The sequence below is a fragment of the Apium graveolens genome, chromosome 4 (assembly GCF_009905375.1).
Source record: "Apium graveolens cultivar Ventura chromosome 4, ASM990537v1, whole genome shotgun sequence".
NCBI classification, from domain to species: Eukaryota; Viridiplantae; Streptophyta; class Magnoliopsida; order Apiales; family Apiaceae; genus Apium; species Apium graveolens.
This window is the reverse complement of record NC_133650.1, coordinates 219,725,421-219,797,509: the sequence shown is the minus strand read 5'-3', so window position 1 is coordinate 219,797,509 and position 72,089 is coordinate 219,725,421. Positions and strand designations below refer to the sequence as shown.

Sequence of the window (72,089 nt, the reverse complement as noted above, 5' to 3'; positions counted from 1 at the left end):
AAGAAGCTCTTCAAGATGCTGATTGGGTGCAAGCAATGCAGGAAGAGTTGAATGAATTTGAAAGAAACAAAGTCTGGACCCTAGTGCCAAGACCAAAGAATAGATCTGTTGTTGGTACAAAGTGGGTATTCAGAAACAAAACTGACAGTGATGGCATAATTACAAGGAATAAGGCAAGGCTGGTTGCAAAAGGATATTCTCAACAGGAGGGAATTGATTATGATGAAACATTTGCACCAGTTGCTAGGTTAGAAGCCATAGGATATTTTTGGCTTATGCTGCTCACAAAAGTTTATGGTCTTTCAAATGGATGTGAAAGTGCTTTTCTCAATGGAGAATTGGAGGAGGAGGTATATGTTGAACAACCTCCAGGCTTTGTAGATACCAAACATCCATATTATGTCTACAGGCTTGATAAAGCACTTTATGGACTTAAGCAAGCTCCCTAGAGCATGGTATGAGTCTTTAGCTCAGTTTTTTCTGGAAAGTGGATTCAACAGAGGAACAATAGACAAAACACTGTTCTACCTCAACCATGGAAAGGACTTACTTCTGGTCCAGATTTATGTTGATGATATCATTTTTGGGTCTACAAATGACAAACTTTGCCAGAGTTTGCCCAAACTAATGCAGTCAAGATATCAGATGAGTATGATGGGGGGAACTTAGCTATTTTCTGGGCCTTCAAGTCAAGCAGAATGAAGAAGGCACTTTTATTTGTCAAACCAAGTACACCAGAAACTTGCTTGAAGAAATTTGGAATGCAAGATTGTTCAAGTGCATCCACTCCCATGGCCACTGCGACAAAACTGGATAAGGATACCAGTAAATCAGTAGATATTACTGACCTACAGAGGTATGATTGGCTCTCTACTCTATCTAACTGCTAGTAGACCTGGTATCATGTATGCTTACCTGTCTTTGTGCAAGATTTCAAGCAGATCCAAGAGAACCTCACTTAACAGCTTGTTAAAAAGAATCTTTAAAGTATCTTAAAGGAATAGCTGCTCTGGGATTATGGTTATCCTAGAGAATCAGATTTTAAACTAATAGGTTACTCAGATGCAGATTTTGCAGGTTGCAAAATTGACAGGAAAAAGCACAAGTGGAAGCTGCCAATTTCTTGTGAGGCAGATTGGTTTCTTGGTACAGCAAGAAATAAAAGTCAATTTCCACATCAACTGCAGAAGCAGAGTATATTGCTGCAGGAAGCTGTTGTGCACAGATTCTTTGGATGAAGAATCAGTTATTGGATATAGGTTAACATACTTCAAAATCCCTATTTTACTGTGATAATCAAAGTGCTATTGCTATGAAGGTAATCAGTTCAACACTCAATGACAAAGCACATCAGCATCAGGTACCACTTCATCAGGGAACATGTGGATGAAGGTACAGTGAATTGCATTTTGTTCCCACAGATCAACAACTAGCAGATATCTTCACAAAAACCATTGTGTGAAGCTACTTTTTACAAGATTGGTAAATGAACTGGAATGGTTTCAGGTTCTTTCTCTAAATCTGCTTAGTCTTGTTCTGTGTTATCAGACTTTATGCTCAGTATTTACAGAATTAATCTCATTGTGTAATTCTGTGCTAATTGATAAAATGTCTTCTTAATGTACTGACTGTTGTCTGATATATGTTCTAAACTCTGATAAGTGCTATGTCTGTTCAAAGTAGTACCTATTCAATCTTACTGAGGATAACTGTGCTAGATACTGACCTAGCTAGTCTTCAATAAACAAATGATTCCATTGTAAGAAGTAATTATTTCAGTGGAACACCTTATGACAATAGCAAATTCTGATAATTGAGCTTTAGTTAAGTTTACTTTGTCTATCTTACTTACTAAGTTCACAAATTAGAATAATGCTACTTAATCTGTTAAGTTCTGATACTAGTAAAACTGCTGAATGTACTAAGTGCTGATAAACCTCACTTATCAAAAGAAAAAGCAAAAAGATCAAAGAATAAAATCAGGTACTCCTTTGAGATCTAGAGTAAAAATGTGGAAGGGACGACCCAGGTGCATTGCTGGTCTTAAGTAGTATGCATTAGAAAAGCAAAATATTTTCTTGGTGACTTTTCACACTCTATGATTTACTGGAGAGAATACTCTGATAATAGCATAAATTCTGATAAACAGTCGTGACTCACTACACTGAGAAGCCACTGTAAATAGAATTTCACAAGATGCATAAAATTAGCACAAAACAGTTGAGGTGGACTCAAGCATGAACTCATTCATCAGTAGGTTTCAGGACAATGACAGCTCTTTAGCAAAAATTTTAGTTATGCCTTATTTCTAAGATGTACTGAAGTGAATCAGACTTTACTCTTTGTCTTGTTATTTAGCTTAATGCACACACTAATCACTCCCATCTGAATGATGAAAATTTCTGTGGTGGTCTATGTTATTTTAGATAAACAGTCATTGTGGTCATTATTGCATAAATTCTGAGGACAAGTTCTAGTTACACGTTCTGATGATTAAGTTCTGAAGTCTATAACTCAGAACTTGTATGAGGATTTACTAAGATGGGCATTCCTTTTTTCGAGTTAAGAAATTATGTTCTGATGACTGTAAGTTCTGGTATAGGTCTAATATTATCAGTCTAATCCTTTACTTGGCTTGTCTGTGAATAAAATTTGCTAACAGTCTCAGTTCGAACTAGGATATTTTGAAGTGGAAGATTAATAGTCACTATGATTAGGATTAATGGTATTCGTCCTTGAACAGTCCACTGTTTCTTGTTTCTTGTGCGTTTTAAACCATGATTCCTCTTTCTAATGAATGTTATTCTTTTCAAAGTCTAGGGAGACGAGGTAGAATTAATTCTACCTGTCAGCATTCAATTTCTTTGCGTCTCCTGGCATTTCTCTTGCCTATATAAGCAACCACTTCACATCAGCCTTCCCATCACACTTTTATCACAAACCACTCTCGTTTTTCACTTATCATCACAAATGGCTGAATTTGGCTGGTTCTACAATTATGGTGATGAGACTGTTCATGTCTTTTTGAATGGAATTCCAACTCCATACCCAATCACCAACATTCCTCACAATCTCTGGATTCAATTTCCAGAGGTTATCAAACGTGATCTGGTGGCCGTTCGAAGAGAACTTCATCTTCATCATCTCCGCCAGCAAGAGCGAATCATCCGACTTGCCATTCTGTTTGTCGAGAGGGAAGAAGAAGATGACTTAATCTCGTCTTCTTCCTGTTTTTCTTCATCATCAGCTTTATCAGGCTTCTTAGCTAGGACTAAGGCTGTTGATGTTAGGATTAGAAGCTTCGGGAAAATTCTTGTATAAGTATTGATGTACTTTCCATTTCATAAATGTATTGTCTTGATATATTAATGAAAGTTGTTTTTACTCAAGATTTTGTCTCTGAGTTATTTTATCTTGTGTTGATAAATCCTGATTGATATTCTGATGACGTATAATTTTGTTTTATATTAAGTTCTGATTCATTTTCAGCACTTACTTATCTAATTTATCTTGGTCATTTTCATGTGATGTATTTTCAGAATATCAATGATGCAGTGAAAATAATTCAATTAGTGCTAACAGTTTAATTTTGAATTAAAACTGTTTCTCTTGATAAATGGAACGGTTTTTCCTTGAAACTAGGCAACTGGGTAAGTAATGATTCCTGTTTTCTCGAGCCCAGTAACTGTCGTATTACTGCATGTCTGACAGGTGTCCAACGGTAACATTTTTGTTCAGAGTATAAGTACAACAGAGGAGAAGATTTCTTTAATCTTTTGTTTTCTTTATATTTTATCTCTCTACTTACTTTTACTCTCTTTCTCTTTCTTTCTCACGTTGGTTTTTCATACAGACATTATCTCAAACACCTAACAGGCATACTTGAATCTCAATTTTTTTTACATGGCACCAAAGGATTTAATCATTGATGGAGCTAAGTTTGTCCCCAACAACTATGCTGCAGTTCTTGATCACACTGAATGCTCCATCTGAATTGCACTTGTGCAAGATCTTCTTGCACATAGTGAGGTTGGGTATTACATTAACACAGCCTGAATTCTTTTCAAGCCAACAAGTCTGAGGTTTTGGAGGAATGGACTTTATGATAATGGTGGTCAACGTGGAACTCCCAGTATTATCTTCCAAGTGGGTGATTCATCCTTTGTAGTCACTCCTGGTACAGTACGCAGGGCTTTACATCTTCCAGAAGATTGTACTTTCTCAATTTCAGGAGGACTCAGCCCTTCGGGAGTTTAATGGCTGAATTGGGATATGAAAAGAGTCTGACGAAACTTGGACAGTTGAAACGGGCTAATATCAGAAGAGAATGGAGTTTCTTCTTTGATTGCATCACCAAAGCTTTTGGGAACAAATGTTCAAATTTTGATGCTATCCCAATTCTGAGTCAGCACATAGGGTATGCTATTATTCATCAAACTCATTTTGATTTTGCAACTGGAATAATTGGTTTTATTGGGGATAGGATGATAGAGGATCGAGATGTTGTTTATTTTGCTAGATTCTGTCAACTTATTTACACTTACTGTACTGATGAACCTCATTTGGTTAACACTCAAACCCCACCTTTTAAGGTTGCAAAATGATACTTTAATGACCTGGTAAATGCTGATACTAAGAAAAAAGTGGTTAGACCATTACAGATTCCTAAGTCTGTAAAACAGATCCTGGTAAATGCTGATCCTGATACTTATAGATCTGTTTACTCTGATGTCCAATCAACTCCAAACACCCAAAATCTATCAACCTCAGTACCTACCTCTCATTCTACTCAACCTACCCTCAGAACATATCTCAAATCCTATCTCTCCACTTCACAGACTGCTCAACCTTCATCTTCAGCACCTACTGTGAAGCCTTCATCTTCCAAGCCAAAGAGGACAAAGAATGTTCCTCAAACATCTCAAAAGAGAAGGAGGATTGTATTGAGAGATGAATCTGATTCTGAGGAACAGGTTTCTTCTAGAGAACCTGTTGTTTCTGAAGCTGAGAAAGAGGTTTCTCAGAAGGATTCTGAAATTGGGGGTTCTAGGCTTCTCAAGAGGCTTAGACGAATGATAGTTCCTGAAACTCCCAAGGAATCCAAATCAACAAGGAAGTACAAGAAACAGAGGGCACAAAGACCAGTTTCAGATGATGAAGAGGAAGCAGCTAAGGAAGGGGATCAGGAATCTCTGATCTCACAAGACAAGGAATTTGCTCCAGTCACTTCTTCTCCATCAACTCCATCTAAGGAAGCTGTATCTGACAAGGCTAACTCACCATCTGTGTCTCTTGTTGATCCAGGCACAAGTGCTGATATTGATGTTCAACACTTGGTTGTGTCTGAAGTATTTCTCTTAGAAGCTCCAACAGCAAATAATCCTTCCACACCTGTTACTGATGCTGTTCAAACTCCAGAGTTATCAACAACACCTTCTCTGCATCAAGATGCTGATGATCAGACTTTAGGTGAGCATCAAGATATGGCTGTTGATCAGAACTTAGTATCAAATCAGCAATTAGAGGATGCTGAAGCCTCCATTGCTACTCACACTGTTGTCTTATCAGAAGATACTGATTCTTTAAGTTCCGATGCTGCAAATGCTGGAGATACTGGTGATGCTGCTCCAACTGTAGATGCTGATGAAGCAGGTCCTTCAGGACATACTCCTCCACAGACTCTTCCTAAGTCTGACCTGGTAAAGAAGTTTGTTACCGGGGCTGCACCAGTACCTTGGAGTGAAACTCCTGCAGGTTAGGAGTGGACTAAGGAATGGAACTCAGTTTCAAGTGTTCCAACTGCAATACATCTTGCTGAGCACTTGACTAAAGCTGATGAAATGTTAAATTCTGATGATTTAAAAACCCAGCTTAGAGTCACTGCATTGAGTATTAAACATCTACAAGGTCTTCATTCAACTACTCATGCAGAGCTACACAAGATTCAGGAGAACTTTATCAAACAAGAACAAGTTTCGAAAATTGATAAGAAAAAGTTCTTTCAACCTACCATTGACATGATTGCTTATATTGAGAAAACTCAAGAGAAACAACAAGCTCAGATTGATGACATTCTGACCAATCAAGCTTCTCAGCAATCGCAACTTACTGAAATCCAATCCTCAGTGGAATTGCTTATCTCTCTTTTACTACCTGCTGATGCCAAAAAGGGGGAGAAGGTAATTAAGTCCAAATGCAACACTAACAAGACACTGCAAGGAAAGGATGATGGAAATGATGATCAAGGATACTCTGGAATGGGTAGCGGTCATAGTCAAGGTAGAAGGTTTACATCAAGACAAGCTAGTCACAGGACAAGTTCTGATACTGGGAAAAGAATAAGTTCTGCTGCTGGTAAAAGGATAAGTTCTGATGAACTTCTAGATCTTGATGAGGAAATGTCAAGACAGTTATTTCTTCAAGAAAATCCAGGAATGGACTTGGAAAGTTTAAAGGAAGAAGAAGCCAGACTTAAATCAGAGAAAGTCACATCTAAATCTGAAGCTTCTGGTAAAAAGTCACTTCCAAAACTCAAAGGCATTGTGATCAAAGAAAGGACACATACTGAAGCAACGTTAGCTAGATCACAACCACAGATAGATCCAAGATCCAAGGGTAAAGAAAAGGTTGGTGAACCTATCAAGGTTTATGTACCTCCTGAGGAAGAAGAAATTACTGATGAAAAAGATGATCTTGCACTGACTTCAAGAAAAGTTCTTAAAACAACCTCTGACATGGCTCAAGTTGTTCAGAGTCAAGAAATTTTAAGTTCTGATATTCAAAAGAAGCAAGTAACCTCTGACAGAGCTCAAGTTAACTTGATATCAGAAAATAGATCAAAGACACTCCTACCAGGATTCACTAAAGCAAAACAGACTCAATCTTTGAAGACTACTGCAAGTGGTTTTGAAGCAAGAGTAGTTACTGGAAAGGAAGCTAGAGATAAAACTGGATTGGGAAGTGCTGATGAAAGAAGAGTACATAACACTACCAATGATCCAACTTCCTTGAGTGAACCAGGTATTGGAGCAACTCCTGAGAGATTGAATCAACTGGAATCTGTACAGATGGTTTACCATACCTACTTGAAAGAATACATCATGTTGTATTTCATGACAGATGGTAGGGTTTATCATATAAGACAAAATGCCATTCCATTAAAGTATTTTGAAGAATTGGAGCATGTACTTTTCTTACTTCAAGTGGATGACAGAATAACAGAGACAGCTGCAAACTACTTAAAAGAACAGATTCAGAGACAGAAAAGGCTTTATTCTGTTAAGTCTAACAGCATATATGTTCCAAAGTACAGAGATCACAATGGTGATATTGTTGATATGAAGCCTAATACTGCACAGATCAGAACATATCTTGGTATTAAGGGACTTGAATTTAATCTAGAGTCTGACAAAGCTTATGTCATAAGACTAGATCAGGAGTTGAGAAAAGTAAAGATCAATGATCTCAGAGCTGCAATCTTTCAAACTGGTGAAGATACTGCAAAGCTTAAAGATGTCAAAAGGAGAATGATTGATGAACTCAGATATGCTGAGAAATGTTTGTTGAAGAACTATCTCAGAACAACTCCTGACATCAGAGAGATCAGAAAATGATGAAGTCAAGTCGAAGATCTACAACTGCTTAAATTCTGATATTTATACAGACTGAAGTTGTTATCAGAAGTTGAAATTGGTAAAAGCTTTAAGGACTGTAAGTTGTAGTTATCTAGTATAATTCTCATGCATTTGTACTTAATGTTTTTGACATCATCAAATATCTGTTAAACTTGTATATTCTGATAATTTACAAGTTGGGGGAGATTGTTAGATATATTTGATAATGTCATGGCTAATATGTTTTATGTTTAGCTTTCAGATCTTACGTGAACAGGATAAATCAGTACTTAACTGTTGATCAGTACTTATACTGGAAGTCAGGACTTAAGGATATCAGTACATATGTTATCAGGAGATAATCGTCAGAAGATAGATATCAGAACTTAAGTGCTGAAGGACAATCAGATAAGGACAGTAGCTGATTAAAGGAAAGAAGATCAAGATAAACATAAGAAGAGATATGCATGAAGAAGGAATTTTGTAAAAAATGGAATACTTGGAAGAAAAGATATCTGATTGATATATTTTAGGAAGCAAAATTATATTCCATATCAATTAGCGATTATCTTGTAACTGTGTAGTATATAAACACATATATAGGGTTTACACTATAAGTGTTATCATTATTAGAGAAGATTATTCATTGTAACCCTAGCAGCTCTCGTGATATTTGTTCATCACTGAGAGGTAACAGTTCCATACTGTAACAGAGTTTATTGTTTCAATAAAGTTTGTTTTCTGTTACTTAAGTTCTTAAAGTTCGATTTGAGTGTACTATACACTGTATTCACCCCCTCTACAGTGTGTGTGTGACCTAACATAAGATTAAGGGTTTGAGAAGTTATACCTTCCTTGGAGAGTGGATAATCACTTAGGAAGCCTTAAGTAACCCCTAACTATCTCTACTAAGCTTGGATCTTGAAGAAAACATAAGAAAACACAAAGTTAGTTTCTTGAAAACACTATTCACCAAGAACTTTGATGAATTTATTAGCTTAGTAAACCTTGGAATCTTGGCTTCAAACTCATAACATAACTAAGTCATGAATTATGGAAGCTAAGGAAACAAACCTCTTAATTTTTGAAGGTGTGTAGCTTGAGTTTTGAAAATTTCTCCCTTGCTTTTCATGGAAAAGCCGAGAGCAAAGAATGAGGGTGGAGAAGATGATGTTTGCTTGGTTGCTTTCCCTTTTTTGTTTTGTTAATTGACCTTTTACCATGGTAAAAAAAATGAATGGCTTAAAATCAACCAACAATTCCTTCCCTTTTTGGTCATGCTTATATCATCCTTCTATGTCATCTTGTTACACTTGTCCTTCTCTTGTTGGTGTGATGACATCATCATCCACTAACCCCTTTGATTAACTCCTAATCACTTGGCTAATGATCGCTTATCTGTTATACGGTTCGCTTAACTTTCGTTCTCGTTTATCGTTTGAGGGATCATACCCGGGATCTTATTACTTGGGTTCCCTTAACCTTTCTCAATACATTATATTCCTTTTTATGATCCCATCTTATAATCCTTGAATTTAAATCCTTTTTATCCTGTTACCTTATACTCAATTCTTTCGGTATCTGGTGGATTTTTGGGAAAAATAAAAGTGTTCGAATTTGGATTCTGACGATCTTTACATACACTTATATACCATATAGAGTACTAATAAGATCTCAGAATAACAATAAAAGAACCTCTACAAAGTGAGGCATGAAAAGTTTTCTTATTCAGCATAATCAGCAAAATCACTATTCATAAGGTTTACAAAAAGTCCAAAATTTTTGGGGTTATTACATAAATCATCATACATGATTGGACTTAGGACACATCTCTTTTAATCTCCCAATTGTACTAAAGCCAATCACTCTGGTATCTAATACCCATCTTGTCTTTACGACGATCAAAGTGACTTTGAGAAATTGGCTTTGTTAAAGGGTCTGCTATGTTATTATGCGTGTCAACTCTCTTGACGTTGACATCTCCTCTTTCAACAATCTCCCTAATCTGATGAAAGCGTCACAAAACATTTCATATAAGAAGTATGTCATCCACATACAATACAAGAAATGTTACCGCGCTCCCACTAACCTTCTTGTAGACACATGGTTCATCTATGTTTTTGATAAAACCAAATTCTTTGATTGTCTCATCAAAATGGATGTTCCATCTATGAAAAGCTTGCCTTAAACCATATATGGTTCGCAGCAGCTTACACACTAGGTGTTCATTTCCCTTGGAAAGAAAACCCTCTGGTTGTGTCATATACACTTCCTCTTCAAGTTCCCCATTGAGGAAGGTCGTTTTCACATCCATTTGCCAGATCTCATAGTCATAGTAAGCAGCAATCGCAAGCAAAATCCGAATTGATTTTAACAGGGCTACAGGCGAAAAAGTTTCATCAAAGTCAATCCCTTGCCTTTGTTTGAATCCTTTTTCCACGAGCCTGGCCTTATAGGTCTCCACCTGTCCATCTGCTCCAATCTTTCTTTTGTATACCCACTTGCACCCAATAGGCTTAACACCTTCAGGCGCCTCAACCAGAGTCCATACTCGGTTGGTATACATAGATTCCATTTCGAATTTCATGTCACTATGCCATTTCTCTGAGTCAACACTACTCATAGCCTCAATATAGGTCACAGGGTCGTCATCATCAATGATTGACAACTCATTGTCATTCTCAATGACAAGGCCATAATACCTCTCAGGTTGGCGAGACACTCTCCCTGACCTACGAGTGGGCTGTTCCACAGAACCTTGTTCAGTCTGAACAGGTATTTCCACTTGATCCGTAGTAGTTTGTGCTTCTTGAACTTCATCAAGTTCAATTTTGCTCCCATTGTTTCCTTCAAGGATAAACTGCTTTTCCAAGAAGGTAGCATGTCTGTAGATAAACACCCGATGATCGGTGTAAAAGTAATACCCTAAAGTCTCTTTAGGATATCACACAAAATTACATTTTACAGATCGAGATTCCAGCTTATCTGGGTCAACTTTCTTGACATAAGCTGGACATCCCCAAATCTTAATGTGTTTAAGACTCGGTTTCCTTTCTTTCCATATCTCATATGGAGTTTGAGGAACAGATTCGGAAGACACCTTATTCAGTAAATATGCCGAGGTTTCCAATGCATAACCCCACAGGAATACTGGAAGATTCACATAGCTCATCATGGACCGAACCATGTCTAACAATGTTCGATTTCTTCTTTCAGATACCCCATTCAACTGTGGAGTATATGGAGGAGTCCACTGGGAGACTATACCATTTTCTTTGAGATAAGCTAGAAACTCTCCATTCAAGTATTCACCACCTCGATCTGATCGAAGAGTTATAATACTATGTTTGGTTTGTTTCTCCACTTCATACTTATATTCTCTGAACTTTTCAAAGGCTTCAGACTTGTGTTTCATCAAATACACATATCTGAATCTAGATCGATCATCTATGAAAGTAATGAAGTATGAAAATCCACCCATGGCTTGCGTAGACATTGGTCCACATACATCTGTGTGTACCAATCCTAGCAAATCTGCAGCCCTCTCTCCATGTCCACTAAATGGAAATTTGGTCATTTTACCCAATAGACAAGACTCACATGTAGGATATGATTCAAAATCAAAGGGGTCAAGTAACCCTTCCTTATGCAATGTCCGCGGTCTATTTTCACTAATATGACCAAGTCCGTAGTGCCACAAGAAAGTGAGATTTTCATCATCCCTTTTTCTTTTATTAGTATGTTTAATTTGTAGTAAATTATGCTCTACGTTACATAAATACAGACCATTGTTTAAAATACCACTTCCATAAAGAACGTTATCTCTAAGAATTGAACATTTATTATTCTGAATAACAAACGAAAATCCAGCCAAGTCTAACATGGAATAGAAATAATATTCCTTATAATCGAGGGAACAAAATAACAATTATTTAGAACAATAGTCTTGCCCATAGTCATATGTAAATGAAATGATCCTACAGCTTCAGCAACAACTCTTGCTCCATTTCCCATCCGTAGAATCACCCCCTCTTCTTTAAGAGTCCTACTTCTCCTTAGTCCCTGCAACGAATTGCAAATATGAGAACCACAGGCGAATTCTAATACCCAAGTAGAAATTTGACTTAGTGACATACTAAATTCGATCATGAACATACCTGAATCAGAAGCGGTAGTCTCACTACCCTTCTTCTTCTTCAATTCTGCAAGGTAAACCTTGCAGTTCCTCTTCCAGTTCCCCACCTTGTTACAGTGAAAGCAAATAGATTTACTCTTGGGGTCTTCAGCTTTTGGTGGAACCGGCTTTTTCTCACCTACTTTCTTCTTCTTGGAAGGGTTCTTCTTCCTTTTCTTAGGATTGGAACCTTCACCAATTAGAAGAACAGAACTCTTCTTAGGGGGGAAATTCGATTCCGCAGTCTTCAATAAGTTGTGGAGTTCAGGCAGGCTGACATCCAGGTTATTCATGTGAAAGTTCACAACAAACTGCGAGAACGAACTCGTAAGTGATTGCAAGACCAAGTCTTGGCTCAGCTCCCCATCCATGGCAAAACCAAGTTGTCCAAGACGTTTAATCAAATTGATCATCTTAAGTGCATGGTCATTCACAGATGATCCCTCAGACGTCCTACAACCGAACAGCTCCTTCGATATCTCATATCGAGCTGTCCTCCCTGCCACATCATACAACTCTTGTAGATGCATAAGGATAGTGTGAGCATCCATATGCTCATGTTGCTTCTGTAGCTCAATGTTCATGGAAGCTAGCATGATGCATTGAGCAAAATTTGCATCATCTATCCACTTACGATACACAACATGTTCATCATTATGTGCATCGCTAGCAGGTTCAGTAGGCTTAGGTGAGTCAAGCTCATATTCCAGCTTCTCAACCCTGAGAATAATTCTCAAGTTTCGAAGCCAGTCAGCAAAATTAGGACCAGTCAACTTGTGATCATCTAGTATACTCCGGAGTGATAGTGCAGAAGACATAACGAATATAGTAAATCTATAAACGATGAACACATAACAACATTTAGCAAATATTCAATTTCATTTCAAAACACTATATGAATCGGGTCTTTATTCATAAGTGGCTCCCACTAGTTTATCTAATTTATACAACCCCTAAGTGAAAATTAAGCATTCATAATGCTAGTGGGAATAGGGATCCTACATTCCATCACACAACCTCGGTTGTAGCACGAAACGTCATGTGATGTTCAATAGGCAGACAACTCTTCTCAATTACATCTTATGTTATTTCCTAATAAAACTTTAGCCTCTTGAATAATTGAGTCACGGCTGTAGCACGACAAACTCAATATTCTAAGTCAAGTCTAACCCAACATTTCGTACAATTGAATCAGTCTCCAACGGCCCACGGCTGTAGCACGTAACAACCTTTAGATTCTAATTCAATGTACACATCTTTATGTAATAGACAAGTATTTCTTATTTCGAAATCAAAGCCCTCGGCTGTAGCACGAAACGACAATGATTTAAAAATAAGAACCACTTTCTACCATGTTGGAAGGCTATGACTGACACAAGCCCGTTGTGTCATTGGCCAATTACTACTTGATATTATTTAATTTTAGAGGGATTATATTATGTTACAATCATAATCATATTATAAAGAGATTCTTCCATTTAAATTAAATATTTCAAATCAATAATCGATAATCAGATGATTCTCAGATCGGGGGGAGCATTGTCAAGAGGCGTCACTTAATACCCCTTTCTTACATATAGAAATCTGCTTTTGACAGAATCATCCTTTCTCTCAATATTGAAAATTCATATTTAATTACGTGTTTCATAAACACAAGAATCTCATGATTGTATTCATAATATTATTGTTAAGGCAAGAAACGATCCCTATTCTAAATTTTCTAGAGCACGCCTTATATTGATTTAAGTTCACCTAAATCTATCATCGCATGGTAAACATGGGCATATATCTCATATATAAAATTAAATAAACAAGTAAATGTAAAGTGCAATAAAGTAAATGTGTTTGGTTATGGCCCCATCCTATGTGATCTTTATCAAACTCATGATAAAGATCAAGGTCAATCTAATATGGTGATGGAAATAAATACAACTACTTATTACATAAGTCTTCTTCTTTGTTTAGACTTCTTGTATGCCTCGTCTTCTTCTTTGTATCACCTCCATTGGATAGCCTTCTTGAGTCTTCAATTATATTACATGATTGAAAGTAAAACTAATCTAATGAACTTACAAGAATAACTCGAGTTACATTCGAGATTTATGATTACAAAGATTGACGACATGCAAGTCGTATTTAAAACCAAAATCAAAACCATTACACTAAGGTCGAAAGACCATAACCATTTACCATGCTCATAAAATACATAAAAGTATGTTAAAACACATAATTTTTTTTAACATATCATATTATCCATGATCTAATCATAAAAAAAATGACAAAAATCAAAAAAATCAGAAAAATCAAAATCAAATCAGAAAAACAAGAATCGCTGTTTACGGGCAGTAAATGATGTCAAACGCCTTACAGATGAGTCGTTGATAGCTTCAGTTATCAGTTTTGTTCAGACGCTCGTTTACCTATGGAATAGGGTATTCGTTTACGTATATCGAACACCAGACCCAGATTTCAGCAAATCTGCAGCAGCTAATTCAGAATCCGTATCTAATATGATTCTCATAATTAGAATAAACATAAATCATGTATATATCAGTATATATACAGATTACATAATCATCTTATGATTATACAACTCACATGAATATCATATATTCAAAACCATACATATATAAGCATATTATATCAACATCAAATCATGGCAAATCACGTATATGCTCATATATCGAAAACAGTTAAACACATAAACGAATTAAAAGTTTTCACAAGTAGCTCTGATGCCATTGAAGGGTTTATAGTATATAAACGCAACGAAAACGTAAATTTAAATCTTAAAAAAAAACCGAAACCCTCCGCAGGATCCATGCGAAAAATAATATTTAATTCGTAGTTCAGTATGTTTACCTTAAGAAACTTTACGTTAATGGAAAGAATGAGGTCTTTAATAGCGATCCAAGAATGATGAACAGAAATCCCTAACAGCTGCTCCTCAAGTGTGAAGCACTCCACCGATATCCACCAAGAGTACAATGTGATGGAGGAGGAAGAGGTTGAGAGAATTAGTTGCCTCGCTCTTGTTCTACTTTAGAATTAGGGTTAATTATTTGGGTTGAGGCAAATAGGGTTTATAATAGTATATTTATAGGCAAAATTTTCAGCTGAAAATTTTCCATAAAATATTATTATTATTAACCCTTTTATTGATTATTCTTATTAACCAATTAACTAATAATTAAAACACCTTTTAATCATTAATCCCTTTTCTAAACACTTTAGAAAAATAATTTTCTCACTTGATTTAATTTCCAAAATTAAATTCTTAATTAATAATATTAAGAATTAATTAAATCTCATTTAATCAATTATTAAATCTGCTAATTAATTATTTATTTCACAAATAAATAATTACCAGCCATTATTAATTAAATAATAATAAATAAATAATAATAAAACTATTATTATCATTATTTATATAAATTCTCTAATTCATTATTTATAAATAAATAATAATAAAACTATTTTATCATTATTTATATAAATTCTCTAATTCATTAAATATGATTGATTAATAAATTAATTATATTTATTCTACATCGTGAGGGATACTTCTCAGCATATCGCGACTATCCGGATAATACGAATTCACTGCTTAGAATACCAAGAACCTATTCAGTGAGTAGTTACCGTACAATCAATTCCTTCTACCCTGCAATGTCACGATTAGATACAAGGAATGGAACTTGTGTCAAGCCTATCTTATTTAATCATTTGCTTTCCCATTCACTATGCTTAGTTCTATTTAATGTAAATTAGAAACTTCTTTCTAATTTCATTCACTCTGGTCAGAGATTCCTGAACTAGCATAAGTGGATCAGCATTGAACATTCTCTTCCTTCACTGGAAGGGGTAGATCCTTTATTGATCATACACTATCTTCGTGTACAAATTTCTATACCCAGTAGAGCCCTTATAATTGTCCTTGGAGACAAAGAACTAAACCAAAGCATAGTTCAGAGTACAGAAGATGACTATGATGACCTCAAGTCTAAGGATACTTGTACAAATATCACTATGTGAACAACTGCTAACACGTGAGTGAACTCCATCAGTTGTTCAGCTGTGTGAGTCATGCTCAGTGAACTTATTCTATAATAAGCACCTACATACTAGCTATAGTGTCACCAAACAAATGTCTATGAGAACATACATCCTTCATAATAAAGTAAGCATAGTATGTACTGATATTTGCGGATTACTAATTACCAGTTAGTAATCCTACGACTAGGAAATATTTAAGTTTAGAGTTATCATCTTTTAGGTCTCATTATTATGATCTCATCATAATCCATAAAAAGCTTTACTCTAAACTATGGTATATCTTATTTAAACACTTAAATAGATAAAGCCCGTAATAAAACCAAAACAAGTCTTTTATTAATATCAATGAAATCAAAAGAGATTACATAAAAGTTATTTCTAAATCATCATAGATGATTGGACTTAGTACACATCTCTTTCAATTGTCCTTTGTAACATAAAATTTCCTTTCTATATGTTGGGGGCGCCTTCCAGTTAAAGCGTACCTTAATCCAACTTTCTTAATGTTTCCTTGCAGAAATGACTACTCTTCCCAAGGGCTTTGCCATTGCTGCCATCAAAAAGCAGAAGGTTGGAAGAAATCAGCACCCATTAAGAGGGATGCTAAAATTAAGGAGGCTATAGTTGCGAACACTCCAATTCCTCCTCCTAAAGTCATCATAGACACAACTATGATGGACATTTCTGATGATGAGGGCACACACTTAAAGCGCCAAAAGACTATTCTTGATGAGCATTCTCTCATTCACAGGTACTTGGGCGCGTCCTGTTCGGTTTCTTCACTAAGGAAGAAGTAAATGAGTGGAAATTCAGGACTGATGATCAAACAGAGAAAGCTATGATGAGGGATGCAGCTGAGCTCCACTTTCTTGAAACATGGCTATTAGGTTGAGGTCGCGTCTTGCCAATATTGAGAATGAGAAAAGCAAATTTCAGGACAAAGTCAAGTCCATGAAAAAACACATCTCCCTTCATACCAATGAGAAAGATATTGAGATCATCAACTTTTAGATGTAGAAGACGCGTCTAGAGAGCCAAGTAACTGTTATGAAGAAAGTTGTGGATCAAGTAGCTACCCTCAATTCTTCTTAACAGTTGGAGTTGGATGTCCCGAATGATGACATGTAGCATGGGTGGAAGGCTGAGAGAAAGTTGGAGAAGCAAGCTGGATTTACAGCTGGGTTTTAGGAATGGTGCCCTGGTTTCATTGCAAATGATCCAGAGTACACATCTCAAAGTTTGACGAAGAGACCCATAAATGGGTGAGTGATTTTATGATGAGAGCTGCAGATTCCATCAAAGACAAGAGGATTGCTCTAGGCTTGTAGGAAGATGAAGAAGAAGATGACGCGTCTCCACCTTCTTCACCGCTCCAAACTCAACCTCATCAATCTCCCCCAAAGAATGGCAGCCAGGATGGTAATCCAGACGCGCCTTCATCCTAGGACGCGTCCTCATTTTTTTTAGATTTTGAACAATTATGGGTGCAGGTCCCTTTAAGCCTTGCAAATTTGTAAGATGTTGTTTTGGATGATAACATTTAATGCCTTGTGCCTTGGATTATTAATGCATAAATTTTTATCTTCCATGTCTTTTGTTACCATATTTTTGCATAAGTACACGGTACAAAGTAATTGTGATTTCATAAGAGCGCGCCCTTGTATAAGGGCGCGTTTACCTTCATCTGTTAGATATATTTGATAATGTCATGGCTAATATGTTTTATGTTTAGATTTCAGATCTTATTTGAACAGAACAAATCAGTACTTAACTGATCAGTACTTATACTGGACGACAGAACTTAAGGGATATCAGTACTTATGTCATCAGGAGATAGATATCGGAACTTAAGTGCTGAAGGACGATCAGATAAGGACAGTAGCTGATTAAAGTTAAGAAGATCAAGATAAACATAAGAAGAGATATGCATGAAGAAGGAATTCCGTGAAGAATGGAATACTTGGAATAGAAGATATCTGATTGATATATTTTAGGAAGCAGAATTATATTCCATATCAATTAGCGATTATCTTGTAACTGTGTAGTATATAAACACAAATATAGGGTTTACACTATAAGTGTTATCATTATCGAGAATATTATTTACTATAACCCTAGCAGCTCTCGTGATATTTTGTTTATCACTGAGAGATAACAGTTCCAGATTGTAACAGAGTTTATTGTTTAAATAAAGTTTGTTTTCTGTTACATAAGTTCTTGAAGTTTGATTTGATTGTAATAAACACTGTATTCACCCCCTCTACAGTGAAAGTGTGACCTAACAAGTGGTATCAGAGCCTTCTGTTAACACACATACAGTTAAAGATCCAAACACAATCATGTCTGACACAGAAACTCCAACTAAGCCTACCAAAACTGAGGAATCATCAAAGACATCAACTCAGAGTCGATATGAGACTATCAGAGTTCCCATATTGAGACCATCTGAATATCCCATATGGAAGGTAAGGATGACCATGTTTCTGGAAGCAACAGATCCAGAATATCTTGATAGAATCAAGGAAGGGCCTCACAAACCTACCAAGCTCGCTGTTGTAGTTGCAGGTGAAGCAGCAATGACCGTACCAAAGGAAAAGAGTGATTACACTGCTGAAGATATAGCATCTATTGCTAAGGATGCCAAGGTACGACACTTATTGCATAGTGCCATTGATAATGTAATGTCAAACAGGGTAATCAACTGCAAGACTGCTAAGGAGATATGGGATGCACTGGAGACAAGGTGTCAAGGAACTGAAACAGTTAAGAAGAACAGGAAGACAATACTCACTCAAGAGTATGAACACTTTGACTCTAGGACTAATGAGTCATTGACTGATGTATATGATAGATTTGTCAAACTCTTGAATGACTTGTCATTAGTAAATAAGGAGTATGATCTTGAAGATACAAACCTTAAATTCCTGTTAGCTCTTCCTGAATGTTGGGATTTGAAGGCAACAACAATAAGAGACAACTATAATCTTGATGAAACAACTCTTGATGAAATCTATGGAATGCTCAAGACTCATGAACTTGAGATGGAACAAAGAAGCAAGAGGAAAGGAGGAAAGTCAAGGACAGTTGCTCTCAAGGCTGAAGAGGAATCCCCCAAACCACCTTCCTCAAAGAAAGACAAGGGTAAAGCTCTTATCATAAAGTCTGATACTGAGTCATCAAGTTCTGAGAGTGATGATGACTCAGATTCTGAAAGCTTGCCTGAAACTGATGCTGATGAGGAGATGATGAAGCTGTGTGCTCTTATGGTGAAAGGAATCACAAAGATTGCATACAGGAAGTTCAGGAAGGGAAAGAAGTTTTCCAGAAAAGGCATAAGTTCTGATAAGAAGAATTTCAGAAGATCTGAAGGAAGAGGAGGAAAGTCTGACAGAGGAGATTACGCTAATGTTAAATGTTATAATTGTGGTGAGAAAGGCCACATATCTCCTGATTGCAAGAAGACCAAGAGTGACAAAGGCAAAGCTCTTGTCACAAAGCAGAAAAGCTGGACAGACACCTCAGACTCTGAAAGTGAGGAGAACTATGTATTGATGGCAAATGCTGATAAATCAAGTTCTGAGAGCAGTTCTGAAGCTGCTGAAACAAAGGTACCTCAGACTACTTATGCTTTTCATACTGATGATATTAATGAGTTGAGAAGATATCTTAAAACCATGTTTGTTAGTTATAGAGATCAAACTTTAACATGTGAAAGATTAACTTCTAAAAATCTTGCTTTTAGGAAAAGAAATGATTTCTTAGAAAAAGAGTTAGTCATGTTCCATCAAACTCAGCAGGATAGAGATGATGCTTTTTATGTTAGGGATGAAGTGCTAAAAATGAATGAATCTCTAAAAACTGAGTTAGAAAAGGAGAGAGAGATTATCAGAACTTGGACTAACTCTGGCAAAACAACTCAAAATTTGCTAAGCAGTGGAAACTGGAAAGAGGGCTTAGGCTATGGAGAAAATAAAAATGAAAAAGGAACTGTAGAAATTAAGCCTGTTGATAAGCAAAAGCCGAAGTTAAAACCTGTTAAGTTTGTAACTGAAAAATCTGAAAATGAGAAATCAGAAGTTAAAAAGGAATTAGCTTCTGACAAACTAAAACAGGAAAAGACAGCTGAAGTTAACATAGGCTTAATGACAAAGAAGCAGCTTAAGCATAAGCTGAAAGATGTTAAGAATGCAAACAAGGTAAAATCACCTAGGAAAAACAGGAATGGAAAGGAAGGTGTGAATAAAAGCAATAACTATAAATCTGTTCCTGATGCTCCTAGGAAAGCATGTCATAACTGTGGAAGTTCTAACCATCTGGCTTCTTTTTGCAGGAAGAATAAGAATATTAACTCCTTATCTACAAAGTCAGGAGTTAAGAGTCAGTCTGTTAGATACAAACCACAAAATCCTTGTTTTCATTGTGGTAGTTTATGGCATTCCATTTATTCTTGTAAGGAATATCATAGTTTGTACTATGATTATTATCAAATAAAACCTTCTTTAAAGAAAGTTTCTGTTGTTCCTTCTAGTGTAAGTTCTGATTCAAAGTCTGGTAGTATAAGTTCTGATAAGAAAACTGTTAACATAAAATCTGATGCTAAATCCGCTACAAATGTTAACAAACCTAAAAAGGCCAAAGGATCCAAGCAAGTCTGGGTCCTTAAAACTAATAATTAGTGGTCTTTTTGATTGCAGGGCAACAGGAAAAATATTTTAGTTCTGGACAGTGGATGTTCAGAACATTGTGAAATAGTTAGTAAATCTAAAGAAAGAATTGTTCTGAAGGGATTCAGGCGTGGTAACATTTATGAAGCTAAGCTTTCAACAAGTTCTGATGGTTCTGCAATCTGTTTAGTGAGTAGAGCCTCAACTGAAGAAAGCTGGAATTGGCACAAGAAACTCTCTCATTTAAACTTCAACAAGATAAATGAACTGATCAAGAAAGATCTTGTGAGAGGACTGCCAAAATCAGTGTTTGTTCCTGATGGTCTTTGTGACTCATGTCAGAAGGCTAAACAAAGAAAATCTTCATTCAAGAGCAAGACTGAATCATCAATTCTTGAGCCTTATTATCTGCTTCATGTTGATCTATTTGGTCCAGTGAATGTCATGTCTATTGCAAAGAAGAAATATGCGTTGGTCATAGTAGATGAGTTCACCAGATACACATGGGTGTATTTCTTGCACACAAAAAGTGAAACTGCATCTATCCTGATTGATCATGTCAAACATCTGGATAAATTGATCAAAGATTCTGTGAAAATTTTGAGGAGTGATAATGGCACTAAATTCAAGAATCTGATAATGGAAGAGTTCTGCAAAAATCATGGAATAAAGCAGGAATTTTCTGCTCCTGGAACTCCACAGCAAAATGGAGTTGTTGAAAGGAAGAATAGAACTCTCATTGAAGCTGCACGAACAATGCTTGAAGAAGCAAAGCTTCCAACCTATTTCTGGGCTGAAGCTGTGCAGACTGCTTGTTTTACTCGAAATGCAACACTCATTAACAAGCATGGAAAAACACCATATGAGATGGTGAAGAACAAGAAGCCAAATCTCAAATACTTTCATGTATTTGGATGTAAGTGTTTTGTTCTCAAGACTCATCCTGAACAGCTATCCAAGTTTGATCTAAAAGCTGATGAGGGAATCTTTGTGGGATATCCACTTTCTACAAAAGCCTTCAGAGTCTATAATTTGAGAACAAAAGTGGTCATGGAATCTATCAATGTTCTCTTTTGATGACAAGAAGATCACTGGACTTGAAGATTGCATTGATCATGATCAGCTGAGATTTGAAAATGAAGATTCATATTCTGATACCTTAAGTCCTGACAATCTAAGTCCTGATACTGTAAATTCTGATGGATTAAACTCTGATGTTATTGAAACTGTGGTGACTACGTCAAAGGAAGATGCACCAATACAGGGGGAGCATACTCAAGATATTATCACATCTCAAGAAGCATCAGAACATACATCTGGCTCTTCAAATTCTGATTCGTCAAGTTCTGATAAGCCAAGTACCGACAGTACTGAAAATCTAAATACTGAAGGATCCAACTCAGAAAGCATAGTTTCAGGGGGAGCATCAGAAAATGAAACCGAAGACAGCATGAATCATGGGGGAGCATCCAGTTCTAGAGAAAATCTTCCATCTGCAAGGAAGTGGACAAAATCACATACACCTGACTTGATAATTGGAAATCCTGAGGCAGGTGTCAGAACTAGAACAGGTACTTCGAATGAATGTCTTTACAATTCTTTTCTCTCTCAGTCTGAGCCAAAGAAAGTGGAAGAAGCTCTTCAAGATGCTGATTGGGTGCAAGCAATGCAGGAAGAGTTGAATGAATTTGAAAGAAACAAAGTCTGGACCTTAGTGCCAAGACCTAAGAATAGATCGGTTGTTGGTACAAAGTGGGTATTCAGAAACAAAACTGACAGTGATGGAATAATTGTAAGGAACAAGGCAAGGCTGGTTGCAAAAGGATATTCTCAACAGGAGGGAATTGACTATGATGAAACATTTGCTCCAGTTGCTAGGTTAGAAGCCATAAGGATATTCATGGCTTATGCTGCTCACAAAAAGTTTACTGTCTTTCAAATGGATGTGAAAAGTGCTTTTCTCAATGGAGAATTGGAAGAGGAAGTATATGTTGAACAACCTCCAGGCTTTGTAGATTCCAAACATCCAGATTATGTCTACAGGCTTGATAAAGCACTTTATGGACTTAAGCAAGCTCCTAGAGCATGGTATGAGACTTTAGCTCAGTTTCTTCTGGAAAGTGGATTCAACAGAGGAACTATTGACAAAACTCTGTTCTATCTCAACCATGGCAAGGACTTACTTTTGATCCAAATTTATGTTGATGATATTATTTTTGGGTCTCCAAATGACAAACTTTGCAAAAAGTTTGCCAAACTAATGCAGTCAAGATATCAGATGAGTATGATGGGAGAACTCAGTTATTTTCTGGGCCTTCAAGTCAAGCAGAGTAAAGAAGGAACTTTTATTTGTCAATCTAAGTACACCAGAAACTTGCTGAAGAAATTTGGAATGCAAGACTGTTCAAGTGCATCCACTCCCATGGCCACTGCAACAAAACTGGATAAGGATACTGGTAATTCAGTAGATATTACTGATCACAGAGGTATGATTGGCTCACTTCTCTATCTAACTGCTAGTAGACCAGATATCATGTTTGCTACCTGTCTTTGTGCAAGATTTCAAGCAGATCCAAGAGAACCTCACTTAACAGCTGTAAAAAGAATCTTTAAGTATCTTAAAGGAACAGCTGATCTAGGATTATGGTATCCTAGAGAATCAGATTTTAAATTAATAGGTTACTCAGATGCAGATTTTGCAGGTTGCAAGATTGACAGGAAAAGCACAAGTGGAAGCTGCCAATTTCTTGGAGGCAGGTTGGTTTCTTGGTATAGCAAGAAACAAAAGTCAATTTCCACATCAACTGCAGAAGCAGAGTATATTGCTGCAGGAAGCTGCTGTGCACAGATTCTTTGGATGAAGAATCAGTTACTGGATTATGGGTTAACTTATTTCAAAATCCCTATTTACTGTGATAATCAAAGTGCTATTGCTATGACAGGTAATCCAGTTCAACACTCTATGACAAAGCACATCAGCATCAGGTACCATTTCATCAGGGAACATGTGGATGAAGGTACAGTGGAATTGCATTTTGTTCCCACAGATCAACAAGTAGCAGATATCTTCACAAAACCACTGTGTGAAGCTACCTTTTCAAAATTGGTAAATGAACTTGGAATGATTTCAGGTTCTTTCTCTAAATCTGCTTAAACTTGTTCTATGTTATCAGACTTTATGATCAGTATTTACAGAATTAATCTCTTTGTATATTCTGTGCATTAATTGATAAATGTCTTTAAGTACTGATAGTTGTCTGATATATGTTTCTAAACTCTGATAAGTGATATGTCTGTTTCAGTAACTATTCAATCCTATGAGGATAATTGTGCTAGATACTGACCTACTAATCTTCAATAAACAAATGATCCCATGAAAGAAGTAATTATTTCTGTGGAAATCTAATGACACAAGCAAATTCTGATACTTGAGCTTAGTTTAGTTTACTTTATTCATCTTATTACTAAGTCCCAAATTAGAATAATGCTACTCATCTGTTTAAGTTCTGATTCTAGTAAAACTGCTGAATGTACTAAGTGCTGATAAACCTCACTTATCAAAAGAAGAAGAACAAGAATCAAAGAATAATATCAGGTACTCCTTTGAGATCTAGAGTAAAAATGTGAATGGGACGACCCAAGTGCATAGCTGGTATTAAGTAAATATGCATTAGAAAAGCAAAATATTTTTTCTTGGTGACTGTTCACACTCTATGATTACTGGAGAAATACTCTGATAATAGCATAAATTCTGATAAACAGTCGTGACTCACTTACACTGAGAAGCCACTGTAAAATAGAATTTCAAAAGATGCATAAAATTAGCACAAAAACAGTTGAGGTGGACTCATGCATGAACTCATTTATCAGTAGGTTTCAGGATAATGACAGCTCTTTAGCAAAATTTTAATTATGACTTATTTCTAAGATGTACTGAAGTAGATCAGACTTTACTCTTTGTCTGTTATTTAGCTTAATGCACACACACATCACTCCATATGAATGATGAAATTTCTGTGGTGGTCTATGTTATTTTAGATAAACAGTCATTGTGTCATTTTTGCACAAATTCTGAGGACAAGTTCTAGTTACACGTTCTGATGATTAAGTTCTGACGTTCATAACTAAGAACTTGTATGAGTATTTACTAAGATAGACATTCCTTGTTCGAGTTAAGACATTATGTTCTGATGACTGTTAAGTTCTGGTATAGGTCTAAGTTCTGATTTTTCAGTCTAACCCTTTACTTGACTTATCTGTGAGTAAAATTTGGTAACAGTCTCAGATTAATTTCGAAATGTTGAAGTGGAAGATTAATAGTCTATGGTTAAAACATAATGGCACTCGTCCTTGAACAGTTCACTCTTGTTACATGTGCACATTCTCTTTCCAATGACTGTTATTCTTTTTCAAAGTCTAGGGAGACGAGGTAGAATTAATTCTACCTGTCAGCATTAAATATCTTTGCGTCTCTTGGCATTCTCTTGCCTATATACACAGCCACTTCACATTAGTCTTCTCATCACACTTGTATCACAAATTCAGTCTTGTTTTTCATTTACTATCACAAATGGCTGAATTTGGCTGGTTCTACAATTACGGTGATGAGACTGTGCATGTCTTTTTGAATGGAATTCCAACTCCCTACCCTATCACCAACATCCCTCACAATCTCTGGATTCAATTTCCAGAGGTTATCAAACGTGATCTGGTGGCCGTTCGAAGAGACCTTCACCTTCGTCGTATCCGTCAGCAAGAGCGGATCATACGACTCGCCATCTTGTTTGTCGAAGATAGGAAGAGGAAGATGACTTAATCTCGTCTTCTTCCTGTTCTTCTTCATCCTCAGCTTTGTCAGGCTTCTTAGCTAGGACTAAAGCTGTTGACGTTAGGATTAGAAGCTTAGGGAAAATCTTGTATTGATGTAATTTCTATTTCATATATGTATTGACTTGATATATTAATGAAAACTGTTTTTACTTCAAGATTTTGTCTCTGAGTTATTTTATCTTGTGTTGTTAAATCCTGCTTGATATTCTGATGACCATTTAAATTTTGTCTTTATTTAAGTTCTGATTCTTTGTCAGCACTTATTCATCGAAATTATCTCGGTCATTTTTAACATGATTCATTTTCAGAATATTACTGTTGCAGTGAAAAATAATTCAATCAGTGCTAACGGTTTCAATTTTGAATTAAAACTGTGTCTCTTGATAACTGAAACGGTTTTTCCTTGAAACAAGGCAACTGGGTAAGTAATCATTCCTGTTTTCTCGAGCCCAGTAACTATCCGTTATTACTGCATGTCTGACAGGTGTCCAACGGTAACATTTTTTTTCAGAGTATAAGAACAACAGAGAGAAGATTTCTTTAATCTTTTATTTTCTTTATACTTTATCTCTCTTCTTACTTTTACTCTCTTTCTCATTCTTTCTCACGTTGGTTTTTCATACAGACATTATCTCAAACACCTAACAGGCATACTTGAATTTCAATATTTTTTCACATGGCACCAAAGGATTTAATCATTGATGGAGCAAAGTTTGTTCCAAACAACTATGCTGCAATTCTTGATCATGCTGAAGCTCCATCTGAATTGCATTTTGTGCAAGATCTTCTTGCACATAGTGAGGTTGGGTACGCCTTAACTCAGCCTGAATTATTTTCAAGTCAACAAGTTCTGCGGTTCTGGAGGACTGGAGTTTATGATGATGGTGGTAAACGAGGAACTCCCAGTATTATCTTCCAAGTGGGTGATTCTTCCTATGTAGTCACTCCTGGTACAGTACGAAGAGCATTACATCTTCCAGAAGATTGTACCTTCTCTATACCAGAGGAATCAGAACTTCGGGGGTTAATGACTGATTTGGGATATGAAAAGAGTCTGACGAAACTTGGACAGTTGAAACGGGCTAATATCAGAAGAGAATGGAGTTTCTTCTTCGATTGCATCACCAAGGCTTTTGGCAACAAGTGTTCAAATTTTGATGCCATCCCAATTCTGAGTCAGCACATCGGGTATGCTATTATCCATCAAACTCATTTTGATTTTGCAACTGGAATAATTGGTTTTATTGGGGATAGGATGACAGAGGATCGAGATGTTGTTTATTTTGCTAGATTCTGTCAACTTATTTATACGTATTGTACTGCTGAACCCCAGTTAGTCAGCACTCAAACCCCACCTTTTAAGGTTGCAAAAAGGTACTTTAACGACCTGATAAATGCTGACACAAAGAAATCAATGGTGAGACAATTACAGATTCCTCAGTCTGTGAAACAGATTCTGGTAAATGCTGATCCTGCTACTTACAAATCTGTTTACTCAAATGATCAACCAACTCACCATAACCAAAATCCATCAACCTCAGTCCCTACCTCTCATTCTACTCAACCTACCCTCAGAACTTATCTCAAATCCTATCTCTCCACTTCACAGACTGCTCAACCTTTGTCTTCAGCACCTACTGTGAAGCCTACATCCTCTAAGCCAAAGAGAACAAAAATTGTTCCTCAAACATCTCAGAAGAAGAGGAGGATTACTTTGAGAGATGAATCAGATTCTGAGGATCAGATTCCCTCTTCAGAACCTGTGGTAGATGAAGCTGAGAAGGCAACTTCTCAGAAGGATTCTGCAATTGGGGGTTTTAGGCTTCTCAAGAGGCTTAGACGTATGACGGTTCCTGAAACTCCCAAGGAATCCCAATCAACAAGGAAGTACAAGAAACAGAGGGCACAGAGGCCAGTTTCAGATGATGAGGAGGAAGCAGCTAAGGAAGGGGATCAGGAATCTCTGATCTCACAAGACAAGGAATTTGCTCCAGTCACTTCTTCTCCATCAACTCCATCTCAGGAACCTGTATCTGACAAGGCTAATTCACCTTCTATGTCTCTTGTTGATCCAGGCACAAGTGCTGAAATTGATATTCAGAACCTGGTTGTGCCTGAAATACTTTTCTTAGAAGCTCCAACAGCAAATAATCCTTCCACAACACCTGTTACTGATGTTGTTCAAACTCCTGAGTTATCTAACACCTTCTCTGCATCAAGATGCTGATGATCAGATTTTAGGTGAGCATCAGGATATGGCTGTTGATCAGAACTTAGTATCAGATCAGCAATTAGAGGATGTTGAAGCCTCCATTGCTACTCACACAGTTGTCTTATCAGAAGATACTGATTCTCTAAGTTCTGATGCTGCAAATGTTGGAGATACTGGTGAGGCTGCTACAACTGTAGATGCTGATGAAGCAGGTCCTTCAGGACATACTCCTCCACTGACTCTTCCTAAGTCTGAACTGGTAAAGGAGTTTGTTATCAGGGATGCACCAGTACCTTGGAGTGAAACTCCTGCAGGTCAGGAGTGGACTAAGGAATGGAACTCAGTTTCCTGTGTTCCAAATGCTTTACATCTTGCTGAGCACTTGACTAAAGCTGATGAAATGTTACATTCTGATGATTTTAAAACCCAGCTTAGAGTCACTGCATTGAGTACTAAACATCTACAAGGTCTTCATTCCAACACTCATGCAGAGCTACACAAGATTCAGGAGAACTTTATCAAACAGGAACAAGTTTGGAAAATTGATAAGAAAAAGTTCTTCCAACCTACCATTGACAGGGTTGCTTATATTGAGAAAACTCAAGAGAAGCAACAAGCTCAGATTGATCAAATTCTGATAAATCAAGCTTCTCAGCAATCGCAACTTACTGAAATCCAGACCTCAGTGGAACTACTTATCTCTCTTTTATTACCTGCTGATGCCAAAAAGGGGGAGAAGGTAATTAAGTCCAAATGCAAAACCAACAAGTCACTGCAAGGAAAGGATGATGGAAAAGATGACCAAGGAAACTCTGGAATGGGTAGTGGTCATAGTCAAGGTAGAAGGTTTACATCAAGACAAGCTAGTCACAGAACAAGTTCTGATACTGGGAAAAGAATAAGTTCTGCTGCTGGTAAAAGGATAAGTTCTGATGAACTTCTAGATCTTGATGAGGAAATGTCAAGACAGTTATTTCTTCAAGAAAATCCAGGGATGGACTTAGAAAGTTTAATGGAAGAAGAAGCCAGACTTAAATCAGAGAAAGTCACATCTAAATCTGAAGCTTCTGGTAAAAAGTTACTTCCAAAACCTAAAGGCATTGTGATCAAAGAAAGGATACATACTGAAGAAACTTTGGCTAGATCACAACCACAGATAGATCCAAGATCCAAGGGTAAAGAAAAGGTTGGTGAACCTATCAAGCCTTATGTACCTCCTGAGGAAGAAGAAATTACTGATGGAAAAGATAATCTTGCTCTGACTTCAAGAAAAGTTCTTAAAACAACCTCTGACATGGCTCAAGTTGTTCAGAGTCAAGAAATTGTAAGTTCTGATATTCAGAAGAAGCAAGTAACCTCTGACAGTGCTCAAGTTAACTTGATATCAGAAAATAAATCTAAAACACTCCTACCAGGATTCACTAAAGCAAAACAGACTCAATCTTTGAAGACTACTTCAAGTGGTTTTGAAGCAAGAGTAGTTACTGGAAAGGAAGCTAGAGATAAAACTGGATTGGGAAGTGCTGATGAAAGAAGAGTACAAAACACTACTGATGATCCAACTTCCTTGAGTGAACCAGGTATTGGAGCAACTCCTGAGAGATTGAATCAACTAGAATCTGTACAGATGGTTTACCATACCTACTTGAAAGAATACATCATGTTGTATTTCATGACAGATGGTAGGGTTTATCATATAAGACAAAATGCCATTCCATTGAAGTATTTTGAAGAATTGGAGCATGTATTATTCTTACTTCAAGTGGATGACAGAATAACAGAGACTGCTGCAAACTACTTAAAAGAACAGATTCAGAGACAGAATAGGCTTTATTCTGTTAAGTCTGACAGTAGATATGTTCCAAAGTACAGAAATCATAATGGTGATATTGTTGATATGAAGCCTAATACTGCACAGATCAGAACATATCTTGGTATTAAGGGGCTTGAATTCAATCTAGAGTCTAACAAAGCTTATGTCATAAGACTAGATCGGGAGTTGAGAAAAGCAAAGATTAATGATCTCAGAGCTGCAATATTTCAAACTGGTGAAGATACTGCAGAGCTTAAAGATGTCAAACGGAGAATGATTGATGAACTCAGATATGCTGAGAAATGTTTGTTGAAGAATTATCTCAGAACAACTCCTGACATCAGAGAGATCAGAAAATGATGAAGCCAAGTCGAAGATCTACAACTGCTTAAATTCTAATATTTTTACAGATTGAAGTTGTTATCAGAAGTTGAATTGGTAAAAACTTTAAGGACTGTAAGTTGTAGTTATCTTGTCTATTTCTCATGCATTTGTACTTAATATTTTTGACATCATCAAATATCTGTTAAACTTGTATATTTTGCTAATTTACAAGTTGGGGGAGATTGTTAGATATATTTGATAATGTCATGGCTAATATGTTTTATGTTTAGATTTCAGATCTTATTTGAACAGAACAAATCAGTACTTAACTGATCAGTACTTATACTGGACGACAGAACTTAAGGGATATCAGTACTTATGTCATCAGGAGATAGATATCGGAACTTAAGTGCTGAAGGACGATCAGATAAGGACAGTAGCTGATTAAAGTTAAGAAGATCAAGATAAACATAAGAAGAGATATGCATGAAGAAGGAATTCCGTGAAGAATGGAATACTTGGAATAGAAGATATCTGATTGATATATTTTAGGAAGCAGAATTATATTCCATATCAATTAGCGATTATCTTGTAACTGTGTAGTATATAAACACAGACATAGGGTTTACACTATAAGTGTTATCATTATCGAGAATATTATTTACTATAACCCTAGCAGCTCTCGTGATATTTTGTTCATCACTGAGAGATAACAGTTCCAGATTGTAACAGAGTTTATTGTTTAAATAAAGTTTGTTTTCTGTTACATAAGTTCTTGAAGTTTGATTTGATTGTAATAAACACTATATTCACCCCCTCTACAGTGAAAGTGTGACCTAACATCATCCATAAAAACAAATTGTAAGAGATAAATCATATTATCCCCTCTTCTGTATTGTCATTCTGATACCAAAGGAGGACGCGTCTTATAATTGAGTCGCAATTTCCTCTCTGTAATAGATTAACTACTAGAGAATTCTTTTAAGTAAATGTAAAAATTCCATTTCACATTCTTTCACTACAAGGATTGCACGTCCTCCATGTAGCGTGCGCCATGATGTTAATTCTATTTTGATATGTCACTTAGACATTTATCCAATATTTTGCACTTAACTATGTATTTCACTTATGAAATGCATCTCTTCCCGTGCTGATAAAAATTCTTAACTATATATGTACGTACAGGAGTAAGCAAGTAAACTCAACACTAAGTAAGAAATTTTTCATAGTTTTCATAAATAATGCGCTCTAGTGTTGAAATTACACCGATACCATGGCTACTACGCTCTGTGGGGAACTTATTCGGAAATACGATCCTTTAACTAGCTTTAAGGAAGAGTAGTACATGCACTACCCCCTAGGCTAAAAAGAATTTATTGCTTATGGTTTAGGCATAGCCTTACTCAAATCAACTGGAAATAGAAATAATAATAAGTAGGGTGACGCGACTACACCCTACTAATAGTCCTTTCGAAGGTGTTCCGCATTCCAAGCTCGCGGAACTAACTTCTCTTTAAAATCTTGAAGATGATAAGTTTCTTTTCATTATATTTCCTTGAACTTGTATGGTCCTTCCCAATCAGCTCCAAAAACTCTATGGCGAGGATTCTTCGTATTAGGCATCACCTTTCTAAGAACCAAGTCACCAACTTCTAGATGTTTCCCTTCCACTTTCTTGTTATAATACCTTGCCACGCGTTGCTGATATGCTGCATGCTTAAGCTGAGAGTTTTCTCTTGCTTTATCTAAGAGATCCAAGTGAAACCTCTTATTAACCTCCGCGTCTCCTTCTGCATAATGATCCCTGTGAAGCGATCCCGGACCAACTTCCACGAAAACCATAGCCTCATATCTATAAGTAAGCATAAATGGAGATTCTCCAGTGGTAGATCTTGGAGCCGTATTGTAAGACCATAGGACCTTCGAAAGTTCTTCAGGCTAGTTCCCTTTGCGTTCCTCCATCTTGGTATTGAGAGTATTCTTTATGATCTTGTCGACAACTTCAGGTTATCCATTACTTTGCGGGTGATATACCACCACGAACTCTTTCTTGATTTTCAGATCCTTGCACAACTTATACAGCTCCTGGCTATCAAGTCGTTTCTCATTATCAGAGATAAGCTTGTATGGAATCCCGAATCTACATTCAATGGAATTAAAGACAAAGTCTTTGATCTTCTTAGCAGTAATGGTTGCTAATGGCATGACTTCGGCCCATTTAGTGAAGTGGTCAAATGCAACTACTGGATATTTGACATCCCCTTTAGCTTTTGGGAGTTTTCCAATGAGATTAATCCCCTACATGGTGAACGACCACGAGCTCATCATAGATATCAAGAGCGTAAAAGGATTATATGAGTAATTTACAAAGCATTGACATCAATCGCATGCTCTAGTAAAGTTTACAACATCCTCTTTCATTGTAGGCCAGTAGTAGCCTTGGCATAATATCTTCATTGCCAATGAGCTACCCCCGAGTGATTTCCATAAATTACTTCATATACCTCCCTCAAGATGTAATTTCCTTTTTTCTCGTCAACACATCTAAGCAACGGCTGGTTAAAATCCCATTTATATAACACTCCATCATACACCACATACATTGTAGTTTGGTATCGAAGTCGCCCAACTTTAAACTTCTCTTCAGGGTGTGTTCCCTAACTAATATAGGCTAGAATAGGTGTCATCCAAGTTTCTTCAGGAGTATCATCTACTCGCATCACTTCCACCTCTGGAATGCTTGGAACTTCTTGAATTTCCAAAGGTATGGAGCCTAGCAACACAACTTCTTGTTGGGATCCCAATTTTGGCTAAAGCAACTACGTTGTTTTTTTTCCAGTGGTACACATTCCAACCTTACCTCCTTGAACTTTCCAAGTAAACACTGCACACACCTCAAGTACAATTCTGTTCGGGGTCCTCGAGTTTGGAAATAAAATTTATAGCACCCATCTTTAAAGAAATTTTTAGACCATTGATCAGAGCTTCATACTCTACATCGTTGTTTGTAGCACGAAACTTGAAGTGAATAACGCTCATTAGATGATGTCCCTCTGGAGATACAAGTACTATGCCCGCGCCTGCCCCTTCATTATTAAGTGCACCATCCACATACAAAATCTATGAAGGCTGTGGAAGCTCTTATTCTGGTGACGGGTCAAAATTTCCTTCGGGACACGATGGATGTAAAGCTACCATGGCTCTATCATCAATTTCAGAGTCAAATTCTAATAGGAAATCTGTTAGGGCTTGTCCTTTGATCGCCGTACGTGGCATGTATTCCAATGTAAATTGCCCGAATTCCAAAACCTATTTCAACATCCTTCTCGATGATCCAGGTTTGTGAAGGACTTGTCACAGAGGATAGGTTAGGCGAAATTCAACTTTGTGGGCATGGAAGTACGGACGCAACTTCCGCGATGCAAGGACTAATTCATAAACCAACTTCTCCATACTAGTGTAATGAGTCTCAGTATCATGCAACCTCTTACTTACGTAGTACACTGGTGATTGTTGTCCATATTCTTCCCTTACCTACAGAGATGTGATTGAATACTCATAGACTTCCAAGTACAAAATCAAAGTTTCTCATGTCCACCGGCTTTGATAACATGGGATGATTTCCCAGTTGTTCCTTATCCTCTTGAAAGCTTCCTCACATTCTGGTGTTAAGCAAAGTCTTTGTCAGCTCCTTTGATTGCTTTGAATAATTATTTGCATCTATCAGATGATTTGGACATAAAGTGGTTCAATGCAACAATTCTTTCAGTCAAGCTCTGCACTTATTTTACATTCACAGGGGATTTCAAGTTGAGCAGTGCCTTGAGCTTTGCGAAGTTTACCTTAATTCCCCTCTGATTGACAATGAATCCGAATAACTTTCCTGATTAAACACCAAAAACACACTTCTGCGGGTTCAATTTCATATGATATCTCCTCAAGAAGTGGAACATTTTCCTCAGTTGTTTGACATGATCACATGCCTCCTTAGATTTGAATAGCATATCATCCATATAAACTTTCATGTTTTTTACAATCTGATTCTTGAACATCATGTTCACCAACCATTGCTAGGTCGCACTTGCATTGATCAGGCCAAACAACATTCTTATGTAGCAATACAACCCTCTGTCAGTGATGAAGGACGTATGCTCTTGATCAGGCTTGTACATGGGAATTTGATTGTAGTCAGACTACGCGTTCATTAAAATTAACAAAGCATGTCCTGCCATTGCATCGACCAACTGATCAATCCGTGGAAGTGAAAAGCTATCTTTTGGGCAAGCTTTATTCAGATCCGTGAAATCCACGCAGGTTCTCCAGTTTCTATTTGGTTTTTCACAGGTACTGGATTTGCAAGACATTCTGGATAAAAAGATTCTATGATCAACCCAATATCCAACAATCGATCCACTTCCTCCCTCAAAGCAATTGCCCTCTCTCCACTCACCGAACAACGCTTTTGTCATACGCCTGTCCGATTAGGGGATATGTTTAAACAGTGGCACATCACCATTGGTTCAATCCCAACCATGTCTGAATGACTCCATGTAAATATATCAAGATTTTTTTATCAAAAATTGGGTGAGCTTTTTTTCATCTCATGGGTTAGTTGAGATCCAATCCTCCTGAACTTGCTCGGATCATTCCTATCTACGGGAATAGATATTGTATCCTCGGTTGGCCACGGTTTCTCAGTAGGAATAGGGATTCTTAGATCTAGATCAAAATCAAAGTCCCGAGGATCTTCAACACCCATTTTCTCATCTGAGGGCGCGTCCTTAATAGCGGGGGCATCAATCTCAGGACAAGGCAATGTTTCAAACATCGTATGTATTGAGGGCGTGTCCTCCCTTGGAGGATCATCAATTTCCATGAATCAATTCTTCTCAACATTCCACTCCTTGAGGGAACGCCCTTCTTTGGGGGAGCATCAACCTTAGGAAGATTAATTAGAATTTGAAAAGATTATCTCATTCCTTCCAAATTTTCTCCATCTACTTCTCGTTGCACAACATCTCCTTGACGCTCTACCATAACTTCTTCAACAATACAGATTCTTGGACCATTTTCCGACATAAAAATTGAAGGATTCACCACATTAGTGCTCCTTTCCTCTGAATCTTCAATAAAGTAATTGGCGTAAATTTCTCTACTTGGATTAGCCTGCATACGTGCCGCATCTACGTCAGGGAGACTCCTTTCTTCATAACTTCTTCTGCGAAATTTCTTAGATAACAATCACGTGAGTCATACGGTGATCCCCGCACACTACCCTCTCCATCAGGTGTAGGAAACTTTATCATCAAGTAATGTATTGAAGTTATCACCCTGAAAGCTCGTAACCAAGGTCTTCCCACTAGCATATTATGCCGGTACTCCTGATCCAACACCTTGAATTCTATTATCTGAGTAGTATAAAGAGCTCATTCCCCCAGTATAATAGGCGGTCTAATCAGACCCATGACTCTTACCGCTTCTCCAATATAACTATAGACATGGACATCTTTGTAGTTCATATCACTGTCCAAAAATACCAACTTCTTGTACATGTTGTAATATATAATGTTTGTGGAACTTCCGTTGTCAAGGAAAACTCGATAGACATTCATCGACCTGATGAGCATGTTTATCACCCGTGCATCATTATGAGGATGATGCACCCATCTTAATTCCATCTCTCTGAAAGTAATATTAGCGGATTCTCCCTTGAACATTTTTGGTGGCCTATCCTCCAAGCTATGAATATTGGTGAGTGGTTGATACCCTGCTTCCCTAGCATGCCTCTCCAATGCTCGATTACTATCGGCAACTAGTAGATGTCCTTCAAAGATTACTCTAATATTTCCAGCTCTCTGTAATTTTTACATCTGCTGGTTTCTCATCAAGGTCTACTCACGGGGGACGGCCGTCATTTTTCCTTTATCGTCGTTTCCCCTATGTTGCTTTACCCTGTCAATCTATTCTCCTAGATAGCCTTGATTAATTCTTCAATCTCATCATTCAGGTGATGATATTCATGAGTATCGTGCCCAGTAGACTCATGGTATTCACAATACTTCTTCTTTTCCCTAGTTTTCCATGAAGTCAAATGTTCTGGCTTCTTGAAGAGTCCCTTATCCTTGTTAACCTCAAAGATGTGATCATAGATGCAACCAATGGAGTATAGTTGTTCACCCTTATTTCATAATTCTACGACGGACTTCATTCTTTTCGCGTACTAGTAGCATTCACTCGATTGAGACTTTAAGCATTCAGCTAATACTCCGGACTTGCAAATTTATCCTTTCTCTTAGCTCCCCCTTCAGATTGCTCAAAACATCATTCTTTTTAGTCTCAACAAACGATTGTTCAATTGCGAAGGACTTTTCCTGAGCAAGTACATCACCAAACGACATCGGATCCTTCCCTTATAAGTGTTTCAAGAAATATGTTCACATGCGCAACCAATCTATGAGAAAACCTTTCAGCGTTTCATTCGTTACACCTCTCACCACGGTAGACATTACATTAAATATCTTGAAGTAAGAGATTAAACTTTCACCCTCCTTCTGCTTGACATCGCCAATGTAGTGACTGGTGAGGTATACTTCACAACAACTTAAAATTGATTTAGAAATAAAGTTTCATCTGTCCCACGACGTGATAACTCCGGGCCCAAGTTTCTAAAACCACTTTTGGGCACCTTCTCTGAAGGTAGCTGCCAAGAGACGACATCTGGATAAATCATGTAACTGATACACATCCATCTCAATATTAAACCTCCCTAAGAACTTCACGAGATCATAATTTTAATAGAAACACAAGTCATTGGTTGTATTCCAGTAGCCAGCAGTAACTGTGCTTCTCTCATAACTACAAAGAAGGAATATGGAGTTTACGCGGTTGCCATAACTCTTCCTCCTTCCAGGTGGTTGAGAAACCTATTTAAATCATCTACATTGAATGTTCCAACTACCGGGATGGTCTGAACATTGGGTTATAGGGATTGCTGCTGTTGTTGTCCTATTTGATTTCCCTCAGGTGTACCGGTAGATCTTGTCGCCCCTCCCAAGAAGCTGCAGTTGTGGGACATCAACATCTTGATTTTGAGCTTCCCTTTGCACATGAGATCCTCCTTGGCCGCGTCCTCGAGCCTCTCCATTTTTTTGTGGCCTTTCTCGAGTTTGAGCGCCATCCCTACCATTAGGATGCGCCCTTGATCCATTCCTGGTAGCACTATGAGAAACAACATGAAAAATGATAGGGGCCTCTCCATCCCCTGAGGGCGCGTCCTCGTTTCTTTCATGAGGGGGCGTTCTTCCTTGATGATATACCAATCTTTCTCGACCATTCCTCTAATAACTTCGCCCATAGTTTCCAATCTAACCACGTCGAGGGGGATGCTCGTATTCGTGGTGCCTCATCCTATCATCCCTTGAAATGCAGGGGGCACACGCGTTGTATAACGGGGTTTTGCTTCTCTATCATTTTCTTCCCTTTTCCATTTCAACAACAACATCCTCAAGTCATCATCTCCCAACCTTATGCCAAGCCTTTTTTTTAGGGTTGAGAAATTTCTCCTTTCTTCACCATGATTCTGAATATTTTCTGCACGATGACGCTCGTCCATCGTAGAGAATTTTCCACGTTTCTGGGAACATAGGGTTCATGTTGAACGTAGCTACGCCGAGCATCTCCTTCAGATTCGCTATCACTTTTATCATAAGAACTTCCATCACGATTATGAAACATCTTTTACTCCTTAAGATTATGATCTTGAGCAGCACCCCTCCTTCTAGCGCCAATTTGTTGACGGAGGAATCTGGAAACAACAAAGTTTGAGGCTTCACGCCGGAAAAATATCTACGATGGTGGTTCCTTGCCGAAAAATCAAGTGGTGTGTGGTGTTTGTATGTTAATTGGTGGCTGAGATTGATTAGGGTTAGTGGTGGCCTTTTTTAGCTCTCAACTTCCAACCACATTTAATGTGCCTATGTACCATTTGAAGGGTTTTTAGCACATAAACGCAACGAAAACGTAAATTTAAATCTTAAAAAAAAACCGAAATCCTCCGCAAGATCCATGCGAAAAATAATATTTAATTCGTAGTTCAGTATGTTTACCTTAAGAAGCTTTACGTTAATGGTAAGATGAAGGTCTTTAATAGCGATCCAAGAATGATGAACGGAAATCCCTAGCAGCTGCTCCTCAAGTGTGAAGCACTTCACCGATATCCACCAAGAGTACAATGTGATGGAGGAGGAAGAGGTTGAGAGAATTAGTTGCCTCCCTCTTGTTCTACTTTAGAATTAGGGTTAATTATTTGGGTTTAGGCAAATAGGGTTTATAATAGTATATTTATAGGCAAAATTTTCAGCTGAAAATTTTACATAAAATATTATTATTACTAACCCTTTAATTGATAATTCTTATTAACCAATTAACTAATAATTAAAATACCTTTTAATCATTAATCCCTTTTCTAAACACTTTAGAAAAATAATTCTCTCACTTGATTTAATTTCCAAAATTAAATTCTTAATTAATAATATTAAGAATTAATTAAATCTTATTTAATCAATTATTAAATCTGCTAATTAATTATTTATTTCACAAATAAATAATTACCAGCCATTATTAATTAATTCCTCCACCATTAAATCATTCTCTTTTATGGCGTGACCTTGTAGGTTCAATATTAAGCCGATAGTAGAAATAAATAATAATAAAACTATTTTATCATTATTTATATAAATTCCCTAATTCATTAAATATGATTAATTAATAAATCAATCATATTTATTCTACATCGTGAGGGATACTTCTCAGCATATCGCGACTATCCGGATAATACGAATTCACTGCTTAGAATACCAAGAACCTATTCAGCGAGTAATTACCGTACAATCAATTCCTTCTACCCTGCAATGTCACGATTTAATACAAGCCATGGAACTTGTGTCAAGCCTATCTTATTTAATTATTTGCTTTCTCATTCACTATGCTTAGTTCTATTTAATGTAAATTAGAAACTCCTTTCTAATTTCATTCACTCTTGCCAGAGATTCCTGAATTAGCATAAGTGGATCAGCATTGAACATTCTCTTCCTTCACTGGAAGGGGTAGATCCTTATTGATCATACACTATCTTCGTGTACAAATTCATATACCCAGTAGAGCCCTTATAATTGTCCCTGGAGACTATATGATGACCTCAAGTCTAAGGATACTTGTACAACTATCACTATGTGAACAACGGCTGACACATGAGTAAACTCCATCAGTTGTTCAGCTGTGTGAGTTATGTTCAGTGAACTTATTCTATAATAAGCACCTACATACTAGCTATAGTGTCACCACACAAATGTCTATGAGAACATACATCCTTCATAATGAAGCAAACATAGTATGTACCGATCTTTGCGGATTACTAATTACCAGTTAGTAATCCTACGACCAGGAAATATTTAAGTTTAGAGTTATCATCTTTTAGGTCTCATTATTATGATCTCATCATAATCCATAAAAAGCTTTACTCTAAATTATGGTATATCTTATTTAAACACTTAAATAGATAAAGCCCGTAATAAAACCAAAACAAGTCTTTTATTAATATCAATGAAATCAAAACAGATTCCATAAAAGTTATTCCTAAATCATCATACATGATTGGACTTAGGACACATCTCTTTCAATCTCCTACTTGTACTAAAGACAATCACTCTGGTATCTAATTCCCATCTTGTCTTTATGACGATCAAAGTGACTTTGAGAAAGTGGCTTTGTGAGTGGGTCTGCTACGTTGTTATGTGTGTCAACTTTCTTGACGTCTCTTCTTTCAATACAATACAAGAAATGTTAACGCGCTCCCACTAACCTTTTTGTAGACACATGGTTCATCTATGTTTTTAATAAAACCAAACTCTTTGATTGTCTCATCAAAATGGATCTTCCATCTACGAGAAGCTTGCTTTAAACCATATATGGTTCGCAACAGCTTACACACTAGGTGTTCATTTCCCTTGGAAAGAAAACCCTCTGGCTGTGTCATATACACTTCCTCTTCAAGTTTCCCATTGAGGAAGGCCGTTTTCACGTCCATTTGCCAGATCTCATAGTCGTAGTAAGCAGCAATCGCAAGCAAAATCCGAATTGATTTTAACAGGGCTACAAGCAAAAAAGTTTCATCAAAGTCAATCCCTTGCCTTTATCTGAATCCTTTTGCCACGAGCCTGGCTTTATAGGTCTCCACCTGCCCATCTTCTCCAATCTTTCTTTTGTATACCCACTTGCACCCAATAGGCTTAACACTTCAGGTGCCTCAACCAGAGTCCATACTTGGTTGGTATACATATATTCCTTTTCGGATTTCATGGCACTATGCCATTTCTCTAAGTCAACACTACTCATAGCCTCATTATAGGTCACAGGGTCGCCATCATCAATGATTGACAACTCATTGTCATTCTCAATGACAAGGCCATAATACCTCTCAGGTTGGTGAGACACTCTCCCTGACCTACGAGTGGGCTGTTCCACAGAACGTTGTTCAGTCTGAACAGGTGTTTCCACTTGATCTGTAGTAGTTTATGCTTCTTGAACTTCATCAAGTTCAATTTTGCTCCCACTGTTTTCTTCAAGGATAAACTGCTTTTCCAATAAGGTAGCTTGTCTGGAGACAAACACCCGATGATCGGTGTAAAAGTAATACCCTAAAGTCTCTCTAGGATATCCCATAAAATTACTTTTTACAGATCGAGATTCCAGCTTATCTGGGTCAACTTTCTTGACATAAGCTGGACATCCCCAAATCTTAACGTGTTTAAGACTCAGTTTCCTTTCTTTCCATATCTCATATAGAGTTTGAGGAACAGATTTGGAAGGCACCTTATTCAGTAAATATGTTGAGGTTTCCAATGCATAACCCCACAAGAATACTGGAAGATTCGCATAACTCATCATGGACCGAACCATGTCTAACAAAATTCGATTTCTCCTTTCAGATACCCCATTCAACTATGGAGTATATGGAGGAGTCGACTGGGAGACTATACCATTTTCTTTGAGATAAGCTAAAAACTCTCCATTCAAGTATTCACCACCTCGATCTGATCGAAGAGTTATAATACTATGTTTAGTTTGTTTCTCCATTTTATACTTATATTCTTTGAACTTTTCAAAGGCTTCAGACTTGTGTTTCATCAAATACACATATCTAAATCTGGATAGATCATCAATGAAAGTAATGAAGTATGAAAATCCACCCATGGCTTGCGTAGACATTGGTCCACATACATCTGTGTGTACCAATCCTAGCAAATCTGCAGCCCTCTCTCCATGTCCACTAAATGGAGATTTGGTCATTTTACCCAATAGACAAGACTCGCATGTAGGATATGATTCAAAATCAAAGGGGTCCAGTAACCCTTCCTTATACAATGTTCGCAGTCTATTTTCACTAATATGACCAAGTCCGCAGTGCCACAAGAAAGTGAGATTTTCATCATCCCTTTTTCTTTTATTAGTATGTTCAATTTGTAGTAAATTATGCTCTACGTCACATACATACAGTCCATTGTTTAAAATACCACTTCCATAAAGAACGTTATCTCTAAGAATTGAACATTTATTATTCTGAATAACAAACGAAAATCCAGCCAAGTCTAACATGGAATAGAAATAATATTCCTCACAATCGAGGGAACAAAATAACAATTATTTAGAACAATAGTCTTGCCCGTAGGCATATGTAAATGAAATGATCCTACAGCTTCAGCAGCAACTCTTGCTCCATTTCCCATCCATATAATCACCTCCTCTTCTTCAAGAGTCCTACTTCTCCTTAGTCCCTGCAACGAATTGCAAATATGAGAACCACAGGCGGTATATAATACCCAAGTAGAAATTTGACTTAGTGACATATTAACTTCGATCATGAACATACCTGAATCAGAAGCGATAGTCTCACTACCCTTCTTCTTCTTCAATTCTGCAAGGTAAACCTTGCAGTTCCTCTTCCAGTGCCCCACCTTGTTACAGTGAAAGCAAACAGATTTGCTCTTGGGGTCTTCAGCTTTTGGTGGAACCGGCTTTTTCTCACATACTTTCTTCTTCTTGGAAGGGTTCTTCTTCCTTTTCTTAGGATTGGAACCTTCACCAATTAGAAGAACAGAACTCTTCTTAGGGGGAAAATTCGATTCCGCAGTCTTCAACATGTTGTGGAGTTCAGGCAGGCTGACATCCAGCTTATTCATGTGAAAGTTCACAACAAACTGCGAAAACGAACTCGGAAGTGATTGCAAGACCAAGTCTTGGCTCAGCTCCCCATCCATGGCAAAACCAAGTTGTCCAAGACGTTCAATCAAATTGATCATCTTAAGTACATGGTCATTCACAGATGATCCCTCAGACATCCTACAACCGAACAGTTCCTTCGATATCTCATATCGAGTTGTCCTCCCTGCCACATCATACAACTCTTGTAGATGCATAAGGATAGTGTGAACATCCATATGCTCATGTTGCTTCTGTACCTCAATGTTCATGGAAGCTAGCATGATGCATTGAGCAACATTTGCATCATCTATCCACTTACGATACATAACATGTTCGTCATTATGTGCATCGCTAGCAGGTTCAGTAGGCTTAGGTGAGTCAAGCACATATTCCAGCTTCTCAACCCCGAGAACAATTTTCAAGTTTCGAAGCCAGTCAGCAAAATTAGGATCAGTCAACTTGTGAGCATCTAGTATACTCCGGAGTGATAGTGCAGAAGACATAACGAATATAGTAAATCTGTAAATGATGAACACATAACAACACTTAGCAAATATTCAATTTCATTTCAAGACACTATATGAATCGGGTCTTTATCCATAAGTGGCTGTCACTAGTTTATCTAATTTATACAACCCCTAAGTGAAAATTAAGCATTCATAACGTTAGTGGGAATATGGATCCTACATTCCATCACACAACCTCGGCTGTAGCACGAAACGTCATGTGATGTTCAATAGGCAGACAACTCTTGTCAATTACATCTTATGTTATTCCCTAATAAAACTCTAGCCTCTTGAATAATTGAGTCACGGCTGTAGCACGACAAACTCAATATTCTAAGTCAAGTCTAACCCAACATTTCGTACAATTGAATCAGTCTCCAACGACCCACGGCTGTAGCACGTAACGACCTTTAGATTCTAATTCAATGTACACATCTCTATGTAATAGATAAGTATTTCTTATTTCGAAATCAAAGCCCTCGACTGTAGCACGAAACGACAATGATTTAAAAATAAGAACCACTTTCTACCATGTTGGAAGGCTTTGACCGACACAAGCCCGTTGTGTCATTGGCCAATTACTACTTGATATTATTTAATTTTAGAGGGATTATATTATGTTACAATCATAATCATATTATAAAGAGATTCTTCCTTTTAAATTAAATATTTCAAATCAATAATCCAGGGTCGGCCCTATGTATTTGGGTGCCCTAGGCGGGATTCAAAAATGGTGCCCCATATTCATAACCAAAAAATCACAATAAGATATATTCATTGTATAAAAGAAAACTTACTTGAATCTAAAGTAGCAAGTGAATATAATGAATTTCTTGTACGCTAAATATCCAAGTTTTCAACCTCCTGCAATAATCTCCTGCAAGCCACTGATGTAGTATCATGAATATAGAACAATCATCATTACTAGTACACAACAATGTCAAAATAAAGTTATAAAAATGAGTTTACCTTTATTGATTTTGAAAATTTTTTCTAGGCTTTTGAGATGTGAATCTCTCTATGATTTTGCTATAATCTAGAGAACTTGTCAGCTCACTTTCAATAGATAATAAAGCCAATCCATTAAGTCTATCTTGAGACATCGAAGAGCGGAGATAAGATTTGATCAGTTTCAATCTAGAAAATGTCCTTTCCGCCTCTACCACTGTAACAGGAATGGTCACAACAATTTTATAAGCTATCCAAGCATTTGGATAATTTATTTGTCTTGAACTAGAACTTAAATAATTAAGCACATCTATTGCCTTTGTTATCTCATCGGATATTACCATTCGAAGCACTAGTAACTCGTTAAACAACTCTGCGCCAACAATATCATATCGCATATCATGCCTAAGAAATCCCTCAAGATTCATGCAACAAGATTTTAACCCCTCATCATCACCAGATAAATGCTTCTTTAGGTTAAATAAAAACCCAAATTTTTCCTTATAATCTTGAAACTGTTTAAACCGTTCTTTGAGTTGAAAAGCACTTTGATCAACAATATACAAGAAATAATACCTTCTGAATTTTCGTTCAGCACTCAAGTTCTGATCATCATCAGTTGCAGTAACCCCAAGATCATCAAAATGAACAAGCCTATGAATTTTTCGCTTTTCAGGAAACACAGGCTACACATCCAACTCCAAAGCTAACTCCTTTGCCTCCTTCTTACAAGAGTCATAACCAGTTTCTCTAAACTCATTAAAGAAATTTATAAGTTCTTCCAATCTTGACAATGCAATATCAATATCAATATCTTCAAGTTGTAAGAACTTACTAACTGCATTAATGATATTTAACAAGTTAGACCAGATGCACATAGAAAATAGAAACTCGAAACTCTCAATTTCATTTTCAACTAAACTTCTAGCTTCACACCTTATCATAGAGTCTTGAGTTACATTACTAAGATGAACCAATGCATCTCTTAGTTTAGAAGTCTGGAATCTTACCGCTCTCACGCTTTCGATGTGACTTTCCCATCTTGTTGCACACAGTGGCTTTAATGTTAGGCCGTTAACAAATTTCTTGAGAATTTCCCATCGCTGTGTTGAAGATGAAAACAAAGTGCTCATATCAATTGTTTCAATCTTATCAATTGTTTCATTTTTCTCCATCCGAAATTTCTTTCTCAGTCTCTTCTACATTATTCTCGACAAGCCCATCTTTTAAATTTTGAGTTTCTGACTCCTCAGTTTCAGTCTCCTGCTCAAATTCAGTATATGTAGCTTCATTCTCAGATTCTTTTCTAATATCTGTATTCTCAATAGGAACCCCAATATCACCACTATTAGTTGTTTTTTTCCCAAAAAACTGGTCAAGAGAGCCCATTTGCAATTTCTCTGCTTCCGCCGCTTTCAATTTCTTTTGCCTTTTTTGATGCCCCGATAACTAGTTACGCTTCATTTTCAAATTATCTAGCCATTAAATAAAATAATGCAATTAATTTTAGTCACCAATCCCAAATCAGTAAATCACAAAAGATATACTACTTTTTACAAAAACAAATCTCAATTATTCTCTAATTATTCACATCAAATCCTTAAATTGAAAAATAATAATAAACAAATAGTAAATTACAATATTATTAAAAAATTAATTAGAATAGAAATCTTTAAACCATACCTGTGTTATAATTGCTGAATTGCAAATCACAGATGATCCGATCTTCACGATGAGTCGATGACTTCCAGTGTTTTGATAATTGATATTCAGAATGAACAGAGAACAATCTGTGTTCTGTATTTTATTCGGTAGCTAAGCAGAGGGAAGGAGAGGATTTTGTACTTTTGTTATATGACTTCATCTGGCCATCTGGGGTAATGGGTATCGACGCGCATAGTCCAAAAACTCAATTTCTCCAAACCTTTCACATTTTTACTTTGTTTTGTTTATTAAATTAATTTATTAATTATATTTTTAAAGTAAATTAAAGTAAATTATATTTTAATTTTTAAATAAAGTTATCACAAAGATAATAATATATTTTAAATTTTAATTTGTCCCCCAATCACATATATGTTAATGTATTCTAATTAAAATTTGTATTTTAAAATAAAAAAAAAATAAAAAAAAATAAATAATATAAAAAATAAATACACTTATATACATATGTTATTGAAATATTTTGGTGCCCCTGTGCGCGGTGGTGCCCTAGGCGGCCGCCTTGGTCGCCTTACCCAAGGGCCGACCCTGCAATAATCGATAATCAGATGATTTCCAGATCGGGGGGAGCATTGTCAAGAGGCGTCACTTAATACCCCTTTCTTACAGATAGAAATATGCTTTTGACAGAATCATCCTTTCTCTCAATATTGAAAATTCATATTTAATTACATGTTTCATAAACACAAGAATCTCATGATTGTATTCATAATATTATTGTTAAGGCAAGAAACGATTCCTATTCTATATTTTCTAGAACACGCCTTATATTGATTTAAGTTCACCTAAATCTATCATCGCATGGTAAATATAAGCATATATCTCATATATAAAATTAAATAAACAAGTAAATGTAAAGTTCAATAAAGTAAATATGTTTGGTTATGGCCCCATCCTATGTGATCTTTATCAAGCTCAAGATAAAGATCAAGGTCAATCTAATACGGTGATGGATATAAATACAACTACTTATTACATAAGTCTTATTCTTTGTTTAGACTTCTTGTATGTCTCGTCTTCTTCTTTGTATCACCTCCATTGGATAGCCTTCTTGAGTCTTCAATTACATTACATAGATTGAAAGTAAAACTAATCTAATGAACTTACAAGAATAACTCGAGTTACATTCGAGATTTATGATGACAAAGATTGACGACATGCAAGTCGTATTTAAAACCAAAATCAAAACCATTACACTAAGGTCGAAAGGCCATAACCATCCACCATGCTCATACAACACATAAAAGCATGTTAAAACACATAATCTGATCTTAACATATCATATTATCCATGGTCTAATCATAAAAAAAAATATGACAAAAATCAGAAAAATCAGAATCAAATCAGAAAAATCAGAATCAAATCAGAAAAATATATCATGGGCAGTAAACGACGTCAAACGCCTTACAAACGAGTCGTTGATAGCTTTGGCTATCAGTTTTGTTCAGACGCTCGTTTACCTATGGAATAGGGTATTCGTTTGCGTAAATCGGATACCAGACCCAGATTTCAACAAATCTGCAGCAGCCAATTCAGAATCCGTATCTAATATGATTCTCATAATTAGAACAAACATATATCATGTATATATCAGTATATATACAGATTACATAATCATCTTATGATTATACAACTCACATGAATATCATATATTCAAAATCATACATATATAAGCATATTATATCAACATCAAATCATGGCCAATCACGTACATGCTCATATATCGAAAATAGTTAAACACATAAACGAATTAAAAACTTTTCGCAAGTAGCTCTGATGCCATTGAAGGGTTTTTAGCACATAAACGCAACGTAAATTTAAATCTTAAAAAAAACCGAAACCTTCGCAGGATCCATGCGAAAAATAATATTTAATTCGTAGTTCAGTATGTTTACCTTAAGAAACTTTACGTTAATGGAAAGATGGAGGTCTTTAATAGCGATCCAAGAATGATGAACGAAAATCCCTAGAAGCTGCTCCTCAAGTGTGAAGCATTCCACCGGTATCCACCAAGAGTACAATGTGATGGAGAAGGAAGAGGTTGAGAGAATTACTTACCTCCCTCTTGTTCTACTTTAGAATTATGGTTAATTATTTGGGTTGAGGCAAATAGGGTTTATAATAGTATATTTATAGGCAAAATTTTCAGCTTAAAATTTTCCATAAAATATTATTATTATTAACCCTTTAATTGATTATTCTTATTAACCAATTAACTAATAATTAAAACACTTTTTAATCATTAATCCCTTTTCTAAACACTTTAGAAAAATAATTCTCTCACTTGATTTAATTTCCAAAATTAAATTCTTAATTAATAATATTAAGAATTAATTAAATCTCATTTAATCAATTATTAAATCTGCTAATTAATAAATTATTTCACAAATAAATAATTACCAGACATTATTAATTAATTCCTCCACCATTTAATCATTCTCTTTTATGGTGTGACCCTGTAGGTTCAATATTAAGCCGGTAGTAGAAATAAATAATAATCTACATCGTGAGGGATACTTCTCAGCATATCGCGACTATCCGGATAATACGAATTCACTGCTTAGAATACCCAGAACCTATTCTGTGAGTAGTTATCGTACAATCAATTCCTTCTACCCTGCAATGTCACGATTAAATACAAGGCATGGAACTTGTGTCAAGCCTATCTTATTTAATCATTTGCTTTCCCATTCACTATGCTTAGTTCTATTTAATGTAAATTAGAAACTCCTTTCTAATTTCATTCACTCTGGCCAGAAATTCCTGAACTAGCATAAGTGGATCAGCATTGAACATTCTCTTCCGTCACTGAAAGCGGTAGATCCTTTAGTGATCATACACTATCTTCGTATACAAATTCCTATACCCAGTAGAGCCCTTATAATTGTCCCTGGAGACTAAGAACTAAACCAAAGCATAGTTCAGTGTACACAAGATGACTATGATGACCTCAAGTCTAAGGATACTTGTACAACTATCACTATGTGAACAACTGCTGACACGTGAGTGAAATCCATCAGTTGCTCAGCTGTGTGAGTCATGTTCAGTGAACTTATTATATAATAAGCACCTACATACTAGCTATAGTGTCACCACACAAATGTCTATGAGAACAGACATCCTTCATAATGAAGCAAGCATAGTATGTACCGATCTTTGCGGATTACTAATTACCAGTTAGTAATCCTACGACCAGAAAATATTTAAGTTTAGACTTATCATCTTTTAGGTCTCATTATTATGATCTCATTATAATCCATAAAAAGCTTTACTCTAATCTATGGTATATCTTATTTAAACACTTAAATAGATAAAACCCGCAATAAAACCAAAACAAGTCTTTTATTAATATCAATGAAATCAAAACAGCTTACATAAAAGTTATTTTTAAATCATCATACATGATTGGACTTAGGACACATCTCTTTCACCCTTTATATAGGAATCAAGCCTGACGTAGTTCTTGGGGCACAAGAAATCTAATGGGCTTAGACGTAGTCCACGGTTCACCTCAAATTCCAGACGTGTCCATGTCCCCTGAATGAGGATAACCCCACTAGATAACATGACAAGTGATCCCAAGCTCTTGGGTGCAAAGCGCAGGGTGACTCCAAAGTTCTCCAACGAGGACACCCATTGAATACAAGAACAGAGCTTTCAAAGTACACATCAATATTAACCTCGCATCCTTAACGAGGACACCCGTTGAATACATGAGGAGACCTTCAATAATCAGGCATATCTATGGAGGCCTTCAAAGTTTTCACGGACATCTCCCTTCTTGACCGATTAAGGAGGGAATTTTTAAAAAAATACCTACAACAAATATGTTAGTGAAAATAATACTGAATTGCTCCTTTCATGCCCACCTTGTCTTGAACTTGTCCTTGTTTGCCTTGTTCTAGGTGAGGACAAGCCAGACTATCCAAATGAATTCAAAAGTATGCATCTCCCTAAGTTAGGACGCGTATTAAGCCCGTTAAATGTGCACATTCTCCCTTATATTGTAATACAAACACATAGACAATCCATATCCTCAGAGCCGTGTCTGAAATTTTAAGTGCCCTTTTCAAAATTTAAAATAATGCCCTACTAATTTTAAAAAAAAAAATATGCATGAAATAATAAAAAAATAAAATTTATAAACAAAATATAATAATTTAAATTCAAAAAGTAATTTTATTATATAATCAAAATTAACCAAAAAATAGTTATACATGTAAATTTTAATATATTATGCTATTTTTTAGAAATTAAATATTTATCCTAAAGAGATAAGTTGTACATGTGACTTATGATATATTATTTTATAAAAAAGTAAGATATAATATTGATAAACAAAAAAAATAGTCAAATAAAAACTAATTTATACCAAAACTTGTAATTTAGATCTCTTCAACCCATTGTTTAATTTATTTTATATTAAATTGACTTGTTTCATATAATATATATTTAAGATAAATAATATACCTGATATTTGAATCATTATTTGAATAACGTATATATTGTCACCAATAAAAAATAAGTATATATAATTATACTAGTTAAGTGTAAACTTTTCATTAAAAATAGTAGCTGGACTCGTAAAACTAAAGCATTAATGGTGATTTACAATGCAATTTGTGTTTTTAAATAACTTTTATACTAGTATTTTTAGAATTAATATGACTTATTCATGATAATAATTTAAAATTATTTAAATAATAATATTTTTCAATTATTTTTCATTTACAATTTTTTAACATTAAAAAATTATATTTTTTTACTAAACATTTTTTTCCTATTTTTGTATCTATACTATACTATTATAAGCAAAACGTTGGATAATTTGATTTGTTGGTTACCACATTCCAAAAACATATTTCACCTTCTAAAAATATAAATTATGATTATATTATTAATTTATAAAGATTAACGTTGTGCTTAGAGACTTTTCTCTTTTGACAAAATATGTAATTATACAAACACTACAACTCTCCGCCAATCTTCTAGCTATCCATCAAACAACACAAGCCCACAATGCTCTTAAATTTGATGTTCTTAAATTTAAAATATTACTTAAAAACAAAGTTTATTAATAGATACATTTAAAATTATAAATCAAATCAGATATATTTTATATTTAGTTGTTGCACTAGCATGAATTTATTTAAAATTAGTTGTTGCACTAGCATGAATTTATGTAAAATTATAAGTCAAATAAGATCTATTTTATGTTTAGTTATTGCACGGGCACATTTTTGACAAATAGCATTTTCTAAAAGAATAATATTGAATAAAATAAAACTATTGAAAATAAATATAACATATAAATTAATAAAACACATACATGTTCAAACATATCAAAATTACAAAAAAATATGAAAAATACATATTACTATTATAGGTGAAACATTGTTTCGTTTGGTCGGTTGGTTAATATCTTCCTAAAAAAATGTTAATACCTTCCAAAATAAAGTTTAAACAAATATAATTTATTTAAAAAAATTAGATCATGTATCTAATATAATTACAAACTCTATAAATTATTATCCAAATTAATTTCTAACTATATTATTATAAGCGAAACACGATTTCGTTTGATCGGTTGGTTAACACCTTCCTAAAAAATTTTTTAACACCTTCCAACATAAAATTTAAACAAATATGATTTAATTAAAAAAATTTAAATCATGTATTTAATATAACTACAAACTCCATGAATTGTTATTGAACTTAATACTTAATGGGACTCAACTTCTTTCTTACCTATTTTGTAAGAAACCAAACACTGCTAAAATTAATTTTAGTAATTTAAATTATAATATAACAAAATAATTAATAAATAAAGAAAAAAATTAAAAAATAATAGTAAAAAACAATAACAAATCATCCACATACACCAATGTTATTCAAGACTCCCACTTTTCGTATAGGCTCTCCCACTTTTTTATAGGTTCTACACTCGCAACGAAGCGACTTATAACATGTGATAAAATGACTTTTTAAAATTTTAACAATCTAAATTTTGAATCTTCCAATAATATAATGCATACAAAATAATACGTAAATATTTTAACTTCATTAATATCAATAATATATAATTATTATTTTAATTTTTTTTCATAAAATATTTAAATGGTAAAATTACAAATTTTATAATCAATCCGTGCAGTGCAGGGATTAAAGGTTTTATACACGAAACATGATTTCGTTGGGTTAGTTGGTTAAACCTTCCTAAAAAGCATGTTAACACCTTCCAAAACAAGGTTTAAACAAATATAATTTTATTAAAAAAATTAAATCATATATATAATATAACTACAATCCCTATGAATTATTATCCCACTTTATCTCTAATTGCACTCAACATATTTCTTACCTCTTTTGTAGGAAATCAAGTACTTCCAAAATTACTTTTAGTGATTCAAATTATAATATAATAAAATAATTAATAAATCAGGAAAAATTTAAAAAAATAATACAAAATTATCCACATATACCACTCATATTCAAGACTCCCAATTTCTAATAGGCTCGGCATAACGACTAATACTCAACTTCTTTCTTACCTTTTTTGTAGGAAATCAAATACTTTCAAAATTAATTTTAGTAATTCTAATTATAATATAACAAAATAATTAATAAATTAAGAAAATTTTAAAAAAGAATAAACGAAACATGATTACATTTGGTTGGTTGGTTGGTTAACACATTAAGTATGTTAACACCTTCCAAAATAAAATTTAAATAAATATAATTTTATTAAAAAAAATAAATCATGTATATAATATAACTATATGAATTATTATCCAACTTAATTTTTAATTGCACTCAACTTCTTTTTTACCTCTTTTGTAAAAAAGTAAATGCTTTCAAAATTAATTTTAGCAATTCAAATTATAATATAACAAAAAAAATAATAAATCAAGAAAAATTTTAAAAATAATAATTAAAAAAAATAATACCAAATCATCCACATATACAACTCTTATTCAAGACTATTAATTTCTTATAGGCTCTACACTGGCGCAGCAAAGCGAAGCAACCTATACTCAACTTTTTTCTTACCTCTTTTGTAAAAAATCAAGTACTTTCAAAATTAAGTTTGATAATTCAAATTATAATATAACAAAATAATTAATAAATTAAAAAATAATTAAAAAATTATATCAAAAAAAATAATACCAAGTCATCCGTATATACCACTCATATTCAAGACTCCCAATTTCCTATAGGTTCTGCACTGGCACATCAAAGCGACCTATACTCAACCGCTTTCTTACCTATTTTGTCAAAAATCAAATAGTTTCAAAATTAAGTTTAGTAATTCAAATTATAATATAACAAAATAATTAATAAATCAAGGAAAATTTAAAAAACAATATTTTAAAAAATAATATCAGGTCATCCGCATATACCACTCCTATTCAAGACTCCCAATTTCCTGTAGGCTCTGCACCGACGTAGCAAAGCAACCTATAGACTGTAGCAAGATATCATTTTAAAATTTTATTTATCTAAATTTTGAATCCTTCAATTATATGATGTATTCAAAATAATACGTAAATATTTGAATTTCATTAATCTCAATCTCGAATAAGTCGAAATATATTGAAAATACATAAACCGCCGCGTAATAGTGCACCTACACGCTTACTAATTTTTATGATTTGTATAAAATAAAAAAATAAAAAAATTGCAAATATTATAATTAGTTTGTGCATCGCACAGGTTATAGGCTAGTACATATATATACACATGTATGTATATAGAAAAATGTGTCCGGTTATATTTGAGGGCCTTATGGCAACACTCGTACACCCTCATGCAAGACTCTCCATATCCTGCATTTCGTCTCATGAGAGCGCGTAGGGTTACAATCACTTCCTCTTACATTGCAATCTTACTTCCAAATGATCCATATCATGTATTTTTGGATCATGTATTTCATCCAATATGTCATGTATTTCATGATCATGTATTTCATTCAATGAGGGCGCTTCCTACCCCTATGGCGCATCATCCCTTTCCAAATGGCCCATATCATATCATGTATTTGACTAAATGAGGACGCGTCCTATTCTAGGGCGCATTATCCCCTCATGCATTACGGTCAAAAGACCTAACCCTTCGTCCTTTTACTCCAATTTGATTACAATTGAACCATTCTTGACCGATATAATCCGTTACCAAATTTTGGCTCCAACGGTTTTCAAATCTCAAATCTTTCTCCTGCAGGTATCATCAGCATCTTAATCTCAGAGTGCAAAGTGATAAATATACATTAAGGTATCAAAAGTTTTAGCGATATCTACCATAATCCAATTCTGCTATGCTTCAGTCATGTGAATAAATGACCTTCTCGTATAAGATCAAGACTACAATTATACAGAATAATTGTAAATTATTGAAAACGATAATTGATCATCTCTCTCCTCTCCCTCCTGCATGCCCCCAGCTCTCAGGGTGTTGCTTTGCTGGAAAAATATTTGCATAATATAAACTGCATATAAGTTTCTGGAAAAGAAGCGCCTCGGGCATCAGCTGGAGTATGCAGTTCTTACCCAAATTAATTCTATTTTTTTCGAGGAAACCTGTGTTGATGATGATAATTTTTACCAAGCTCAAACAATAAATTTAGCAACAAATGTACTTCTTTCCAGTCGCCTGCCGTCATTTGCTTGCACACATTTGATCCAGTAATAGCTTAATCATTAAGCCTTAATGTTGATAACAGTACGTCCACAAATTGAAACAATAACATAAAACATGTTAATAATAATGACAATATTATGGAATAATGATATGATACATCCACAATAGTATACTATATTTGCTTTTGTATTACAGTTATGGTTCTACAGTTTCCATCCAACAAGAAGTGTAGCTCTTGTTAATATACTCCAGTGAATTGGATGTTATACAAAATGAGATGCTCACTCATCTCCATCAGCAGGTTCAAGTCGCCACTCACTCCCATAATAAGAATTTGGCAATCCCAACCAAAACTTGAAAGCCTCTGCTGCTTTTTTCCTTTCCTTCCTTCGGTCCTGTCTGGCTCTGGACGCATGCTTGCTTGTAAACATCCTTGAATGCATTTCAACATATATTCTGGTATACTTTGTTTTGTTTGGTGGTATTCCATACTCTTCCATGCAAGCTACAATCTCCAATGCTTTCTTAAAGAAAGCAGCCCTCACACAAATATCAGCCAGTGTATCTAACAGCCCCTCATCAGGCTGTAATCGCGGGACATGAGAATATTTTGAATTTTCTCCATTTTCCATTCCACATCTCTCCTTTACTTCAGTCCATAGCAGAAGTGCTTCTCCAGGTTTTCTGGCTAATGCTATACCGTTTGCAAGACTTCCATATGTGGCCACGTTTGGATGAACTCCATACTCTCTCATCCTCTCTACAATCTTCTTTGCATCTTCGAGTAATCCCAGCCTACAATAACCTTCAACTAACATATTCCATGCAACCAAATCAACCTTCACTCTCGGGTCATTAAGCATCTCGTCAAAAACTTTGTTGGCTAACTTTGGCTGACCCGAAAAAGCAAATGCTTTCATTAACGTGGTGTAGCTAACCTTGGAGGGAGCAATTCCTCTTGCTCGCATCTCATTAAAATAGGTAAGAGCCCCTGCACTATCATCCACCGATATACACCCATCAATTAGAGTATTGTAAGAAACCACATCAGGCTCAAGACCTGCATCACCGCCAGTCATTCCGCGAATCAATTCTTTGGCCTCGTCGATCTGAAGTTGTTCACAATATCCCTTAAGGAGAATATTATAAGTAATCCTATTAGCAGGCACACCGATCCTAGACATCTCAGCGAGCACCTGCCTTGCCCTATCCATTGCGCCAACCTTAACAAACGCAGAAATAACTGTCGTGTATGTAACATGATCAGGGCGACTGCCACTATCTTCCTGAAGGCGCATTGCTTCTAACATTCTCATCGTGTCCAAAACACGACCTTGCTTCATATACCCCTTCATTAACGTTGTATATATTCTAGAATCCGGTTTGTATACTTTTTTCAACATTGGCGGCTCATAATCGTTTGAGGAAACAGAATTCGGAAGCAATTTTGCAAACACATGGTTCTCCGTCTTTCTTACAAATTCAGAATCAGAAGACTGCCTAAGAATTCTACATAAATCTAACCGACCTTCCCTCATAGCCTGTACCAATTCCTCCGCAATCTCCAAATCACCAAACCCAACATAAGCCGCAACAAGAGAATGCAACGTGGTCATACACACCGTTATCCCCTCGTCAAGAATCCTCTCCAACACAAACACAAGCAAATCCTTCCTATTAACTCTGGCACACAACTTAATCATAATATTATAAGTCAACACATCAGGTTCACACTTAAACTCGCGCATTTCATTAAACAATTCCAAAAACTTCTTACTAAGCCCCAAATTGGCACACGCATTAAGCACAGCATTAAAAGCAGCAGTATCAGGCAAAGAATCAATAACAACACTGGGTTCCGAAAAACGCCTTACCCTCTTAACAACAGACGTAAACAACCTCAAAGCCTCAGCAGGACCATCATCACCGGAAGACGCTAAACGACTAACAACAGCACTCCAAGCCTTAACATGAGGAAGATAACCAGACTTGAGCATAGACTTAATTATAGAAGTTGCATAAAGAACATGACCTGATTTAGCAGCAGAAACAGCAAGAAGGCCCAGAGAGTTGGCGTCGAGACGGTGTAGCTGATGCGCATCACGGAGACGCGTGATAATAGATTGAGCTCGAGTGAAACTACAAGGAGTGTTTTGATAAGAGAGTTGAGAAATTAAGCGGCTGAGACAAGTGGGGTTGGGGAGATTAGTAGAGTTAGAGTAAGCTAACCAAGCTTCTTCAGTTTTTCTTTGTCGGAGAAGTAAGATTAGTGTTTGGTCTTGGGGATTGTTTGGAACTATTTGTTGTTGGTTATTATTATTGTTGTTGTTTGGGGTCGAGATACTAAGATTTGAGGAGTTGGGCTGTGTTGAGGTTTGGACACGAAATGGGTTTTTGAGAGGTGGGGATATACGGTGGAGAGCGGTGGTGATAGGGTGGGTTGAGGTGGTTGGCCACGGTGGTGGAGTGATGATGTTGGTGGTCATTTTACTAGCCCATCCACATTTGGTCCTCTCTCTTTTCTGATTTTTGTATGGCTTTTAATTTTGTTTATCTTTCGGAATCGAATTTCGAGAATAATTGTTATTCATAAATAGATTACAAATATATTAGAGACAGACAAATCATTATAAGAAATCGATTGATAGATATTATATTAGGCAGCCGCATTCATATTATATTACGCAGATATTAATCTGGACGTGAGTTATGAATGGAGATTGGGGGTGATATGTGTACTGTGTTATGTCCTCTAATTTGTCCTGCCTTCTTTTTCAACCTCTTGCTCGCAGGGGTCTACGCGGTTCAGATCGGATCGGTTTTGGGGTAAAACTCGAACCAAACCGCGAAGAGCGGTTTTAGAAAATTGTCATCCGCATTTGGGGTTGCGGTTAACCATGTCAATTGTGGTTGCGAATTTGCGGTTATTGCGAATCGGTTTGCAGTTAAACTACTTATTATAAAATAATTAATAATTTGTAAAAAAATAAATTCGGAATATTAATAAATTGAAATTTAAGTTACGTGATAAATTACATTCAAAAATAAAATATAAACTAATGCTCCGTGTGGAGCAAGGATATTAAAAACATACAAAAAATGTGAAGGCGGAGAGAAAAGAAAAAAAGAAAACGATAAAAAAATTACATGTTGATTACATTTTTCATTTGTTTCGTTATATATCTTATAATGATTGTGAATCTTATGAACGAAGTATTAATATTAACCTAAAATTAGTTAATAAATGTGTATACTTATTAATTTATATAATATCAACTACATTTTTGAAAATATATTTTATTATAAATATATGTTGCGAGTTGCAGTTGCGATTTTGCGATTTTCAAATATTTAAAACCGCGTCCAAACCGCGAATGAGCGGTTTTTAAAATTTAAATTCACAACCAACCCGCGTTTCGCGATTATCCGCAAATGCGGTTCGGTTGCGAGCGGTTGAGCGGTTGGATGCTGTTGAGCGGTTGGATGCGGTTGAGCGATTTATCTGTACACCCCTACTTGCGGGTCTATTGTCTTCCCGCAAGAACTCAAAAATTCAATCTGACGGATATTTTTAAAAAATGTTGCTTCCTCTATTTTTTTTATTTATCATTTTAAACGTTTTGAATTTGATTTGTTAATTAAAATTATCGTTTATAAATTTTCTTTTTGTAAATCTGAGTAGACAAATTATATTCTAATTTACATTTTTTTAAAATTTTATTTATAAGTTACCGATCAAAATATATTAAAATGTGTGCAACAATTTAGAGTGATGAATAAAATAAGAGAGAGAGAGTAATTTTTAGGAACTTGAATAAAATTCTATACTACAATTTTAAAGAGAAATTCTAGAGTCGATGTATTAGCTACTTTGTAACTTTTCTCGTAGTGAAATGAAACATCGCGTGTCTATATATTCGTCACTAAATTGAACATGAAAAATATCACATTATATCATTCGAAAAAATATTTGGGAACAGATTCGGTACCTGACACTACTTATAAAAAATGACGACTTCTTATTTCTAATGGGGAATTATGAAAAATGAAAAAACACAAACCATCATGTTTAGAATCTCATAGTTACATCGTAAGATCAAATTTATGGGTGATCTTAAAGAGAATGTATAACAATTTTTTTTATTTTTTTTATGTTAAAATAGATATGTTGCTAAATCTATATTTGGTTATATTTAGGCGCGAAATTTAGCCTTTTGCTATTGTGCATCTATATTTACAGTATAATTTTTCATAAATTATAGTATAATTTTTTTCTTAAATGCTACCGGAAATAGCAACATTTATAGTTACATTACATTTACCTTTAATTATATTTAGCATGAAATTTAATATTTTATTATTGTGCATCCATACTTAACACTCCACTGGAGTTTAGTTTTTTCTTAAACGTTACATCATAGAAATTATACCATATTTAACGTCATTGTCGGAATTGATTTAACATGCCCGCCAATTATAAAGTTTTGACGTTTTTCGGCCTCCTGCTAATTCTTTATGCAGGGAATTCAAAACAGGAGATAGTATATAACATTACATAATCTTGCTTTCGATAATCATATAAGCAAACATCCAAACAGAGATATAACATCCTCTCTACTAACATGGCTCCTATAACATATGAGTTCGGTACCAAACAGTTGATCACTGACATAAATTTGATCTCCCTGGAAGAATATTTCAAGATGATGACCAGGGAGTTCCATATCTCTTACTCCAGGCCTTCCATGGAATCCATCATATGCTGCATCTGTGCCTGAAATATTTATTCAACAAAAATAGGAATTAGTAGAGTAGTTTCTACGGTATATCATCATATAACTTTGCATTTTATGCAGGTTGTCACATAATTTTAGGTTTCATTGTGTCATTTGTAACACTACTTGTGCACTGCAGAAATACCAAGTAATGGGTACAAAGTGTTCTAAAATTGGGCTTAGGTGGCCGATTAATCAGCCCTAGGCGGGGCAAAATGTCTAATTTTTGAGAAAATCGGTCATAGAACATTTTTTTGCAAGAATCGAATCTAGGCGGGATTGATCGGTCAAAATTTAGGTAGGATTAATAGGTCAAAATCTTAAAAATGATCAAATTAAGAATAAAACTGAAAATATATTTATTTTAAAGAAAATATAACTTAAGCATGAAAGGGAAAATTTACTTATTGTATTTGATAATAAAATGAGGGTATTTATATTTTTACTTGTATTAAAAAATATTTCATTCAATATAAGAATTAAATTTTATAAATAAAAAATAATATTTAAAAATATTCTATTCATCATTCTTTAATCCCCGCCTAGTCGACTAATCCCTGGAAGGTAGGCTCACCGCCTAGACCTGTCTAACGTTTTTTAGAACATTACAATATCATAAATCTAATATTATCATAGTTACACCTACATGCCCCTCATAACATATCTCCCGAAACCAAGCACATGAAAAATATGCATGTGAGAAATATATGCATGACAACATAAGAGATTACAAAAGAGTTTCCTGCAACCTGTCCATAAAGATCTCTTAACATACTTTGTAAAACTGTAAAAGAACTTAAAAATTCCAGAGGTCAGGTTTCTCTTTCAATATTCTTACAGCCACAAACATTACCCGCACATTAGCACACTGCAGAAGATACTTCTGCTCAGTATCTTTCACCCTAAACAACTTCCACCGTTATTCCAGGTTTAAACAATCTGGCTCACTCTGCTATATATACTACCTATCCAAGTTTAGTGGTTAATTTAAGTCCATCTATATAAAGCATGCTACACAGACAAAGCAGAACCTATCTGAATGAAAGATATTACATATAGCTTAATCGACTTGTTGCAGCAAATGAAGTGAGATATGCCAAGTCATCCTTCAATAAATTACAAAGTTAACTATGACAGAAGACTGTTAACACTTAACATGCATAATAAATAGACATATTTTGAACAAAGTTAACTCTGAAAGAAGACTGCTAACATGCATAATAAATGAACGTATTTTGAGAGAGAGAGAGAGAGAGAGAGAGAGAGAAAGAGAGAGAGAGAGAGAGAGAGAGAGAGAGAGAGAGAAAGAGAGAGAGAGAGAGAGAGAGAGAGAGAGAGAGAGAACCTGTGAGTTGGCATAGTTCAAGCTCTGGGAATAAGAACTTTGATGAGCACGCTGTACAGAAAATGACAGCCATTCAGGTACTAATGGAAAGATTATTCAGGAAAACAATAAAAGAAATTAAAAGTCATATAAAGAGAATTCCATATGAAGAATTGAGAATGTACCCCATTATTCCCAGTTTTTTTAGCAGATCCTCCAGCACCTTTTGCTAACCCCTTGCTCTCACCCTATCATAAACATTAATTGAAAACTTACATCTGGTATAACAGCATATTTAATTGAACAGATTATCCAATAAATATTATCTAACCTCGATCTGAACAAGCTCAATCATTCCAGAACATCGTGAAACCCAAAATGAAAAAGGAAAAAAAATGAAGAAAATTGTCAACAAACATGTCCAACTAGCTGAAACATATGATACTTGGGAAGGGAATTACCGCTCTGTATCTGTGCAGGTATCCTGTAAGAGGATCAATGTAATGTTCAAATCCAAGAAGGGACATAGACCATAGCAGATCATCACCATTTATAGTCTTCCTCCTCTCATTCTTGCACTTGTTGCTCGCCCTGTACATTCGATTAATCCTCAAAATTTACAAAAACAAATATAACATGACCCCATTAAAAACTTTTGTATGAACATTTCATCCTCCGCTATATTACAAAAACCAAACATAGACAGTAGCAGAACAAGAAATTTCGTGAAAGGCGGGGTATTTTTTAGCAATTTTTTTTATAAAAATTATCTTTTATAACATATTTGATGTGTATAATTATATTAAATTTTTGTTAAATACTTTCTAAGCTTTTATGTATGTATTTACACAATTTTAAAGTTTAAAATAGAAAAAGCCAATCAGAATTTAAGAAAATAAAGTTACAAATTTTAAATTAAAATCAATTAACTTAACTAGAGGAGGGCTTGACCATATTAAGCAGAACATAAAACAATCCTTATATATTGTAGCCGCCCCTCTGTCTCTACCCATAATATAGCCAATTTCACTTCTGGTAACATATGATAAATACACTGATAGAGTTTTTATCTATGTATTTCACCTTCAATTTCTCAAAGGAAACATTCTCCTTTGCTTATAACTAATATTTCATGACCATAGGTTGAATAAAATAGTATCCTATTTGTTTCATGCACACAGCTTTCCTGTATTCTTCACCGTGACAATTCTCAAAAACTTTTAATATTCTCAGACATCAAGAGTTTAAGAAAGAACTGCAGAGAAAAACCTAACTGACAAGACTCATAACACCTGGCTCATGTAACCTCTTATTTGGTAGTTAATTTTGAGCTTGTTTCCATTTGCAAAACAACCACATATTAGAACTCATATCAGATTTAAAACAAATTGCTTGATGATGATATGTATGATGGAACTCAAACAGGCAAAAACTATGCCTTTTGCGAACTATGTTACTATAGTGTCTGAAGTTACCCCTCTTGTCATCCGTTTTTTCTTATTTTTTTCCCCTCACAAACAACACCTTAAAAAATTCTAAGCAATATCAGGCTGGTGATACAAATATCCAGGTTCTCATGAAATGTTGTTCATAAGTTCATTCTTTGCTTGGTGGATGAAATCTTTCCTGTTAGTCAATGTTAATACTTAAGTTCGTCTCTCAATTTCAAGAGAAAGGGCAACTAGTCCTCAATGCTGATATCAGTACATACCATTGTCGTCACATTCATATGTTCTGGCCTCAATGTTAGATCAGCCTAATTAGTAAATATATGTATAGCTTCACATAAATCAGATTACATCTATCTAAAAAGCTAAGGTTGTGTTGATTGTGTCCAGGATCTGGTAATCTAAGCCTTGCTTCTTCTGGTCGGCTCGTATTAGCTTGTGCTTTATTACAGGTAGTCATTCCCCCGTTCCTTTAGTCTTTTCAAGTTTTCGTAATATAATAGAAGAGTCACAGTCCTGCTGTTTTCCCTTCTTTTGTTTAAACCATGCAGGGGAATCATTCTAAACATAGAATCGAGTCCTTGTGAATGGGCAGAGCCAGGTGCTCTGAACCGCTTGCTCTCTTGTTCTCTGTCGCGATCTGGGATCGTAAAGCAGTTGGGTGGAATGAAATGAGAAACTGTGAATAAGTCTAGGTGGAATATAAGGAAAAAAAATTGTGAGAGGAAAATGTCAGGGCATAAAATTTGCTAAGATTGGGAATAATCTGACTAGGAGAAAGGAATGAATATTCATCTACAAATAAGTGAGAAAAAACTATGGTTGAAATTTGCACAATGAGCCGGAGGAAGGCAGAGGTATCACACATATTAGAAATTCCATTCCATCCTATTAAACACGACACGAAAGTGTTGCATTTGTAACTATTAGGGGCACCGACCCCTCAAACAGCAAAAACAGATAAAACATAAGAGAACATAATATGTTTCATGGTCCTCTCACACTAAATGTTCTCATCTAGTCAAGTAATGTTGGGGGCTTGCAAATCACCAGAACTTAATATCAAACAAAAACAAAAAAGATGTCAAGCCATTTGGATCATAGGATCACAACCCACAAATGAGATTCCAATACAATTTTTGTATTAGAATCTCAATCTCATTAATTTCTATAAACGGAGTTTGAAATCCCATGATCCAAACAACTGTAGCATATATAGGCACATAGGAGCAAGTATTGATTTAATACAACTTGCGAAACAAAAAAAATAAGAGGTGAGGAGGCATACTCGCTGGTGATAAAACTGACGAACTCAGAGACGCATTCCTGAACAAACACTTTAGCTTCTTTGGCAATCTTTCCATTCTGCGGAATCCCCTTTTTCATAATCCTGCTTATGTTAGCTATTGGTAGTAATCCATCCTGCTCTCGACACGACGACGGAGGGCTCTGATTGCCACTCTCCCCGCTTCCATACTCTGAACTCCCTGCTGGAACTTCCGCCATCGAATCAAACCCTACATAAACAAACATACAAACAAACAAAAACATCACAACTATTTCAAGAAAAAATTAAATAAACAAGGTTGAGATTGAGTTGAGTGTAAGAGTGCAATCAATCAATATTATAAACTGCCAATTTATAAAAGGGAAATTGAGGAAGAGGGTTTGAAGTTTAAAAAAATAGGAAGTACTTTTACGTTGTTAAATATTGAGCAAAAGGGCGGGAGACATGGAGAGAGGAGAGATTTGAGATCGGACGACGCAGAGTGAGGGAGATGAATAAGGGATGATTGAGATCTTTCTAGGTTTAGGTCTTATCAGCACCGTCCGTTCTTCCCTCACCCCCACCTTATATATTTTTTGAAAAATAATTCAATTACAACAAATAGGTAAAAATATTATGAAGATATTTGAGTTAATAATGCAATTTATTTAAATTATGTAGCACATTTATTTAAAACAATTGAACATAAAAGATTAATTAAATGCTAAAATAATTAAAATATTTTTACACTTATATTACAATTCTAAAATTTTACAAATAAAAAAGTTATTATGAAAAAGATTTAGAATCACAATTTTTTGAATAATTAAATAATATACATTATTAACGCTATACATAACCAAACCAAACCAAACGTACCCAATATAACTGCTCAGACCCGTCTGGGAAGGGTAAAATGTACGCAGTCACACCTCTACCCTTAAGTAAGAAAACTGTCTCCATGAAGACTCCCGGCTTAGTGAATAGTACATAAAATGTGTATGATAACTTCGATACAATACCTTAGCCCGTGATTTTATTCACACGATACTTACCTCAAATTGAATGCTTTATCGCAATCAAAGAAACTTATGGAATGACTGATATAACCTAGTGATGATGTCAATGTACTCATGCAATAAAGAAAGAACCCTACGGTAATCACGAGACCCGGCTTCTAACACCCTAATACGACACCTCCAAGCAACCATGTTAATGTTATATCACCTATGAGATTTAAAGCTGACATATCCAATCTTAATTGGTCTTGCCATGCCCTACGCGATCTACCTCTCTTTCTCTGCCCCCTAATCGAAATACCTTCAACTCAGCTAACCAAGGCTGAAAAATATCTCCGTCTAAGATGTCCATACCAATGTAAACGTCCTTCCTTTAGTTTTTTTTAGAAATAGACTCAATACCAAAAACTCTTCTGAACACTCTTATCACACAAAATGCCAGTAGCCGCGCTCCATTTAACCCAACCTAACCCAACCTGCCTTAATACGATATGTAACATCGAGAGTATATCACCATTTCTCTATATAATAGACCCTGGATACTTGAAACTTTCAGTATGCAGCACACAAACTCCATTACATTATTCCATACTCCATTACATTTATTCGACATATTTCACTCAATTTTATGCAACTTATCATACTTCACACAAACTCTTTCACTTTCTCATTAATTAAAATCACAACAGCTTAAATATCTATGTTATTTCATTACACTTTACACGAGCCCGTTGACTTAAACATCAAATTTACCAATGATTGATTTGCTTCATGATCTTTGTTTCAAATTAAAAACATGAATTTTTACCGAAATAAAATTTATCTTTTATCATTCTTTAACAAATCAATTTTCATAATACATTTTCTTATAAGAATTAATATATGAATTATAAGTTAATTATATGTATACATAAACGTATATGTATACATATACTTGTGTGATCAAATGAAATCCTATTATAAAAAGTTATGACTTAATCCTTGTCTTTTAAATATTTTAATATGGATCACTCAATTAAATAATACACACACACGTATAAGTATCATCCTCCACCTTCACTTTTACTCCCTCCTTTATCCCCACCACAATTTTCGGAAATCACCACCTTCCATTAATTGTCAGAGTTCGGATCTACTTCACATGTCTCTCTCATTCATCTCTACAACTTTTTAACTTTTCAACATCTATGTGTGATCATATTTTTCTCTCTCCGACATCTTCACCGGCCACAATATCCGACGACCACCACCTTCCATCTACCATTGGAATTTAGATATACTCCACACGTCTCTCTCGTCCACTTTCTTTCTCCTCCAACTCCACCTCTTTTTGATAAGTCATCCATTATCATACCTCTCTTCGACCACCATCAAGACTCGATACTGGTTTTGTTGATGTCGTGGTGGTAATGGTTTGATTTAGTGAGATTAACTTAAATTTGATGGCAGTTGTATAATATGGTGATAATAATGTTATATTTTGATATAATGGTTAGTGTTGGCGGCGTTATGGTGATACAGATTGAGTGACAGAACTAGTGGCGGAAGTGTAGTGATGGTGGTGGTTGTGGTGACATATAAGCTTGAAAAAGATATATGCATATATTCAAATTTTGGTGATTTAAATTTTGATTTGGTGATTATGTCCCGAGTTCTTAATTCTCATTATAAGTAATTCTCGCTGCAATTATCAATATCGTTGATAATATACGATATGTCGAGATAAAAGTTATATGAAGTGATGTTTGGCGCAAGCAAGCCCCAAATCCATAACATTATGATGTTGTTCGCTTTAGTTAGAGCACTTGAGAATTTACTTTTGGGCATATCACAAATGATCACGTATTAATGAAGTTAACCGACTAGTCATATACAAATGAATAGTCTTTTGCCTTGTCGATGTGGTATTTGTGTTGACACCACCATACGATAGTCTCTTCAAAACAAAAACCACAAATCTCGTGATCCTATCTCCTAAAGATATATGTGTCAAATGTCAATCCAATTTGTTATTTACCAACAAAACCCATCACATAAACTTCATAAAATAGAATCTAGACACAAGGCATCTTAATAAATCTTTAACCACAAATTCAAACTGAGGGGATCTCATCATATAACTGCAACCCAAAACTTCAAATATAATACCACTCATTAGACTACAAGGAAGTCTTAACTTCACACTAACATGATATTTTTCGATTTGAACTAAACTCACTGAGATTTATTTTTCAGTAAATTTTGAAAGCTCTCAACTAATGAAGTTGATACTTGGATTAACACGGTCCAATAAATACTCTTAAATAAAGTACTAGTTGGATGATTATATGTTCTACCTTAAAATGCTACGTTGCACCACCAATATACACAAACACACATATAAAGTTAATAAATAAGGGCATTTTGTGGAGTGTTACGAGAGGAAGGATATCGGTGCTCATCCCATTATATGTCTTGGCCCTATTATCCCTCAAATTTTTCTAAAATTGAACTTATTTTTTACACACCATACCAAGTAAAGCCCAAATTTTATGCGAAATAGGAATGGGATTGAATCGATGTCATGTATGACATATGCTCATCCTTTAAGTTGACTTGTCTAAACCTCGGAGAAATAAAACTAATGTTTCATCTAAACTCGTTAGATTAATGGATTAAAGTTATGAGACCAACAATAATCTCCAAGACATATATCAAAATAACATAACCTTTCACGATAAGTTTTAAATTTCACGCTAAAAAGGGAAGCTCCTAAAAGGTCAACAAACTCCACTTGAGTTAACGTTAAGGTACTAGTCGACCATATCAACTACATACATAATTTTGACTCAATTTTGGTTGGGCTGACCAACAAAGCCTGCAATATACCACCAAATCTTTCACATGACTTTTTATCCCTATATTATTAATCTTTTTACTTCAATTTTTTCCAACCTTTTACCTACAAGGTATTCATTATCTATGCAACCCGAACATAACGAAAGTTTAATAAAATTATAATGCATCACATTTCAACTTTAATTATTGTCATAACATGTTATATGACTAATTTTCGTTCACTAACTTATGATACTCTATCCCATATGAGATGACACATAGACTTGAGAAATGAAAGGACACAAAAGAGCATATATAATATTCTTATAAAAAATCAAACGTATAATATAAAAGATCTTCGTAAATAAATACATGTTGTATAAATATACATGTGCCAGGAACAAATTTATCAAGAACACTAGATATACACATAATTTGTGAATTTAAAACACAAAATTCTCAAATAACTACATATACGTCAAGTTAACAAGTCATATGAAAGTCTAATTCCTAGATTATAGATATTAAATTTTCAAATCGCATGACTTTAGGAAAGATATCTTGGAAATATTAACACAGACAAATAAGTAAACTCATTATCACTCTATTAAATGCATAAAAAGAACACAAACACTTAATAAAGAACAATATATCTGAGAGCGTATACCCAAAATTGAATCTAAAATCTACTATTCAGAGTCAAGTTAACATTAAAAATAAGACAATTACAAGCATTAAATTTCAAAGTATGCTCTTTGAAAAAAAATCTTAAGAGGGGTTTTTCTTTTAAAAAAATAAACGGGTTGATTTTTTTCGTACACAATTTAGACATTGAATAATAAGAGTTAACACGTGAATTTACCAAAATCAGTATACGATCTGAAAAGATCTCGAGATTTACAATGTATATACATATGCGCGATAAAGAAAATATGTACGAAATTTCAAAATTAATCTTAGAAACAATTGCACACAAAGCCCATTTTAAAATGGGAAAAAAATCTTGAAGAAACATTTTTAAGGTAGATACACATATATTGAAAATAAAGCATAAAATAATATAAGCTCGTTAAAAACTTAAACGGAAAGTAGAGAACGATCATACCTGTAAAGATACTAGATAAACTAGAACTTGCCGTCGCTTTTGGGAATAGGAAGCTATGCCCTTTAAATTTATAGAAAGTAGAGAATTTAATATTATTAATGGGTTAGAATTGAACTTGAAACAAAAAACAGATTATCCAAACCATAAGACATAATGGGCCTAATGATTCGATAAATTAGTCCAAAAAATTTAAAAGCCCAAAAAGCTATGTCACGACCATATATTAAAATTTAAGGTGTGTCCACTAAATTTAAATATTTTTTTAACAATACCATTTGAAATAGTTTTATACACTACTATAAAATTTATGAAGATTAATATTCTGTAAAATTCATAATTTCTAATACTAAAATGAACATATCAGGGTTAAAAAATAACATTGTATGTATACTATTAAGATTTAAAAGTAATAACTTATTTATAAAAATCCTAATGAAAACATTTCAAAAATTCCCCAGATTTAATTTTATTATGTCACTGACTTTTGAAGTATTTGTTCATCGATAATTCAATATTAGAATATATAGTAAGAAAATTATTCAACATACTATAATACTCGTAAAATATATATTATACAAAGTTGTCATCTCAAATTTACCATACAATCTATCAATTTTATTATATTTTATATGATTCCAACTTAGACTGATCATTCCCTACACTAAAAGCATTGGTACAAGGAGTATGAATGTTTTCGTAAATAAATTAAATTTTCAATTAGGTTGGTCAAATGTGCACTTCAAATGAGTATGGTTAATAATAAAATGGACTCTGCTTGGGGTATCAAAATGAAGTCACGATAGGCGAGAGGTCATTTTAAACTAAAACAAGATTCTACAACATTACATCCTATAATAGTGTGTGTGTGTGTCTATATATATATGCACAATATTCACTATTAGAGTTGTACAAGAATTTTTTATTATCAATTTTGAGACATGAAAAAACTAGATATAAAAATAAAGGTTGTAACAACGAACGACCAAAAAGTGGCAGGATGTCGAGTTACACCACTACATCTCCACCTCCATTGTCCGAGTTATAGTATTGTCATTCCACGATAATATGTGTTAGCTAGGAAATTGTCACCTCTAAGATCGATGTCACATATGTATCAATTAGGATCATAGAGACTCTAAGTTGAAGGAGTGAATGACCAAAGCTCATATCCATGTCAAGGTTTTTTGGGTGCACAAATGGTTCAAAGATAAAGTGCACATTATCTGAATTATTCAGACCTACCGATGCAAGTTATCGTATAGTTCGGTTTGTAGAATTAACTAGATATCTAATTCCATTTTTCTATTATATGGGATGTGACCCAATAGCTTATATATCTGCTCAACCACCCTGTTAGGCCTTTAATCAACTGTAGAGGGAGGGGGTGAATACATTAAATAATCAAATTGAAATAACAGACTCAATTGAAAGAACAATTTTTAATATTGATATATAAAAACTAACTACAATATTCTCTCAAATGAAGAATAAATATCCTTGAGAGTTGCTAGGTTATGTGAATAATATAATAATATTTGAATGCATCAAGTGTAAACCTAATCTGTGCTTATATACTGCACAGTTACACAATAAATAAAGAATCCTAATACAATACAATAAGGAATCCTTATATATATATATCCATCTATTGATTGCTACAAAAAGTAAAGTGCTACACCGACATATCTCTGCAAATATTTTCTCCTTTGATATCTCTAGATTTCCAGCTTGACAATTACTGATGTGACTAAATGCTGATGTCAAATACTGATCATCAAATACTGATGGTAAATGCTGATGACGTCACCTCTGTCAAACTCTGATATCAAATGCTGATCAATAAACTCTGATAGTTTAAATACTGATATCATCAATTTTTCTAACAATCTCCCCCAACTTGTGCATTATGTAAATATGTACAAGTTCCTAATTGATGATGTCAAAACCATCTAAATTCATAAATACAAACATATATCAATCTTACAGCCAGTGCTTTCAGACTTTAACTTCAGTCTTGAACTCTAGTAAACCCAGTAGCATCATCAAAGAATTTCTTGAGTAAGTTTACTTCAAGAACATTTAAATACATCTCTATCCTCTGTTTGATATCCTTAAGCTCTTTTGTACATTCATTATTCTGATAGATAGCAACTATAAGGCCATGTAGATTAGATCTTCCAAGTGACAAGTCATCCAGTTCCAAGAAACCAACTTTTTTATAATCTGGGTTGAAAGTGAGAACTTTTACACCTACAGACATGATCAACTTGGCTCCTACAATAGGCATATCAATAGTGTTTCCAGATTCATCAATATATTTTAAAGTGTATGTTGACTTGTAAGCCATTCCTCTCTGCTTCTTGTATACTAGGTCCTTCAGATAAGCAGACCATCTGGCAGTAGTAGAGTTACCTTTAGTAATATTATGACATATTTCAACTCTTGTCATGGTTTATCTCTCATCTGGTCTTGTGAAATCTTCAACCTTTTTCCAGATTCTAGAATTACATCTTCTTTTTAGGCTTGTTGGTATCAAATAAATCAAGCACTATTTGGAAAGATATGATCTTCTGTAAATTTTCAAGCTTTACATTCTCTCTTATTCCTGTCAGATTTCCAGGCTCTCTTAAAATTAAAGCATTGCTAGTAAAAGTATCAGCATTTAGAAGTCCCAAACCACCTCTTCTTCTAGCTCTTCTAGACCGTGAGTTACCACTGTAAATATTATTAATAGTCTCAGAAGAATCTCTTTTAGGTGCAGGTGTCTTACTTTTCCTTAACAACTTTTTTTTCTCCAAGAGTTAACTCTGGCTTATCAGAGTTTGAGCCTTCTGAATTATAGTTTAAATTTCTTTCAGGATTTGAATGATCAACTTTTGTTTCTTAAATTGTACTGTCAACAACTTGATTAGTACCGGTGGTTGTGACTAGCTGAATTTCAGCAGTTATTTCTCCAACTTGAGCATTGTCAGTGGTTAGAATGATTTGCAATTTCTCAGCCCAATCAGATCCAGGAATTACCTTTCTCTTCTTGTGAACCTGATTAGCATCTTTTTCAAGAACTTTTCCTTCATCAACATCATCATGAGCTTGACTTACTGAATAGAGTGGTTCTATCAGTATTTGAGTTTTGGTAGATGCTGATTTCTTCTTGGACTTTGGCTTAGGCTTGGATCTTGATTTCTCACCAACTTTCTCATTTCCCTTATAACTCTTATCAACAGTTAAATAGCTTGAGACCTTAGAACAGGTCTTTCAACTTCGGTTTGGCTGATTTCTTTGATAACTACACCTTTAGTTGGTCTCTGTCCAGGAATATCTTCATATGGTGAGACAGTATCAGCGGTTACTGCTCTCAAAGATTTGAATTCCTCTTCCATAAGCTTCAGTTGCTCAAGATCAAATCCTGGATTTTCCCTTTCAAAAATTCTTCTACTCACCTCAAAATCAAAAGCTTATATTTTAGGATCCTTGTAGAACAGAGTTGTCTTTTTACCTTTAACCTTCAATATTTATAAAAATTGACTTGCTTCAGCATCAGCTTCTATCTCCATAATACCTTGGTCTTCATTTGCATTTGTGACTGTCAGTGCTTATTTTATAGCCACAATCAGTTTTTTATTTTCTTCCACTTCTCTCTCTCCCTCCACCTTTTCTAGATTGGCTAGTGGTTTTAAAAGTGCCACTAGGTCCAACTAGTTCTCCACCTTTATTCCCAAGAATCTCCTTTCCTCTTTTCTTTTTGCTTCCACCATCAGGACCATCATCTTTGTCATCAGCATCTTTCAGCTGGAGCTTCTTGCATTTAGATTTTAATACTTTGTCCCCCATTTTGGCATCATCACCAAGCAGGAGTGAAACTATGAGCTTCATAGATTGTTGTACCTCATTCAACTGCCCAAATATTTTCAGTTGAGTAGCTACAAATTTAGCCTGGTTGGCTTTAATTCTGTCTTGTCTGGAAATGATAGGCTTCAATTGCTTTTGTATCTCAAGACCAGATGTAAGTTTAGCTTCAAATAAAGCATCCTTAAGTTTATCCATTGGGAGTTGGCATTAGTCTGAGTAGTCTAAATGGATTTGACCATTAATGCTGAAGCTTTAAGATGAGTAAGAATATCAGGATTTGAAATTGTCTTCTCATCTATCTCCAAATGTTGAGAAGCATGATCAGCAGAAATAGGATATTTAGAATCCTTTAATTTGGAAATCCATTCCTCATCAGAAAACTTCTTGGTATTTTTAGCATCCAACTCAGCTAACTTCATCTTCTTCTCCCTTTTTGTCATGCCTTCAGGAAAGAATATCTCATCAAGATCCTCATCAGGATCTAATTGTACATTGATATTAAATACATCAATATCTTCACCATCATCAGGCTCGCTTTCATGAAAAAATTTTTCATCAGTAACTGGTTCCTTGACTATCCGTGCCACTTCATCTTCAACATCAACATTTAATATTGAGTCAGGAATTGGAGCAGTATGTGATCCAGCTGCTTCAGAAACTGCCATACCATCAGCATTTGGCTCTACATCTTCAAGAATTGTAGCCATATGAACTGGAACATCAATATT

The 72,089-nt window shown here is 35.1% G+C and overlaps 4 protein-coding genes across 4 annotated transcripts; all 4 read right to left on the bottom strand.

Annotated features, from left to right (window-relative positions):
* Positions 1-31,231: 31,231 nt before the first annotated feature.
* LOC141719372 (uncharacterized) lies at positions 31,232-32,289 on the bottom strand. The gene is made up of 3 exons (XM_074521745.1): positions 32,191-32,289; positions 31,731-31,984; positions 31,232-31,538 (listed from the first exon to the last, which is right to left on the bottom strand). The coding sequence occupies exons 1-3, from the start codon at positions 32,287-32,289 to the stop codon at positions 31,232-31,234; spliced, it is 660 nt and encodes a 219-aa protein (XP_074377846.1).
* Positions 32,290-43,421: 11,132 nt separating this feature from the next.
* LOC141719371 (uncharacterized) lies at positions 43,422-44,787 on the bottom strand. The gene is made up of 3 exons (XM_074521744.1): positions 44,602-44,787; positions 44,110-44,501; positions 43,422-44,052 (listed from the first exon to the last, which is right to left on the bottom strand). Exons 1-3 carry the CDS (start codon positions 44,785-44,787, stop codon positions 43,422-43,424), a joined length of 1,209 nt encoding a protein of 402 aa, XP_074377845.1.
* Positions 44,788-53,842: 9,055 nt separating this feature from the next.
* Positions 53,843-56,401, bottom strand: LOC141720635 (pentatricopeptide repeat-containing protein At3g09650, chloroplastic). Its single transcript, XM_074523153.1, has one exon. It carries the CDS (start codon positions 56,241-56,243, stop codon positions 54,039-54,041), a length of 2,205 nt encoding a protein of 734 aa, XP_074379254.1. The 5' UTR covers positions 56,244-56,401; the 3' UTR covers positions 53,843-54,038.
* Positions 56,402-58,210: 1,809 nt separating this feature from the next.
* On the bottom strand, positions 58,211-67,563 carry LOC141717038 (nuclear transcription factor Y subunit B-8-like). The gene is made up of 6 exons (XM_074519167.1): positions 67,513-67,563; positions 62,593-62,821; positions 60,318-60,447; positions 60,042-60,104; positions 59,878-59,928; positions 58,211-58,531 (listed from the first exon to the last, which is right to left on the bottom strand). Exons 2-6 carry the CDS (start codon positions 62,808-62,810, stop codon positions 58,487-58,489), a joined length of 507 nt encoding a protein of 168 aa, XP_074375268.1. The 5' UTR covers positions 62,811-62,821; positions 67,513-67,563; the 3' UTR covers positions 58,211-58,486.
* Between the last annotated feature and the right edge of the window lie 4,526 nt (positions 67,564-72,089).

What these genes read in the sequence shown, in the direction of transcription:
- LOC141719371 (XM_074521744.1), bottom strand. Translation starts at nt 44,787, where the DNA reads ATGGGCTCTCTTGACCAGTTTTTTGGGAAAAAAACAACTAATAGTGGT. An exon ending in ATGGGCTTGTCGAGAATAAT is followed by an intron (nt 44,502 to 44,601) that starts GTAGAAGAGACT and finishes TCTTCAACACAG; the next exon opens with CGATGGGAAATTCTCAAGAA. An exon ending in TGTAAGAAGGAGGCAAAGGA is followed by an intron (nt 44,053 to 44,109) that starts GTTAGCTTTGGA and finishes AAAAATTCATAG; the next exon opens with GCTTGTTCATTTTGATGATC.
- LOC141717038 (XM_074519167.1), bottom strand. Translation starts at nt 62,810, where the DNA reads ATGGCGGAAGTTCCAGCAGGGAGTTCAGAGTATGGAAGCGGGGAGAGT. An exon ending in GTCAGTTTTATCACCAGCGA is followed by an intron (nt 60,448 to 62,592) that starts GTATGCCTCCTC and finishes TCGAATGTACAG; the next exon opens with GGCGAGCAACAAGTGCAAGA. An exon ending in ACCTGCACAGATACAGAGCG is followed by an intron (nt 60,105 to 60,317) that starts GTAATTCCCTTC and finishes TGTTTATGATAG; the next exon opens with GGTGAGAGCAAGGGGTTAGC.
- LOC141720635 (XM_074523153.1), bottom strand. Translation starts at nt 56,243, where the DNA reads ATGACCACCAACATCATCACTCCACCACCGTGGCCAACCACCTCAACC.
- LOC141719372 (XM_074521745.1), bottom strand. Translation starts at nt 32,289, where the DNA reads ATGTATGTGGTGTATGATGGAGTGTTATATAAATGGGATTTTAACCAG. An exon ending in GAAATTACATCTTGAGGGAG is followed by an intron (nt 31,985 to 32,190) that starts GTATATGAAGTA and finishes TTCACCATGTAG; the next exon opens with GGGATTAATCTCATTGGAAA. An exon ending in GATCTGAAAATCAAGAAAGA is followed by an intron (nt 31,539 to 31,730) that starts GTTCGTGGTGGT and finishes GCTTACTTATAG; the next exon opens with ATATGAGGCTATGGTTTTCG.